Source organism: Leishmania mexicana, chromosome 23 (assembly GCF_000234665.1).
Source record: "Leishmania mexicana MHOM/GT/2001/U1103 complete genome, chromosome 23".
NCBI classification, from domain to species: domain Eukaryota; phylum Euglenozoa; class Kinetoplastea; order Trypanosomatida; family Trypanosomatidae; genus Leishmania; species Leishmania mexicana.
This window is the reverse complement of record NC_018327.1, coordinates 285486-339009: the sequence shown is the minus strand read 5'-3', so window position 1 is coordinate 339009 and position 53524 is coordinate 285486. Positions and strand designations below refer to the sequence as shown.

Sequence of the window (53524 nt, the reverse complement as noted above, 5' to 3'; positions counted from 1 at the left end):
GTCGTACTTCTTGGTCGCTTCTGCTACGTTTTTTTTTTGGACTATTTCTTTCCTCCCTGTTTGTGCGTCTCCCTCTGTATTCTCCTTTCCGCTATCTCTAACGCCTTCGTTGTGTGCGTACTTTTTATTTATTTTTTTCAACTTCCTCGTGTGTGTGTGTGTGTGCGCTGTGCGTGCGAGCGTGTGCGTGCCGTCAACGTTGTCCTCCCCTCTCTCTTGCTCTTGGTCTTGACGTATCTTTCTACACACACGCACGCGCCCACGCCTCTTTCTCTATCTGTCTGGTACCGACCCCTTCCTTTCCTACCCCCTTTCTCCTTCCGCTCTTCTCCAGACGATAAGCACCATCATCACACGCCCCCGACCCCTTTCCCTGGCTGAGCGTCTCTCTATTCCTCACTGTCTTCGTTTTGTTGATTATCTCTTTCTCCCCAGTCGATTTTTTTTTTGTCCTTCCATTGGCGGATTTCTCCCTTCCACATCCCCCCCCTCCACATCCCCCATCCCTTCCTTCATCGGTGCTACTCCCTCCTCTCTTCTGTTCCCTTGTGCCGCCGCATTTCTTTTCTTTTTTTTTGTTCTGCGTGCGTGCGCGTGCGTGGGTGTATTCGCATTCTTTTGGTTTATATTTTTGGCTGTCTCTCTTCTCGACTACACGTCTCTTGCCCTTCCTCCTCCTCCTCGCTTTCCCTTTCTCTGTCTTCTTCCTTGAATCTGTCGCGCGCGCTCTCTGCCTGCCTGCGTGCCTGCCTGCCTGCGTGCCTGCGTGCCTGCCTGAGTCTGCAGGTCTCTAGCTCTCCTCCGCTTTGGCGGCTCTCTTGTTCTTTTTTATTTTATTTTTTTCCTCCTTGTCTTCTTTCTGTCGTCCCCGTCCTCGCCGCTTTCTGTGCCGGTCTCTGCCTACCCTGTCCCTCACACACTCCCCCCTCCCTCCCCCTCCCCTCCCCTTCAAGCACTGTCCTCCCCTCCTGACTTGTGTCCTTTGTCGGGGGCCGCCCTCCCACTTTTTTTCCCCCTTTCTTTGTGTGTGTGTGTGTGCTTGTTCTTATCGTTGGACGTGCTTGTGGCTGGAGGTGTGTGCGCACGTGTGGGCATATGTTTTAGCGTCCCTCATTCTCTGTGAGCTCAAGCGCATTTTCGGTTTGTATTTTCGCCCCCGCCCCCACCACCCCCCACTATTACTACTACTCCCTTCACGTGCTTGTTGTACTCTTCTGCGGTTGCCCTGCTCCATTCCATTCGACCTCCGACTTTTCTTTTTTTCCTTTTTTGGATCTCTTCGCCTGCCGATCCTCCGGCCTCCTCTCTCTTGCCCCCATCGTTTGCTCGATTCCGGTCATCCCCGCCTCGCTCTCTCGCGCTTGTCCCTGTCGCCTTGCCTTGCCTCATCCACCTCTATTGCCAGTCTTATCCTGGACTGCGACCCCTCTCCCCCCTCCAGACAGGCCCCTCCACCTCTTCCTCAGCTCTCCTCCTCAGTCCAGAATGACAGACAGCTCTAGCGATGGTGCGACCTCGCCAAGCTGGCCGCTGTACACGATGATGGCCGGTCAAGCCGCTGGCGCGGATTCCTTCTGCAAATGGCACAGCGGAGGCACGGTGTCATCCGCTGTGGCCCCGCCTGCTGGCGCTGCGGGAGCGGCAGGCAGCATGAGCACCTCCCTGAACGGCGCCCCTGGTCAGCCGGCGAGCGTTATGCCCCTCGGCGGCGCCGGCTCCTTCTATTTCTCGTTCTGCGGCACGGACGGGCTCATGATTGGCGACACAGCTGACGCGAACCTGAGCACCACCTACGCCAACACCGTCGCGACCCCAACCTTCAGCGCAATCAACGCCAGCGCCAATAGTCGACCCGCAAGCTTCACCACCCCTGGTACCACTGTGGCGAGCGCAATGCAGCTGGCGGCGGGGAATCTCGAGCACTTCTACGGCATTCCCACCCCGAGCGCGCCGAATCGCGCCGACTACGCGGCCTCCAGCGCCGCGAGCAACTGCAGCAGCACCAGTGATCACCACGGGGGCGAACGAGGCACAGCGCCGCCGCCGCCGATGAGCACTGGCTCGCAACAGCTCACGAACAACGCGCTGCCGCAGGGCGGGGTCCAGAAGGATGTGCTGGCGCTCATGGCCGCCGAGCAGCAGCAGCAGAAGTTTGTGCTGCAGCAGCGCAACGTCTATATGTCTGGATTGCCGGTCAACTTCCGCCCCTCTGCCTTCCGCGCGATGTGCGGGGTCTTTGGCCGCATCGAGTCCTCGAAGCTCTGCATGGAGGCGGATGACTCCAGCCGGTGTCGCGGATTCGGTTTCGTGCTCTTCTACGACGTGGAAAGCGCGAACTCGTGCATCTCATCGCTGAACGGAAAGGTGATGCAGGGCCGCACGCTGCAGGTGCGCCGTGCCGACCTCTCCGCCGCACCGCAGCCGCTGCACCCGGTGACGCAGCGCAACCGCACTGGCTCTGGTCTGGTGACTCCGCCGATACTGGGGCAGCAGACGGCACCGACCGAGATGCCGCCCGCACCAGCGACGGCCGCCTTCCCTCTCTACAGCCCGCACCCGCCTACTGTTGGCCAGTCAAGCGTGGAACCGGTCGTCATGTCGGCGGTACCCTTCACCTTCGCGACTCCCACTGGCGTCGCACCACCGCCCGGATCGCTCATTCATAAGTCGACGTCGACCACTGCCTCTTTCCCTCTTGGCACCAACGCATCGGCTTCCAGTTCGCTTGGCGCCACCTCGACGCCGACAGTGGTTTACGCCTCAAACAGCACGATGCTCTCCACTATGCGAGGGGGTGTACCTGTGATGCAACTCTTCACGGCGGTCCCACCGAGTGGCGCGCCCGCGATGGGCCCGCAGCCGCCCTCGGTGATGTCGCACACGTCACTCAGCAGCCGCGATGGCGCTACCCCGCACACCGAAACTCCCTCGAGTGTGGCAAGTTCCAGTGCACCGATCGGCTTCTCCGCCTCTCAGCACCTCATCCAGCTCCAGGCGCCGACTGCGCAACAGCAGCAACAGCAGAATCTCCCGCAGCACTCCATCCAGTTAAAGCCACAGCCCCCGATGCACCCACCCGCGCAGCCACAGCGACCGATGAGCGTCTGCGCGAACGTGGCAATTTACCGCCCACTCGAAACGGCCTCGAGCGCCGGCAACCTTAACCTCAACCCAAGCGCTGGTTGCAGCGCGATGGCGAGCGCGTACAGCGCCAACGGCAACGTTCTGCAAGACTACCTTATGGGAGTGGACCCGAACACGTCCTCCTCCAATATCTTCTACTTTATCTCCCCGCCGTAGTCCGTGCGAAACGAACAACAACAACACGCACGCACGCGCGCAGACACACACACACACGCACAAACGCGGCGAGCGAGAAGGCGAGAATGACGGAGAGACGTCGAACAGTACGACAATAACGAAAAAAAAAACGGGTAAAAAAAGAAGAGGCGCGCCCCAACAAACAAACAAACGGCGCCGGCGAGAGGACGAACACGCCGAAAAAAAAACAAAAAAGGAAAGACCGTATCGGCGGCCATGCAAGGGAGAGAGGGAGGGAGAGGAGACGAGTATGTCTGATCCACGCGCCGCCTCTTCCGTGCAGGTTTCTTTTTCTTGCGTTCTGGTAGGCGTGCACCTTTGCCCTACTCAGATGACGGGGGGACACCTCAGCGCGTGGTATCGCTGGCTTCAGTGCACCCCTACTGTGTGTGTGTGAGGAAGCCATGCAGGCCCCCCCCCCCCCCCGCTATCCCCTGCCGATGCCGAGCCACCTCCTGGTGATGCCAGGACTCAGCGCCTACGACGTAGGGAAGTCAGAGAGATGTAGCGCTGATGATGTCGGCGGTTGTGTTGTGGATGGCGCTGCGTCGGCGCGACCTGCAACAGCGCACACGTCTGCGCCATCCATATAATGGGGCAGCGTGTCCGCGTGACTCGAACGTATTCCACTCCCGGCCCTCTCGCTGCCTGCCGGTGTGGGGAGCCTGCCTGCCCCTCCCTCTCCCAGGGAGGTGGGTGGGGGCACCAGGTTGGGGTTCGGCGCCATGGGAGCTGCTGTGAGGCGACCTGCGGGGCGGCGGGTGGGTGGGTAGCGTTTGGGGCAGAGACCGTGCTCAGATAGCTGAGGCGGGATTGCTGTAGCGCGCGTGTCTACGACTGCATTGCACGACGCGGATGGGGAGGGGTCTGTGACAGGCCGGTGTGTGTGTGGGGGGGGGCACTCGAGCGTGGAGTTGGCCCAGTGCTCTGTGGAAGACGGGTGAACACGTTGAAGCCGGAAAGGACGGGCTACGTGCATTTCAGTCGAGGCTGAGCTTTCTTTGCAGTACAACAGATGATCGTACTTGGGTTTCGAATGCTGTGTGTTGTTGGCACCTTTCTCATCGTCTCTCTTCCAGGTTCATGTGTTGCCCTGTATGTGTGTGCGTGTGTGTCTCGGTGCCTGCTGCTGTTCTTCTTTGTGTTGGTTTTCTTTGCTGTTTCTCCTCGATGGAGATGGCGTCTGCTTCCCCCCCCTCGCTTCCCCCCGACACTTCCTCTTAGCGTGTGCCCTGCTCCCGTTTTCTCTTCCCCCCCATCATCATGGGCCCTTGTCTACTTTCTTCCTTTGACGAAGTACTTCCCACTTGTCCTCACTGCCGCGTTGCCATTGGGGGGGGTCGTCGTGGCTTCTCCTTTCTCCTTGATTCAGCTTGCTGACGGTACAGGCGCCTCTGCGTAGATGCGCTGCAGCCGTCTTTGACGCAGCTGGATGCGGAGAGAGAGAGATAGGGGAAGGGCTTCATGATTGCTCCTCTCGTCGTCTTTCACGCCTACTTCACACGCAGAAAATGTACGCGCATAATACATCCTGTCGTGCTTCAAGTTCATTGTAGTGTAAACCTTTTATTTATTTTTTTTTTTTTCGTTTTGGTTGTCGTGATAACGCGTGTCTTTACTGGCGCGTTTTTATTTTTATTATCATGTTTCTTCTTGAGGTCTTTCTGCTGTGGTCGGCCTCCTTCTCGTTCCCCCCTCCCCACCACCATGGCCATTGCGCGCAACACAAATCCGTGTTACTGCTTCGCTTGTTGCTTTTTTTTTTCGTTGTCCCAGCTGGATACATGTGCAGGTGCTCTTACTTCTTTTACTGTTCGCCTTTTCAGTATTTCACCGCGTACTGCACCCGCTCCCTCCCGCTGTTTGTCGTGTTTTTACATTTGGTTGTGGATGTGCCCACACTCCCCCTCCCTCTCTCTTTCCCCCCTCTGCGTGTGCGCGCGTGCGTGCGTGTGCGTGTGCTTAACATGTTCTGTGGCTGCTGTGCTTTGGTCGTGTGTGCCTTTATAGTTCTATCGTCGATTCACTGGTTTACTGATGTCGTTGTGGACGACTTTATTCCACATTTTTTTTTCTTTCACGTTCTTGGCAGGCGTAGGTCCTCGTATATATATATATATATATATCTGCTTGCGCGCACACCCTTACCCCCCTCCCCCCGGTGTTTCCCGGCCCTCTTCCTTGAGTGTGTGTATCTCCATATATAGATATCAAATCCATGTATATATCTGTATCTCTATATCTAGATATGTCTATCTATCTATATCTACACGTATGTGTGTGTGTGTGTCTGTCTCTTGCTTCCTTCTTATTTGTGCCAGCCACGCACCGCATCTCCTGCCTGTCTGCCTGCCTGCCTGCCTGTCTCATATATATGTATTTATATTTATATTTATTTATTATCTGCATCTTTTTCCGCTTCATTTTTGTGTTTCCTTGTCTCCGTTAGCCGTCGTGCAACCAGGGTTAGGGGAGCTGTCGTTGTATGCGTATGTCTGTTGACCTGTGTGTGCGTGTGTGTTTGTGGGTGTGTTTTTTTTTTTTTTTTTCAATTCAAAAAATTTGTTTTTCGGTCTTCCCTCTGGGAGGAGGACACATCCCTAATAACAACAACCTTCCCCTCCCCTCCCCCACAAAAAAAACAACAACGGCGAAGTACACGGCACTGCGCTCATCTCTTCATTGTGACTGTGTTGTTGTTTGTGTTTGGTCTCTCTGCGGATCGTCGCTCTCTCCCTCTCTCGATGCCCAGGCACCTGTGTGGAGTTTCGCGTTCCGTTCATGTCCTTTTTTGTTTCGTGTTTCGGTCTGGCAAAGAAACAGAAGAAAAGATACTTAACCGCGGAGGTGAATGAGTGATCGGATATGGCGTTGACGGCCTTAGCGCGCCGGACAACACACGCACACGCACGCCCACACCCACACCCACGCACAGAATTCCTTCTTCCTCTCTCAGAACAACAACAACACAAGAATCGCTCAATCATGCTAAAGATGGGCTTTTTCTCTCACTGCAGGTGCGTGTACGGGCCCACGCTGTGTACGTCTTTGTGTATCCTTGTCTTTTTCCTCTTGGTCCTTGGGCGATTAATCCCAAACTCATCATGGTGTGCGTGTGTGTGTGCATCGTCTTGTGCTGCGTGCGTGCGTGTGTGTCAGCGCATTCGAAACCAAAAAAAAGAAAGCCAGTCATTTCTTGTTTGTGACTACGCCTCATCCCCACCCTCCCTCCCGTGCCGACTGTGGAGCGGTGCCAGTTCTCGCCTGCACACACGTTCGCATTTTTTTATGTGTCGTGCCCAAACAGTACGGACAGAACGCGCAGGTAAAATGCACCTTTAAGACGTGGTGACACTCCTCACTGGCCCTTCTCTCATCTCTCCCCCACGCCTCCTCCCTTCCCTTCCCCTCCCTCCCCCACAACCCTGCGAGGGGGTGGGGGTGGTGGTGGTGGGGGGATCTGATCAGGAGAGGCGACCGCAGCCGGTATGGCAAACACAAACGGCAGCAGTATAAAACGCACCCACTCAGTAAGAGTAGGCATTTTATTTTATTTTCGAAAAATTTTTTCAATTTTTTTTTTAGCGGTTCAGCTGGTGTTCTTGACGCTGCTGCTTCTTGCACTGTTCTTTCTATTCTTTTGGATTCTCGTGTCCGTAGGTTTCTCCTCTCTCTTCCCATTTTTTTCTGTACTCTCCTCCCCTTCTGTGAAGGCTCTTCTCCCAAACGAATACGTTATCCAATTCACGAAAGCCAAGCACACGGGATCGCGCGAGCGACAGATAGAGAAAACATACGCGTGTGTGCGTGCGGAAACAAACAGAAAAAAGAGGAGGCCTTTGCAGAGCACAAGTGGTGGGGAGATGAAAGCGAGGCCAACACAAACGAACGTGGAGGAAGGAGAGAACGGGGAGGAAAACCGAACAAGTGACACGATAAAGCAGGTGGACAGAGGCCGTTTATATAGGTTGTACTGTGCTGTGTTGTGTTGTGTGTCTGCTCGTTTTATGTTCGACCCCTTTTTTATATTTTCCTTCGCTTTTTTTTTGACTGGTGTCTTCCTTTTTTTTCAAGACACGCCTCCATCCTTCACGGAGGTTCATCATGTTCACGCGCACCACACGAAAAGATGGCATACGAACAACCTGTTCACCTCCGTGCTGTTCTGATGTGCCGGCAAACACCGAACAAGAAGCCAAGAAAACAGAAAAGAGAACATCATGCAAAGGAAGGCAATCATAATAATGGGGAAACAACAACAACAACAACAAAATAGAACACAGGAAACATCCACGCGCGCGCGCACACACACACACAGCAGTATCGGTATTTCTTCTCTTTCTTATTCTTTCCCCCCTATCTATTAGCGTAGTACGGCCAGCCACAGCGAAGAACGAACATTTCTTCAATCCGCTTCACGTAGACCGCTTGCCTCTTCCCTCTCCGCCCACCACCCTTCCTCCTCCCCACGCATCCATACTAGAGCAAACGAAAAGAAAAGAGATGGAACGATGCGGCAAGAACGAGCACATCTGAGCAACACCCTTTTCCCCTGACCCTTACCCCTCCCGCCCGTTTCTATCGCGTGTATGCGTGTGTATGTATATATATATATACATATGTATATGTATGCATATGTATGTGTGTGTATCCCACCGTTATTCGTTTTTTTTTTTGGGGTTTGTTTTTAATTTGTCGTTGCTTGTTCGAGCCTACGCGTCGACTCGTCCCACCACTTCATGCCTCAGCGCCTTGTGTCGAAAAGCAACAGCAACAGCAAGCAGCAGCAACATCAGCGACAGGTAAAGAAAGAATATTGCGTCTCAACACACATCCCCCACTCTTCTCCTCTCGTTCTCTCTCTCCCTCCCTCCTTGTTCTCTCTTGGACTTACCCCACGTATCCGCGAGGGCATCCACATGTGACGACATGCGCGAGTGTGTGCCACTGTGCCCCTTTTTTGCCCTCTTCTGTTTCCTCTCCTTTTATTGTTTTTCTTTTTTTACTTGAATGTTGGAGGTGAAGGCGATAGTGGATGGGAAGTGGGGAGGAGGGACCTGGGCAGCGCCCAGGTCAGTGACACGTGCTCCAAGCTCCCAACCCCTCCCGCATCTTGATCTCCCCTCTTTAAGCTACCACCGTCTGCACATTTCCTTTCTTGCTGACATGCTGTATGGGTGTTGTGCCTCTGCCGTGCTGCGTGTGTATGTGTGTTTCCCCTGACACTCCCTGTTCTCATTTTCTTTTTTTTTTTACGCTGTTACTCTACTTCGGTTGCTTCCCTTTTTTTTGTTCCCCCCCTCCTCGTCCTCTGTACGCTTGATTTCTCTTGTGCCTGTTCTCTCTCTTTTTTTTCTGTTGTACTGTTGTTCACCGCGACTCTCTCTTTCTCGTGTCTCTCCCCTCTTCCGCTTTTTTTTCGTGTTTTCTGTTGTTGTACGTCTTTACACTTTCTTCTCGTCCTGTTCATGGTCTCTTTTCTACATGTCTTTCTTCTTGTTTCCCTTTCTTTTATTATTATTATTAGGTTGTCTTGGGTTGTTCTCGCGTATATGTGCGCGCGTGTCGCTCCTCCTCCTCCTTTTCCCCCTTTTATTTGCACTCTTGTCTCTCCTCTTTTCGCCTTTTCTGTTCCGCATCGGCCAGTTTTGGCTCTCGCTTCTCGTATTCACCACTTTACTGTTGTTGTTGTTATTCTTCTTCTGTCTGTGTGTGTGTGTGTGTGTGTGTGTGTGTGCTGTTGTTGCTATTGCTGCTGCTAGCAACTGCCCCTCCCCCTCCCCCTCCCTCTCTCTTGCGCTGTTTTTTTTTTCGCTGTTTCGCTTTTTTTTTGTCGTCGCTGGATTTCTCTTTCGTTTGCGGCTTTACGGATTCCATCTCTCCTTTCGCTTTCCTGTCATCTGGTGCTTCTTATTAGTGTTGTTGAAGCGCTTATCCAAAGTAACACGTAACATGGCCCTCGGCCTCACCCTTCTCTCTCTCTCTATTCCCCTCCCTCCCCCCTCTCACTTCATGTGCGTGTGCGTGTGCGTGTCTCCCCGTCTTGTTGTTCTTGTTGCTAAGGCAAACAAAAAGAAAGAAACATAGAGTTTTTTTTTTCTACTTTTGCGTGTTTACATTTATTGGTTGCCTGTCTCGTGTGTGCCTCGTGTGCGTGTGTGTGGAGGTCTCTTTACCCGCCCTCCCCCTCCCCCCTTTACCTCACCCTCACCCTCACCCCCATCCTCTCCCTTCTTCAGCTCCTTTTTTCCGCACTCCCCCTCCCCCTCCCCCTCCCCCGCTAACGACACAGAAATCACACACACACACACACACACCCACACACGAGACACACACACGAGGACGGAGAAGTCGTACGTTCCTTCCCCTTTCTTCGTTGGTGTGTCTCTTCTCGCTCTCTCTTGTGTGTCCTCTGACTTTGCCGCCTCTTGGACTACTTCCTCCTCTTCTTCCCCTCACTTTTTGGTTTTCGTTTTTTTTTCGTTTTACGTTCTCGCTTCTTTGGGTGCAAGGCTTGCCTGTCTCTGTGTGTGTGTGTGTGTGTGTGTGTGTGACTGTGCGTAGGGGTCGGGCTGACCTGTTTTTTTTTCGTTTTTTTTTCTGGAACAAAGCCCAAAAAACAAGCACAAAAAACCCAAGAGAGTTGTGCGCCAACTCGATGTGCGCACACCTACCCCCCCTCCTCCTCCGTTTCGCTGGTCTTCCGCGCAGCCATGTCTGTCTGTCTGCCTCTTTTTTTTCGTCTTGTCTCGGCTTCTCCGCTCCTTTCCTTTTCCAGTCTTTATCCCTTTCCCCTCTGCCAAGCGCCGCACCCCCCCCCTCCTCACCACCACCCCAACACCCTCCAGCCCGCACATCCCCACCTCTCTTCTATCCCTTTGCACTCCTCCACTGAGGGCATTATGGCTGCGCATCACGCTGTCGGTACGCCGAACAGATTCATGAAGAGGCAAGCACGCGGACACGATCCGAAAGAGGCGTGCGACTGCGATGACGCTCGGTCATGGCTCGCCCGTTCTCTCTTTTTTCCTTTCCCTAATTCCTTCTTCGGTGTTGTGTTCCTGTGCTATGTTGTACGGCTGTGTGTCTTACCACGCTTTCATAGGCTTCCGAAGGGCGAGTTGGACCCTGTACCTCCCTCTTCCTTTTGCTCTTGGCATCGTCTGCACTGCTCTCCACACCCAGATGACAGGGGGACACCTCAGCGCGTGGTATCGCTGGCTTCAGTGCACCCCTACTGTGTGTGTGTGAGGAAGCCATGCAGGCCCCCCCCCCCGCTATCCCCTGCCGATGCCGAGCCACCTCCTGGTGATGCCAGGACTCAGCGCCTACGACGTAGGGAAGTCAGAGAGATGTAGCGCTGATGATGTCGGCGGTTGTGTTGTGGATGGCGCTGCGTCGGCGCGACCTGCAACAGCGCACACGTCTGCGCCATCCATATAATGGGGCAGCGTGTCCGCGTGACTCGAACGTATTCCACTCCCGGCCCTCTCGCTGCCTGCCGGTGTGGGGAGCCTGCCTGCCCCTCCCTCTCCCAGGGAGGTGGGTGGGGGGACCAGGTTGGGGTCCGGCGCCATGGGAGCTGCTGTGAGGCGACCTGCGGGGCGGCGGGTGGGTGGGTAGCGTTTGGGGCAGAGACCGTGCTCAGATAGCTGAGGCGGGATTGCTGTAGCGCGCGTGTCTACGACTGCATTGCACGACGCGGATGGGGAGGGGTCTGTGACAGGCCGGTGTGTGTGTGTGTGGGGGGGGGCACTCGAGCGTGGAGTTGGCCCAGTGCTCTGTGGAAGACGGGTGAACACGTTGACAAAAGGTTTTCTCGCGTTCTCCGTGTATTGCACTCTCTATGTGTGCGTGTGTGTGCGTGTCTGTCTCGACGCACTTTCCATCGCCGTCACCGAGATATCTCCTCTCCTTCCCTTGGTGCACCTGTCTCTCTCTGAGGTTGGCCTCCCTTTCGTACGCAGCGTCCATGCTTTGCGAAACTCTCGTTGCCATATGCACCTCCACTCACTCACGCCTGCCCGCCTTCTTTCCTTCTGTTTGCCGATACGTTTTTCTGCACCAGTCGCACCTCCCCCCACCCCCTACACGCACGCACGCACGCACGCACGCACACGCGCACACACCCCCTTTCTCTCCCTCCCTCCCTCCCCCTCTCTCTTACACACAAGTACGAAGGAAAAAAAAAGGAGAAGCAGAGAGGTGCCTCTTCTCGTGGCTCTTCCGTGCCTTTATCCGTTGCTCTCGTGGTCCCACTCCCCCCCTCTCTCTCCCCCTCTGTCCGCATCCCGATAGTGGCTGAAGCGATACTCGTTTTCTTGTGTGTGTCTCGGTGTCTTCTTATTTTTTTTTTTTTCCAGCTGTTCCTTTTTCCGAGCTTTCGTCTGAGCCTACGAGTGCAGGTTTGCCGACGTCGTCCTCACCACATATATATATATATATACAAAGACGCAGAGACAGCTTTGCTCTCTTTCCCTTGCTCGCCTGCCTCGTTGTCTTTCCTGTCGCTTCTTTCGTTTCTCGTCCGTGTTCCCCCCTTCGCGCTCGCGCTCGCGCAGACACTCCCTTGCGTTGGCGCTCTTCTTCGGTGTTTTCGATACATCGTCATACCTGTACATCTACATACACGCGCACACACATACACAGACAGACAGACAGCCGCACAACGAAAAGAACGCACTCTTCGACAAGATGAGCAGCAACGTCGTCTCCAGTCCGGTGACTCTGAACAGTCCGCTGTCAGTTTCCCAGCATGTATGCGACTTCAAGAGTGTGTTGGACTCGAACATTGTGGAGCCGACGGAGGCGAACAGGAAGAAGTCGCGCATCGGTCCCCACCTCGGCTCTCGCATGCACATCTACGAGTACTCCATTCAGCACAATGACGCCTTCTGGGCCGAAATTGCGCGGCGCGACTTCTACTGGAAGACGACCTGGGCGGATGACCAGCGCGTCAAGTCGTACAACTTCGACAAGTCCAAGGGCCCCATCTTCGTGAAGTGGTTCGAGGGCGCCGTGACGAACGTCTGCTACAACGCGTTGGACCGCCACCTGCCGGCGCACAAGGATCGCGTGTGCTTTTACTTTGAAGGCAACGACCCGAGTGTAGCGGAAACAGTCACGTACGGCAGCATGTACACGAGGGTGGTGGAGCTGGCGAACGTGCTGAAGCACCAGTACGGTATTACAAAGGGCGACCGTGTTGCCCTGTACCTACCTATGATCCCGTTCGCTGCGGTGGCCATGCTCGCCTGTGCCCGCATCGGTGCTATCATCACCGTGATCTTCGGCGGCTTCTCTGCTCAGGCGATTGTGACTCGTGTAACGGACTGCAGCCCGAAGCTTGTCATCACTGCGGACGCGTCCTCTCGCGGTGATAAGCCGATTCTGCTGAAGACAATCGTGGACCAGGCGCTGGATGACTGCAGCGTCCTGGGGTGCAACGTACCGTGTCTCGTATTCGAAAACACAAACCGTCAATCCTGCAAGATGAAGGAGGGCCGCGATACCTGGTACGGCGATGCCTTGGCGCGGCTGACGCCGGAGCAGCATGAGGAGTGCCCGGTGGAGTGGATGGAGGCGGAGGATGTGCTCTTCCTGCTCTACACCTCCGGCAGCACCGGGAAACCCAAGGCCATTGTGCACACAACCGCGGGTTACATGGTGTACGCCTCCACCACCTTCATGTACACCTTTGACTACCACACGGACGACGTGTACTTCTGCACGGCTGATATTGGCTGGATCACAGGTCACAGCTACGTCGTGTATGGTCCGATGATCCACTGCGCCACGTCGGTGCTGTTCGAGGGTGTGCCGAACTACCCCGACTTCTCGCGTTGGTGGCAGCTCGTCGAGAAGTACAAGGTGTCCATCCTCTACACCGCGCCCACCGCGATCCGCTCCCTCATGCAGGCCGGTGACGACTACGTCAAGGTGGGCAACCGCAGCACCCTGCGTGTGCTGGGCTCCGTCGGCGAGCCGATCAACGTGGAGGCGTGGAAGTGGCTGCGCGATGTCGGCGGCGAGGGCCACTGCGATGTGTCGGACACGTGGTGGCAGACCGAAACGGGCGGCCACATGATTACACCGATGCCGGGCTGCACCCCCATGAAGCCCGGTAGTGCAACGCTGCCGTTCTTCGGTGTCCAGCCGGTTATTCTTGACCCCATGAAGCTGAATGAGAAGCAGGGCCCAGCAGAGGGCCTGCTCGCCATTCGTGCGCCGTGGCCTGGTATGGTCCGCACCATCTACGGTGACCACGCACGCTTTGAGAAAACCTACTTTAACGTGGACGGATACTACATGACAGGCGACGGTGCTCGCCGCGACTCGGACGGCTATTACTGGATCACGGGCCGCGTCGATGATGTGCTGAACGTGAGCGGGCACCGCATCGGCACCAGCGAGATCGAGGACGCCGTCAACACCCACCCGGCCGTGGTGGAGAGCGCCGTGGTCGGCTTCCCTCACAACATCAAGGGTGAGGGTATCTACGTCTTCCTTACGTTCCGCCAGGGGACGGAGGTGACGCCCGAGCTGCTGACAGCGGTGAAGGCGACCGTGCGCAAGGTAATTGGTCCGCTGGCCACGCCGGACGTGCTTCACCCCACGCAGGAAGGTCTGCCCAAGACGCGCTCCGGCAAGATTGTGCGCCGCATCCTGCGCAAGATCGCCACGCACAACGACGACGACCTGGGCGACACCTCGACCCTGGCAGACCCCACCGTCGTGGAGACGCTGAAGCGCTCGCGTGCGAAGTGGGTGGATAAAAAGTAGGCGCGAAGACAGGGTTGATGATTGACGTCAAGCAGTATGTAGAATCAAACAGAGGCGGGGGAGACGCGCGTGTGCGTGTATATATATATATGTAGGGAGACACTGCGATGTTGCACACGTACTCTGGCACGCGCGTGCACGACACCCCCAAAAAAGAGAGAACGAGGGAGGGACTACCAAGAGGCTAGAGGTGAACCAGGGCCCCAAAGCACGCAAAGGGAAAAAAAATAATTTGCCTAGCTCACTCTAAACCATGATTTGGAGTCGCAGAGGAGAAGGAGCAGTGGGGTATCCGGGAGGGGGGAGGGGACTGCTAGCCATACGGCAGCACGGTGGTGGCGGACACATGTCTGCGCGTATGCGTGTGCTCGTTTGTGCTTGTATGTCGGCGCGTGTGTGTGCACATGCGCATCGCGACGTTGGTACATTGGCTAGCAAGTCGTCGAGGAGGCCAAGGAATGTGAACAAAAAAAAACAGCCACTTGGGAGGGCAAACCTAACCGAAGAAGACCGTGGACTGTGCGGCGTAATGGGCGGAGAAGGCGCTAAAATGGCGGTACGAGGGGTGCCACCAGTGGCGGCAGTGCCAGTCTCGTTGTAAAAGTAAAGTGCATCGCAAGATGCAGAGGGGATACCACAGTTTTATAGTAAGGGCAGCGTCGCTGCTTTTTTTTTTGGCCATTTCTTCTCTCTGGGCGTAACCTGATGACAAGCGGCCACCTCTTCGTGCGCAACATCAGGGTATAGCATCAACTCTGTGGAAAAGTCAAAACCCTACAGCATGTTCTTGCGTGCGGCTGTGGACTCGTGGTGATGGCGGGCGGGCCTGGGCTAGCGCAAGTGCTGAAGAGGCTTGCGTTCATGATGATGTTTGTGCCAGCTTACTACGGATTGCGTCGGTAATTCAACAAGTATACACTTCCACGTTCTATTCTTTTTTTCTCTGTCTTTGCTGCGTTGCGGTGATGTCGAGCGTGACCTTGGACTAAGTCAGCACTGTATGCCGTGGGCGGAGCGGCTCCCGACGGTGTTGGCTGGCCCGGCACCCTTGACATAGCCGTCATGCAGCAAAGGTAGGTGAGCTGAGGTTGTACGCGTATACGTTAATGGCTTGCTCGTGGCAGAAGGGACACATGGAAGCGTAAAAAAAAACAAGGTAGACGTACATTACCTTGCTCAAACACGCCGACTTTTTTTTGTGAACAATTGCGCGAGAAAGTGAAGGGAATGTAAAGTCCTTCACTAGAAAGGCGCAGCAGAGCAGCCTACAGGCATGACACAACGAGTAAAAAGGCAGAACATCGTCAAGAGCAGAAAGGTACCAGCGGGAAACGTTGGCACGCGTGTGGGCAATATGCAGCTCTCACTCGTCGTAGTGGGGTCGATGATGAATGAGGGCAACCGAAGCACATGAAGCGCAGGATCGAGAACGCAGAATCTCTGTTCTAGCTGTTGCCCCACCGCTTCGGATGGAATACTTCCCTGTCACCGTCGCTCTCTCCTTTATTGATTTTATTTTTGTTTTCCGTATCGCTGCGTTGTTTGTCTCCATGTTTTTTTTTTGTTCTCTTCGCCTAGATGCACCCTTGTATGTTGCTCGCGTTCCTGTCTGCCTGTTGCTGCTTCTGCTTCCCTGTGCGTTGGTTTCTTCTCACTCTCCCCTCCCATTGCTTTCCCACCCCTTCCCTCCCTACTTTCCCCTCCCCTCCCCACACATGCATACTTTCCTTCCGGTATCTGTTTTCTTCTTTTGCTTCATTGCCGGATCTTGCTGAGCTCTCTGTGTGTATGTATGGGTATATGTATACGTGTAGGTATCGATACACATAACGACACACATTTGTGTACTTCCCCGACCTCTTTCTCTCACTCACTCTCCGTTCCTTCTCGTTTGATGAGCACGTCTGTTTTCACTCTGAACAATGAACACACCGCCACACACACGCCTTCTCTCTCTCCTTTTTTTGTTTTCGTTCTTTCTTACTCTCTCATTCACTTTCCCCCTTCTCCCCTCTCCTCCAACCCCTCCTCACACTCGCTGTCTTCCCTTTACTGTTCCCTATGTATTTTCCCCCTTTTTTACATCTCTCTCTCTGTGTGTCGTTGAGGATGTGCGCTGTAGGCGCGCCTGCTCTTGCTTGTTGTAGCGGGGGTGGTGACGGATGTTGTTCGTCGACGAGTGTTGACGTCTCTCTCTCTCTCGCAACCTCGCTATTACGTGTATATGTTTGTGTAGGAGTCTCTCTTTTCCTTTTATTTTTTTGACTTTATATATATATATATATTTACATTTATTTCCCCTTTTATGTTATTTGCGTGCTTTTTTTTGTTGTTTTTCATTGCCATCTCCATCTCCGCCGTGCCCTCCCTTCCCTTCCCTTCTCCTTCCATCGCTCTCCACCACCACCACCACCACCACCACCCCGTCACTCACGCAGTCGTACACACAGGCGTGTCGGCTATACCTTCCGCCCAAATTTGATGCGTTGCCATTCCTGTCACGCGGATTTACCGTGCCATCCCCATTTTCATCCCGCGCGTCTTTGATAAGCACGTCGCTTACAAGACACCAGCCTCACTATATTTACCATCTTTTCATTCTTCCTGCTGTGACGTTGTGGAAGGCGAACAAGCCCACAACAACAAACAACAAAAAACGGGAAGACTTCTGTATTTTCATATATATATGTGTGTGTATGCATATGTATGTGTGTGCGTGTGACGAGGTAGGCGTTGCACCTAGGTAGGTGGTGGTATTGCATTTTTTGGCGGCATTCCTCCCACGAGGACGGCATGCTCGTCTTCGTACCTCTTTTGCGTTTCTGTGTATTCATTCCCCCGTTTCGGTTCGCTTCTCTTTCGTTGTGCGTGAGCACGCGAGCCGATGACGGACTGAAATCCATTTCCCTTTCCCTCATTCTCCAGCGCTGCAACTAACGAGAAGAGGCATGGTGACAGCAGCAGCAGAAAAAAAAAATAGAGGTATCTGTGCTGAGTACGAGCTCGCTAGTGGAGCGGTTTTGGTACGATGGGAGATGCAGAAGTTTGGATAGTTCCGCCTCCCTGAGGTCAAGCCCTTCTTAAGGGTCGTTCGGCGTGCTAGAACCGCACCGTTGTGCAGCGAGTTTTGTGCGGTCTTGCATTCACCGTCTCACCTCCAGCTCACCTGGGGGTGGCACCACTGCATACACGGTGCAGGCTCGCTGATGGCCACAAAGAAATGACGGCGAAACCTGCGAGAGAGAGGTGGGGAAAGAATTGCTCGAGTCTCTCAGCATCGTCACCGCGCCACGTGTACGTGTACGCCTGCGTTTTTCCTGGCGGTGCCCCTCGCCCCATTTCACCAGACTCCTATTTCTTCATGCTGTTTACGTGCACTTGACTCCCTCTCCGACGTTGCTCTCGCGAAGGGGGAACATCCGCCGCCCTTCATCACAGCGCACCAGCTCACTCGCACGCTGGCGCGCGCTCCTTTCTATAGGATAACGGATTACGAAAACACCTCGAGCAGTGGCCAATCATCCGCTGTTGTACAAGTAGCTCCGTAGCAGTAGAGTTAGCAACAAAGAACTAGGGAAAAGGTGACCGAGGCACGCCAGCCGTCACCTCTTTGTCTTTTTTTAGATTGTATTCCCTGCAGGACCGATCCTCGATCGCCACCACGGGACACCAGTGACGCCACTCACACGTAGCGGAATCCCGTTGTATCGTCGTAGCCCTTTCCCAACGAGCGACTTGCTTCTCCCCCCCCCCACCCAGCAACCATGGGCCTCGATACGTGGAAGACATTTCCAAAGATCCTGTCGGAGTACCCCAAGCACGGGGTGCCGCTGCCGTGCTCTGATCAGCATCCGCGCCTGCCGTGCCCCGAGACGCGCTGGGCCCGTGATTTCTGCCTTGCACAGGGCGGCAGCTGCGAGTATAAGATTGAAGCCCACTTCGACTGCCTTGAGCAGCACTACCCGAAGGAGAAGGTCGATGAGCTGCGCAAGAACTTCAAGCCCAGCACCCTAGACTACCCCACCTCCGACACCTACATCCGCTACCGCCACTACTACATTGGCGCGCCGTGGATGGCCAAGAACAACTGGGAGGGAACGCGCTAGACGGAACCCCCGCATACGCACTTACACATGCGAGAGGGACCGACCACACAGCACCGAGGTCCGCGTCCGTCAGCGTCTCCTCCCCTCATCCTCTCTGGCCGTCCTCTCCGCTCTCTTTCTCTCTGCAGAGGATATTCCCCTCCCCCCGCTCTCCCCTCTCAGACGCCATTCAGTGTCAGGGAAGGTGGCTGAGGCGAACGAGCGCGGGTAACTTGACCGCTACGTTTCCCTCCGCTTCGTGCTGTTCTCTCTCTCCCTCTCTCTGTAGTGATCCGCTGTGGGACGTGTAGGCGTGCCGCTGTTCTTGTGAGTTTCTCTTGCTTTTCCTTTGCGTCGAGCAGTATGACGGAGCGTGTCCTCTCGCAGACGCCAACCGCCGATGCGTCAAACAAAGATGGAATTCGAGAGACCGCTTTCGAGAACTTTCCACACCACCCTGTCGGCTAGTCTGCGCCCCCCTCCTCTCCACGGTCTGATTCGGAGCACGCTTCGAGACTGCCCTGCTCCTTTCGTCTTTTGCTGCACTTCGTCGAGGAGGCCTCTTGGCTTCTCGTTCTCCAGCCTGCGGTGCAGGCGCGACGGTAGGAAGGGGGCGGTAGTGACAAACGACGGAGAACGTTGGCGGGTGGATTTTAGTGGACTGGTGTGATGCGCGGCATGCGGAGTACATGCCACTTTGCATACTTCTTCTTTGGTATTCTGAGGGTGGTCGTGATGGTGGGACCGTTGTTGCCTTTATCGTACGTTGAAAAACGGCGTCGCTGAATGCCCTAGCAGACGGTGCCGCATGAGGCGAGTGTACTCGCATGCAGATGCGCAGACACCCACACTGCACTTTCTTCCGAGACACAAATCTCCCCCCTCTCCCTTCTCTCGAACCTCTCCGCTCTCTCCACAATATCGTACGCGTATTGCCTCATCGATTCGCGCGCGGGCGTGACGATCGAACACCCACACGCGGATTGCATCGCCCTCATAACCCGTCTTCGAATCCTGCGCACATGTTTTTTTTCCTTCCCCATGTGTTGCTGGAAGTTGTTGCCTATCCGTGCCATCGTTAGCCCTCCCCCTCCCCCTCCCTCTCCCCTCCCTGTGCGATCCACACATTTCTTTTTGTTTATCTTTCCCGCACACACGCACACACACACACACAAGAGCAGCAACGCCTACAGACAACCACACAACGACGCATCAATAGGGAGAGGCAATATGTTTCGCTCGAGCATGACGCACCTGCAGGCGACGTCCCGCGTGTTCATCGTGGGCGGCCACATCACCCCGTTCGTGGGCAAGGGCAGCAAGCTCTTTGTTGACAAGAAGCATCCAGACTTTGGCAAGAAGCAAAACATGACACTCGAGGAGATTCTCGCCACGACGGTGCAGCATACGATAGAGAACGTTAGCCTCAAGGGCAAGGAGGACATTGTAGACCAAGTGGTTGTCGGCAACTTCCTCGGCGAGCTCTTCTCGAGCCAGGGTCACCTCGGCCCGGCGGCGATCGGCAGCCTCACTTACGGTCAAGCCGGTGCGAAGAACCCGCTAATCTACAAGCCTGCCATGCGTGTCGAGGGCGCGTGCGCGTCTGGTGGTCTTGCCGTCATATCGGCGACGAACGCCCTCAAGGCCGGCTCGGCTGACATCGTCCTTGCCGTTGGTGTCGAAGTGCAAACGACGGCCACCGCGCGCGTTGGTGGCGACTACCTCGCCCGTGCCGCGGACTATCAGCGGCAGCGCAAGCTGGACGACTTCACATTTCCGTGCCTGTTCGCCAAGCGCATGAAGTACATTGCCGAACACAACCATTTCACTATGGAGGATACGGCGCGCGTGGCGGCCAAGGCGTACGCCAACGGCAACAAGAACCCGCTCGCCCACATGCACACCCGCAAGCTATCGTTCGAGCAGTGCAACGGCGAGGACCCGAGCAACGTGAAGTTCCTCGGCAACGAGACCTACAAAGAGTACCTCCGCATGACGGACTGCTCGCAGGTGAGCGACGGCGGTGCCGGCGCCGTGTTGGCCAACGAGGAGGGCCTTAAGAAGATGGGCCTCAGCCCGAACGACAGCCGCCTCGTCGAGATCAAATCGATCGCTTGCGCCGTGAGCAACCTTTACGAGGACCCCGATGATGCGTGCTGCATGTTCACCTCCCGCCAGGCGGCGCAAAAGGCGCTGTCGATGGCAAACGTAAAGCCGTCGGACCTCAACGTCGCGGAGGTGCACGACTGCTTCACGATTGCCGAGATGCTCATGTACGAGGCGCTCGGGATTGCCGACTACGGTCACGCGAAGGACCTCATCCGCAACGGTGAAACAACGCTCGAGGGCCGCATCCCTGTCAATACTGGCGGCGGTCTCCTCTCCTTTGGCCACCCGGTCGGCGCCACCGGCATCAAGCAAGTCATGGAGGTCTACCGGCAGATGAAGGGGCAGTGTGGGGCGTACCAGATGAAGAAGATCCCGGCCCTCGGCGCGACGCTGAACATGGGCGGTGATGACAAGACCGCTGTGTCGGCGGTGCTGCAGAACATCTGAGGTGGCTCACCCCCCTCCCCCACGCCCCGAAAAAGAAAAGTGACCCCGCCGAACGCAAACCACGAAAGTGCCCAAGACGTACCCGCACAGGCGAGGTAGGCGACGTGTCATGCGGATCTCTCCTCCTCATCGTCACTGGCGGCATCTGTCGCTCTCTCGCCCGCACTCCTCCTTATCCATTGCCTTTGTGAGCAATGAACGGAAAAGAGAATGCCACGTATGCTAGCACATGTGCGTGGGCGAGAGAAGCGCCGCCAGTGGGACACCGTCAGCGAGGGAGAGAGAGGAATCGGCTTAATACGATCATGGGGGCGCAGACAACACGTGTGCTTGCGCTCTTTCTGTGTCACCCGCTGGCTTGTACGTGAATCTCGCGTGCATGTGTCTGTTCGGTTTGTTTCCGCTGGTGTGTTCTACACGTGTGCTGGCATGGGAGGGTCTTGGTGCCACCGAATGGATGCAGCAGGTGCAGGACGATTGGGGAGAGGAAAGCGGGTGGGTGGGCGGTTCAGAGCCGTACTGCTCTGCCCTCATTGTCCCGCTCGCCGCAGCGCTCATTCGGGAAAACAACAAAAAGGCCGACGTGTGCCTCCCCAGTACGCCGTCCCCCCTCCTTCTCCACCTCATCCCCATCTCGCAACATTTATGGTTGTACTTGCCACGGAAGCCCTCTCGTCTTTCTCGCCGATACAACTATATATATATATACCTGCTTGTATGTGAGGGTGTCTGTGCTTACCGTCTCCTCCGACCACCACCACCCCCCGTACCCTCGGCGACATGACGGACGCATGCACGCACTCACGGAGGCACCAACGTGGGAAGAGCTCGAAAAAGACAGGATCCACGAGTGCAACAAGCCTTGCACGCCACCTGGAAGGACGGTGAGTGGGCGAGTACGACCGCCAAGCGAAGTGTCCAAAGGATGCGGTGCCAGCATTGGGAGGTGGACGAGCGAGGGTGTGTGTGGGGGGCGGGGCGGAAGGGAGGAGAGGAGAGAGATGTAAACGAGCAGAGAGCGCGCCAGCACTCCAAGAGTCTCTCGCATTGCGTTTTTTCTTTCTTCCTTTTCATTTTTATTTATTTTACCATTCAGGGCTTTGGTGCTTCGCACAGTTCTCCGAGGGAACCGGTCCATTTTTTTTTCCATTCATGCAGCATCGGGTGGCTGGCGGTGACAAGACGGCGTGCAAGATAGTGTGTTGCCTGCTGTTCCGCTAGCACTGTGGTACCTCTCCCTTCGCCAGAGCCTCTGTCCCCACCTGTGCTTGCTGTGAGAGCATCCGACCCCGCATTGTGCCCGGTGTGCCACGCGAGATTCGTCGAATTGCTCGACGCTCAAAGCACAGGCCGCTTCACGCTATGGTCTTGCACGCAGTGACCTGGTTACGCACATCTCACGCGTGCTGCACGGGATTCCCCTATCTGGTGTGTACGGCTTCCCCGCTGTGCCGCTCTGCAAAACAGTCAGTCGTGAGGTCTTTGTGCGCAGGCGCATGTGTGTCCACGTCCGCCTTCCGCGTGACACGCCCGCTCCCATCAGAGGCGTGCGGGAGCAGAAGACGGGATGCCCCACCCCGCCACGGGCTCATGGCAGCGTCCCACCTGTCGCGGCACATGCGGGCACGCCATCCATGCACCCCCCTCGTGGCATGGACGGAGGTGGAAGATGAAGATGGCCGGCCCTCCAGCTCACAACGCCGTCCTGAAATAGGTCCTATGGCCCGAGAATGCGGGCACTGCGCGCAGGCGCTGCCATGCACAGCTGTCGCGGTGTACTGCGTCGAGGCAATGTGCCGAGAGGTGAGGGGGGCAAGAGTGGCCGACGAGCGAGGCGCGAGGGAGACCCGTACCAATCAGCCCCCCCCCCCCCCAGTGCGTGTGTGCGAGGTATGCAGCATCTCCTGCGTCCGACCGTGTGGGCTGATGAGGCGCCGGTGCCGGGCGCATGGCGAGAACACGCCGAAGCACAGCATCGGGCCCCCCAGGCTCCAACGCAAAGAGCGTCCACGCCATCTTGTGGAATGCCGCGGCTTGAGGCTATTCAGAGGGAGCCGCACGGCACACAGGCAGAGCGCAGGGTCTCCGCGACCCCTGGCCTGAGGCTGGCCGACTTCCTCCTTGGGCTGGTCCGGCATGCACCCGGACCAGCCTCTGTTACCCGCCCGACAGACGCCGCCGGCCGCGCCCCTGGAGCCGGGCTCTGAGCGCGGCCCGCGTGGATGGCGGCGTGCCGTGCACCCGGAAGTCTCCGTTCTGGGCCGATGGCGCAGCACGTGTGCGACGAAGGGGTGCGGAAGGCGAGGGCGAGCCCGTTAGGCGCATGGTGCGATCTAGGGGGAGGGGGAGGCGGACGGCTCGTCGTAGGCGACGCGGATGTATCTGTGGCCCCACAGTGTTGGGGTGAACTGCGGTTGTATACGTGTATTCGTTGACTTGTTTCTGGTCGCATGGACACGTGGAAAAAAGTGTATCGTCGGCTCTTCGCCTTACTTGCTCTCTCCAGCGGGCATGTGTTTGTAGCATGGCAGCACGGAAAATCTCTCGATGAAGTGCCACCCAGTGAAAGGGAAGGTAGAGGCGCCAAGGAAGCAACCGCACGCATCTACGGGAGATGCGAGGTCTCTTCTGGCAGTAGAGCACACGGGCACAGACGTACTCACACGAGCGAGTGGCTGTGCGCCGTGAGGATTGCAGGCGCACGGTGACCTGACGTTGGGAGAAGGAAAAGGGAGGCGGCGGCCCTCTAACCCTTTCCCAGGGAAGAGTGGTGTTTAACGTTGCCTGTGCACTTCACCTGTGCGCACGTGTATGGTGACCAGAGCTGCTGTGCTCATCGTTTGCGTGCGCCATGGTTGGGAGAGGTCCTCCGCGGCATGGTTGCCTCATCAACCTTCGCGAACTGCCGTGTACCTCCCTCCGTGCGTCCTGGCAGCGAGATGGACACCCGATCTGCCTTTTATGCTTCGCGACTCTCCTTCACGTTCCCCCTGCCTCGGTTGCTCTCTTCGCCTCCCTATTTCTCCTACACAGCAACAGACCCACTCATCGCTTTTCCTTGGTTATTATTATCTCGTCACGGGATTGTGCTGCAGCGAAGCCCCGATTCGACGCGAGAGCTGAGGGATTCTTTACATTGGCGTGAGCGCGCGGGAGTCTTCGAGTGCTTGGACGAACATAAAAGCAACGCCGGCAACACCCGTGAAAGAGGTTTGCGTTTTGCACCCGTTGGTATTTGACCTCCCTACACCGCCAAACGGCACGTGTTCAACTCAAAGTGCACGTTGGCATCTCATCGTATACCGTGCGGTGTGCTTGCTGGCGCCTTACCGCTCCCCCTGTCTCTCCGCTTGCTTGCATCAGGTGCGCACCGGTCGGCATGGCAAGAAGCCCTTTCAAAAGAGGGCAGAACACGTGAGAGGCGGCACGGCGGCGATAACAGCATCAGTCACAGGCAAGAAACAGTTTGGCAGACTCGCTCGACAAGCGGCCAAGCCAAGGCTGCACACTCCTCCACATAGACACACCCCCTCCCATACACACGTGCAGACCAAACATCCATACAAGCATCTACCCACCACGTGCGCGCGCCGTCGTTCTCTTGTGTCTGCGGTTTCACCTCCCTTTCTCTCTTCGCAACACCCGTGCTGAAGACAGGAAGGCGTGTGTCTGGCGCAGAACGCAGCACGCTGAGGGCCGACCCCATCACCGAAACCGTACGCACAGCGCCATAGAAGAAAAGGAAAAACAACAACAGCAGACGGTAGCAATGCAGCGTCTTACGTCCGCCCGCCTCTTCAAGGGTGCATTCAACGTGGGCCAGAAGCGAACCACGAATGCTCCCGCAGGTGCGGCCGCGGTCACCTCGCGTCCCCAAGCACCGCCTCAGCCTCACCAAGCTTCTACGATGACGCCGCCGGCGGCTACGGCAGCCGTCGCGGCGCCACAGGCTTCCTTGGCCCGCCCTGCATCTCTCGTCGTACCTCCATCGACGTCGGCTCCGCCATCGGGTGCGGCGCCGCCAATGCGCAAGAAGAAAATCATCCGCCGCATCATAAAGCGCAAGAAGGCGAGCGCCGGACCCGCCACCGGCGAGGCTGTGCATCACACAGCAGCTGAAGCAGTCTCTCAGACGGCCGCACCGGCAGCGCCGAGAGAGCCCACTTTTGCAGCTGCCCCGGGTGCCCAGCCGCTGCGTCGTGGCTTGGCGATGCTGAACGAAATTCGAAAGTATCCGGAAGGTTCCATCGAGGAGAAGCCGCATGTCGTCACGGAGCAACACAGCGAAGAGACGGCCACTGTCCAGGAGCAGTACCACGAGTACACGCAGGACCACCACGCTGAGAGTCAGGAGACTGAGGAGGCTCATCAGCACCACTACCATCACGATGCGGCGAGTGAGAAGGTCGCCGGCAGCAGGTACAAGGACTCATCAGCGGAGGCAGAGACTGACGCCGCCGCGAGGAGCGACGACATGTATGACGCCATCTACAACAACGGTTCGTCGTCCTCGCGAAAGACGGCGATGGTGAAGGGCTATCGCATTGATGAGGTCAGCGCGCTCTGCAGCTCGTCGGATGCCATGTTTGCCCGACGTCTCCCGTCCGGCGGGTGCCAGTTCTTCGCGTGGCCGGGTACGCCGCTCTCCGTGGCAAGCTCGGCGATTGTGTCGATGCCGGACACAATCCGTACTGTGCATGCCGTCTTTGGCCGCGCCGGAACGCCGATTGACATTGTGATGGATATCGACGCTCAGGTGCCGCAGGAGTACTGGACAATGTCGAAGATTCGCATCTATCAGCGCAAGGTGCTAGATGACGTGCTGGCTCCGCTGAAGGAGGAGATTGAGAAGATTGGCGAGACGATCGAGACACAGGTTGTGCTGCAGTCGCCGAACCTGAAGAAGGCGTCCTTTCACGTCCACACGCGGCTGAAGGATGCGGCCTTCGCAGACTTCTACTCCCTCTACGGATTTCTCTTCCGCTTCCAGCATCGACTCCCGAATGTCGACCTGCAGATTTATCGGCCGAACGGCATGCTACGCATGTTCAGCTGCATGAAGGAGAACCGCACGAGCGCCATCATCGTCTTCGACGATCCCAAGTGGAACATCGGCTTCCCGGGCGGGAAGGTGAGCGACGAGCAGGCGGCGCTACACTCCATCTGCGTGCGCGACCCGTCCACGTTCTCGCGCGTGCTTACCTTCGAGGCGCCGCGGCAGCACAACATGCCCGCGTACGGCGGCAGCGATAGAGCGTGCGGCGACGGCAACGAAGGTGCCCTCCTGCCGCCGCAGGTGCTGCTGCCACTGACGGAGAAGGAGGCAATCGAGAACGCGTCTCGATGGCTGCGGCAGGCGACGGAGGTAGAGGTGGGAGAGTGGCGCACGTGGATCGGCCTAGGGCTGTGCGCCTACCGTGTGGCCTACCAATTCCGCAACGCCAGGAATCTGCCTCGGCTGGCCATGGCCGAGATGCTCGACGCGTGGACGGAGGCAAGTCGCAAGTGCCCGCTCAAGTTCCACAGCGGCGAATGCGAGGCGCGCTGGGCCGCCTTCAACCCCGATAGGCTTGGCAACCAATCCGACTGGTGGTCGGCGTACAAGCGCCTCGGTCGCTTAGAGGTGCCGATGCGCGAAGCCATGGAGCGGGAGGCCGCGTCTGCTGCGCGGTCCGCCTCACGCTACCAGGCTGCTCCGGCAGCTGAAGTGTCCCCTGCGCCAGAGCCGCCGCAATCTGCCCCCGCCGCCACCGCCGGAAGTGTGACGTCGGCGTCGCGCAAGATGAAGCAGCAGAAGAAGGCGTTCCGTCGGGCGTAGGAGGGTGCGCTCACGCACGTGGTGGCTGGATGTCGGCATCCTCCTCGCCACCCACGCGTATTTTCCTAAAATTCCTTGATGCTCATGGTGTAGCGATGATATTTCTGTTTTTTTTTATGCTGCGTCTGCGAAGCCTCGTTGAGGGGGCCCGTCGTGGTTGTCGACTCCCAGTGCCCCGCCCCGCCTCCCTCCGTTGTCATTATTTTCTCTCCCTACCGTTTCCTATAAAAGCTGCTCCGCGGACACCCCTCCACCCTATTTCTTTCGTGGAGCGGGACAGGCTTGACATGCGGGGTGCGGTGGCGTTGTGTATGTGTGCGTCGTCATCGTTGTGCGTGTGGGTGCGTTGTTGCCGTTGTGGGATGGCGCGCACGGTCATCTGTTTCTTGTTGTTGTTGTGAGGTGTTGGCCCGCTAGAGATGGGCCGTCTTCATTCTTCCTGTTCGTGCGACGCCTTTTTCAAGTTTCAAAGGCGCACTCAGATTCATAGAAGGCCACTTTCTGCTTCCCTGGCCCCCCCGCGGCACTCCTTCACGCTCCCCCACGCTTCTCTGTCGCCGCTGTCCCCCCCCCCTCCCCCTCCACCCGACTCCTCCGCGTCTTCCCTGACGTGCACACACTGGCGGAGAGAGCCACGTGTGGATGAGAGGTGAAGCCGTTTTGTGGGAGAGAGAAGACGACGACAGCGCCGGAGCAGCGCACGAAGCGTAAAGGAGTTGAGCCGAGAGAGGAGGCCCATGGGCAGTATCGAGGGCAGTGGAGGGGGGGGACATCGGGTGGACGATGACGCACGTATGTGCGTGCGTGTGTGTGCTGTTTAGAGGGTTTTTATACGGGAGGTTTGTGCTTCGAGTTGTCGTTGCTCTTCGAGTCTGGTGGCTCGTGGCGGCCTCTTTGACGCCGATGGAAGCAGAATAGAGAGGGAGGAGGGGTTGGGGTTGGGGTGGGGGGCGACATGCGTGGCCAAAAAAAAGGCTCGTGAGGGACTCGATGCTGCTGCGTCGCGGTGGTGGTGGCGTTGCGCCACACGTAGACTTATGAGCGTTTCCTCTCGTTGCCGTGCTTTTCCTTGCCCGCGCTCTTCCCTTCCCCCTTCCACCACCACCTCGGATCGACTGAGCCGCTTGTACTCTCTCCTCTTGCCTTTTTTAATTGTCTTCCCTTCGTCGCGGTTGGGAGGGTGGGCAGAGGCGTCCTTCTCGGCGAAAGGAGTGCTTCGCGGTCGCCCTTGTGTAGGGCGGGTGCATAGAGGTGTGCGCCTTCTTTGCGTGTACGCCTGCACGCCTCTCCCCGTGGTGCTCTGCAATGGCGGCAGCGTCCGTCCGTGTTTCAGCATCGAATTTCGTTAAAGAGCAGCACAGACGCCTCCCTCTCCTTGGTCGGAAGCGGTGACGGCGACAGCTCACCACCGCGGTGATCACCCTCTGGGCGTACGCCTCTGTGGGTATGTGGTGGGTCCTTCCGGCGTATTCACGTGCGTTCGTGTGCGGAGAACACTGAAGGTTAAGGTGAGGGTGGGGTGGGGTGGGGAGGAGGAGGAATGGGATAGTCATCTGCAGCCGCCTCCTCAACATACATCCCAATTACCGTTGCCGCCGCATTGGTGCGCACGTGCAGCATCTTTCTCTCTCTGTTTGTGTGTGAGAGAGTACGAGGGAGTCCACGTGCACACTGTGTGTGAGCACGCGTTAAAGGCCGACGCGTACATTACACTCGCAGCGGTGAAGGTGAGGAGGCGAATCGCAGAGAGCGAGGTTACGGTGAGGGTCGCCGGTGTCTTTCACAGCTTTCACCCGACGCTTGTCGTGTCGCCTCGCCTCTTACACTCCTCTCTGCGTCTAGGGTCATTATTATGACTTGTGCACGTGTGTGTGTGCCCTACTTCCTTGTGGGGTGTGGACACGAGCACAGAACACCCGTGTACGCGTGCAAGACTATGTGGCGCACATCCGATACCCCTCTCTACTCCTTCTCCCATGCGACGCACGCGACGCGGACATGCGCAGCTCATCCTCGAAGCGCACCAACAACAACGCCTTCTCTCTTCCCCTCCACTCTCTCCCCTCAAAAAAAAAGCCGAGAACACATCACCACCACCACTACAAGGGAGATACACACCACGGCGTATCTCAGTGCCTGCTTGGACAGGCAGGAGAGGCCAGTGTACACGCGCCAACCTATCCACATACATGAATACGCAAGCTTGGTCACAGATCCGAGCGCACATTCACGGGGCAACATGAGTGCATCAGCTCCTCGTGTAGGCATTCTCGGGGCGGCTAATATTGCCTGGCGCGCCTGGGCCGGTGTTCACGCGAACGGCATGTCTGTCACTTGCGTCGGGTGCCGCGATGTCGATAGAGGGCATAGCTTTGTGAAGCGAGTGTGCGATGCGCTCAAGGTCGATGAGGCGGCCGTGCCGGCGGTTTGCAGCTACGAGGAGCTTGTGTCTGCTGCGGACGTGGATGTCGTTTACATTGCCATTCCCGTGAACGCCCGTAACCACTGGGTGAGGGAGTGTATTAAGCACAAGAAGCACGTGGTTGGTGAGAAGCCGCCAGCCACCGATGCTGAGATGCTGCGCTCATGGATCGAGGCGCTGGACCAGCAGAATCTGCTTTACATGGATGGCACAATGCTCTCGCACGGCAAGCGGGTGAAGGAGGTGTGCGCGACAGTGAAGCAGATGGGCGGGCCGGTGAAGCACATCTTCGCGAACTTCACACTGAGTGGTGACGAGGCCTTCCTGGCGAACGATATTCGTACTAATCCAGAGCTGGAGCCTCACGGCGCCCTCGGTGATCTTGGTTGGTACTGCATCCGCTACGCGCTGCACATCATGGACTTCCAGATGCCGACAGAGGTGACGGGCCGCATTCTCAAGCAGAACGACAAGGGGACCATCATCTCCTTCATTGGTGACATGATATTCGAGGTGGGGGGCGAGGTGGCACTCGCGTCTTTCTTCGTTTCCTTCGAAGCGGCCTTTGAGCAGACTCTGCACATCACCACGACAGAGGGAACGCTGCAGCTGGACGACATGTGTCTGCCCATGACAAACCGCCCCGAAACGGAGTACTACGAGGTGCACAACAGTAGCCACGACAACGTGTGCGAGTTGCACAACCTTCACACCGAGGTGAAGCACACGGTAAAGGGCGACACACCCAATTCGCAGTGCACGGAGCTGTGGGGTGACGTAGCAAGGATCCTCTACGCAGACGGCGAGGGCGACGCGCGGCGGTTCAAGGCGGAGGAGGAGAGTTCGCGTTACTGGGCGACGGTGTCGTGGAAGACGCAGGCCGTGATGGACAAGATGCTTGAGTCTGCCCTTATCGGTCGCAACGATGGATCTACTGCGTAAAGAGAGAGACAGGGGGTAATCTCTGCGCAGTGGTGCCGACGTGCACCTGCATGGATACGCGTGGCGCACATGGTGAGCAGCCCATGAGTGTGCACATGACAGGACGAAGCGTGTCTTTCAGCAGCGATGGCCGCATCAGAGACTGTTTGAGATTTTCGCCACCCCCCTCCTCCGGCGTGCCGTTTCCTTCTCTCTACCTCTGCTCTCCCCTCGCCGGCCGGGCACTCGAAGGGGGGGGGGACGTTTTCGTGGGTGCCATTTCGAGCTCTCGCTTCCGCCCCGCGTTTTCTTCTTTCTGCTGTCATGGGCGATACGGTCCTCTCTGCGTTGAGCCTCCTCCCTTGTTCTCTATGCCGCATGCCTGGCGCGGTGTTCCTTCCCCCTTTCCCCTTCCTCCCACCCCCCGCCCCGCCCTGGACGTTCTTCACGAGCGGGAATGTGCCGAGGTTCGCTCCCTTGCCTGCTTTTTTTTGTGGCTGTTCGTGTCTATTATCCACTGGCCCATCCTTCCCCTCCCCAGTGCCGACTACACACCCGTCCACAACTCATCGACTGCCTCCTCACCCACCCTCTTTCCCTCTCCTTCCCTGAGTCGACGATCGCGCCCCATGTTGGGGAGAGAGGGAGGGGGACGGCACAAGCGTACGCTCCGCTTGTTTTTCATCGACATGTACACACACGCACTGTCACCTGCGCACCTCTACATCGAAGCCGCATGCACAAACGGAGAAGGGCCCCTTCTTCCCACCCAAAGCGACGGAGGAAGGCACATACGAACAACCAGCTGCATCACCATAATACAACAACGAAGGGTGAAGAGGGCACAATGTGGAGGTGAAGGCGTGCGAGTGCCCATGGTGTGCTTGTGCGCGACTCGCATGTCCAGCGTCATCGGGTCGGGCGGATTAGGCCGCACACCAGCACTTGCGCCTGTGCGTGTGTGCTCAGCAATCATTGCAAGGGCAGCGCTTCGTCGCCGCGTCACATGGCGTCTCCGGATGACTTTGGAGAAGAAAACGTGAGCAAGCGTGTCCATCCGCGTGGCTCCTCCTTTTTCGCACCCTCTGCAGACGCTGGCGGGTGCCTCGCACTTTCTCTTCTCTCGCACATTACGGTTGCACTGGGCGTCTCGCTCCCCCTGGGTCCAATGCCCAACCGCTATTCACCCTCTCCGTCTCGACAACCTGCTCTTCACCTCTCCTCGCTTGGCCTCGACAGTGGATCGTACTGCATGACAGCTCCCAAGCTGACTTGCGTATCTGCCACGGCGTTGCACACGCCTGGGCGCATCCATTTTTTTTTCCGACCTTGAACCTGTCAGCGGGACTTTTAGGCAGTGCGGCGCGGCGGTGCATCGCTCCCGCTTCTTCGTTCGTTCCTCCCCCCTGCTGTGCTCTGCACACTGGGACGCGCGCCTGCACACGCCCACACCCTAAAGTACGTACATAGGGTCTCCTACGCAGACTCGAAGATTTGCGCGCTCGGAAGCGCAGCGACTCATTTTCGCTTTGCCGCTGCGGGCATTGGCCTTTTCTAGGAAGAATACAGAAAGCAATACCGCAGCATCGAAGCGGCGGCGGCCGCCTCCGCAGCCCGGTGCCGCTACGGTGCTCGTCAGCCGTGCTGCATTTTTCATAGATTTGGTCACCCACACCTCCACACATAGAGCCGCACCTGCTGATACTCTCGGTAGCCCGGGCCTCTTCCCTTCACATTCTCACTCATGAACTGGGCGGGCTTTAGCGCCGGCGGCCTGGGGAGTGGTGGGCGTGGCGCCTCGACGGGGGTTTCCTACCGGGGCAGTGACACAGGGCGTGTCACTAGCCAATTTTCGGCTGGGTATGCACATAGCGGAGGTGGTCTCACTGGCTACGGTGGCTACGGAGGTGGCAGCGGCTTCGGCAGACCTGGAATTGGTGGCGGCGGGCTGCTGCATCAGGTGGGCAGCGGCGTTGACGGAGGCTCTGAAACACCCCGTGTTGCCATCATCGGCACAGGACCAACCGTATTTCAGCAGTGGTGGGCCATTCACGCCGGCGGCCTCCGCGTCAGCGTTGTCGTCGGCACCGACGACGCCAAGGTAACCCACAGCCACAACGTCTTTAAAGGCAGCGCCGTCACGGCAGCCGCTAGCAACGCGGAGAGGAAGGCATCGGCAGAGAGGGCCTGTGCAGTTGCGTTGCGATGTGTGCAGTTTTACCGCCTTCCTCGAGCCAATAAAAGCGCTGTGGCTGGGGCAGACAAACCCTTGGTCGACGTGCGGGTGTGTGCTCCTGGTAGCGTGGCAGACCCGGTGGCCAACGGCGGTGCCAGGGATGAATCGAAGAAGACCAGCGCGACAAGCGCCGTCGTCACCTCGTCCATCCTGACAGGCGCTCGTGCCGCCTCGGCCTCCGCTGAAGCAAAGAAGGACTGCGTCATGGCGACGTCGTGGAACTGGTTTTTCACGCTGCTGCTGGGCGAACAGAGCTGTGAAACGGACAAGAACGGCGGCGTCGGCATCAGAGGATCTTTTTCTTCCTCACCAGCAGTGACCGGCGCCGGCTCTTGGTCTGCGCGTTCGGGTGCGACGTCCCTCAGTTCTACCCCTGCGGCCGCTGGCAGCTCCGCGGACTCTCTGGTGGATGATGTGGAGGTCATCTATCTAGTCGACTACAGCGCGGACTGTGACGAGGCTGGTGTTCGGGCGGCGCTGCTCTGGCTGCTTGAGCGCGATAAGCAGATTGTCGTGGAGTGCGCCCTTTCGGCGGAGACGCTGGCAGCCTGTGCAGCCGCTGCAGCGACTGTGACGCGCGGCAAGCCGGAAATGAAACGACTTTTTCTCTACCGCGGCGGCGGGTGCCGTCGCGGTTGGTCTGACGCGTCTGTGACACAACTGCGTAAGTCACTCGGCGTGCGGCGTGCCACGGGCAAGACGGGCTGCAAGGCGTCGGCGGCCTCGAGTCCCGCGAAGACCGCGTTGGGTGGTAGTAGCGCCTTCACAACGGTTTCAACCAAAACGGCAGCGCCGGCAGTCGATCGCTATGGCGGCTTCTCGGTATTCGACTTCATGGACACCAACCTTGGAGGCGCGCTCAAGGATGCGGAGGGGCCAAGAGGCGGCGGCATGGAGAAGGAGAGGCTATGCGCCACTGAGAAGAGCTCCGTTACCGTGACACCGACCGGTACCGCAACGGCCACGTTGAAGCCGCCAGAGGCAACGGCAAAGGTGGAGACGACGCACAAGCCTTCGGCGCCTGCCCCAACTTCCATCGCTGTGGATGCGGCAGCGAGCGTTGTCGGCGCGATGCGTCATATCTGTATGGTAGTGATTGACCACGGAAGTCCTCCTTCGACCGACTCGGCGGCGGCCGTATCGCTAGGCATCATGGATAGTCTTGGCTGGGATGCCGTGGCGGTTGTGCTGCACCTGCTCGACTGGACGTGCCCTGATATGGTAGTTGGTCGTGTGCTCCGCCGTTCTCCCGACACCCTTCAGCCCCTCTGCGTACAGGCGGAGATGTACTATGGCATTGAAGAGACTGCCAAGGAAGGTGGCGAGGGAAAAGGGCGTGTAGCGGGCAGGGCCGCATCAGCGCGTCCATCCTACCTCTGCGTCTCTCTCCATATCGCCACCTGCGGGAACGGCATTCTTCACCCAACCGACGAGGACAGAGGTGATGAGGGTGTCTTTCAGCAGTCACTGCGCATCGTCGGCACCAAGGCCGCTCTCACCGTAGACAACCCCCTTCTTCCGGCTGCCTCCCCTTTCAACACGGCGCCTACACCGTCCGCCGCGATGACGACAGCAGCGGATACCGCTGCCGACAGCTCTTCTCTGCTCACCGGCGCCGCGACTTCAGGAGCATCACCCTCTGACGTCTCCTCAACCGCTACCGCTGTGGTGACGTCGGGCAATGCCGCGATGCTGACGGCTCCGAAGGTATCACACAGCTACCGACTGGCCACTCAAGACGTGTCCGCCGCGTCAGGGCAGCGTGAGCGCCGAGAAGAAGAGGTGACCGTCGGCAGCGCTGAGCCATGCGCCGAGTTCCGCACCTGGCAGCATGTTCGCTCGCAGCTGAACGTGACAGCCACATCTACGTCGCCGAGGAGCGGGGCCGGGCTGGGCACCTATCAACTATACAACTCCCGCTACGCAAATCGTGGTGTTGGCGTAGGGCTCGGTGCCAGAAGCGGGTACTACGACCGAGGCCGAGGCATGCGCGGGCGCCGCACTGACTTTGGCGATGGCCTCGGTGCCGACCGTGCCGCGGCATCGGGGCCGTCAGTCAGAGCCGAAATCCTGGATGCTGAGTCGGCTGCGTTGGACATGCAGCATGCGTGGCTCGTGCAGGTCGTCGTGGAAAGCATTTTAGCCTCCGCAGCGAAGCCGTCCGTGTAAAGGTGCTGTACGGCAGAGGCAAAGGAAAGCAACGAAGAGCGAGGGACCGACCAGACCCCTCACACGCGAAGGGGTCCGCGGCTCCTGAGGCTCCGGTTCTAGAAGACGTTGATCACACAGAGAGCGTGCGATGCCTTTCCTGCACGAGCGTGAAGGACTGCAGACCAATTATGCGATACATCCGAGGGAGACACTCAGTCAGTGCTGTGCCGCTACGCCCACCCGGCTTTTCCACAGCCCATCGTACGCGGCAACACTGCGCACGAGCAACGCACTGGGGACTCCATAGATGTCCCTGAATGCTTACTTTGCCCGGTGTGTCGACGACCATACGCGCTGAGGTGGATGGCGTGGCAAATTCGGACGGCTCATCCCACTCACGCATACGTGCAACAACCTAGGGGCTGTGATGCACAGCCGTCATGACAGCCACACCCGGAACGGGGAAACCCTCAGCTGCAGGCAGTGTCGGCATCCAGACGGCGCGCATACGGCCTGCAGTGGCACATTCCAGATGCGAAACATGGAGATAGAACTCACGCCTTTCCCCACCAGACGCAGCGCAGCAGTTTCTATGCGCCAACTGCCCGAAACAATGCTTTTCCCCAAACCGGATGAGGCCAACGCGTACAGCGACGCCATCTGCATGACGCGCTGGGATGAGGTGAAGCTTGACGGAACGCACGGCTTTATTTTGACTGCGCCAAGCGCCACGAATGCCCCACCTGCCGTGCATCGCTCACCGACGAGGGATTGATTTATGGGCACGACGTCTAAATCTACCCTGGCTTTTCCCTTCCGCAGGTCCTTCCGGGCAATACCGAATCTTCGTACTCCGAGACAACGGAGTATCGCCTCATCTGCCCGGGCACCTGCGAATTACGATAGGGTGCATCATGTCCACGCTGTGAAGCGGCGTGACAGCATCGGGTGCCAAGGTTGTGTTTCATGGCTCCGTGGCGTGTTTGGTCTGATCGCTGGGGCGGCGAGACGTGTCCCTCGAGATGCGAGAGAGATGTCCCCCTTCTGCGACGGGGTACAAAGCCGGGAAGCTCGGGTGTTGTGTTCTTTGTCCTCCTCACAATTCATTCAGTAGATTCGATGTAGCTGTCTTGTGTCTGTTTTGTACTCTGTCACATCCCCGCTCTATTCCGTCCTGATATATTGGCCGACGGCCTGTCATTGTGCTTTCGAGCGTCCTCACCTCCCCCCTCCTGAGCCTTCGGTGAACTATGGAACTGGCCCTCGTAGATACCTGGAAGAGGAAGCGCGGGGGGGGGGGAGAGGGAGGGAGGGAGGGCCTCAGCTCTCTGTCTTCGAGCAGGCGATAACGCAACATCATTGCCGAAAATCAGCTCTCCACTAGTTTTCGCCAGCGCAGCTCGCTTCTTCGTAGGGCACCCACTCGGCACGAGAAGAAAAAAAACGAAACGACATGAACAGCGCCGCGCTGTGCTGTTCCTCACACGTGCTCACTGTGCGGCAAGTGCTCGTGGATGGTGACGCCTATCGCTGCTTTCTCTCTCTTTTAGTGGCTGCCTCTCTCATGATGCACACATGCGTGCAAAACGCCTGTTTTGCTGACGCTTGTGCTCGTGTCGGCGCCGCACGCGGGAATCATGCGGCAAGTTCAAAGGAGAGGATGAACCGACTCGCCCACACGCCGCTGCTTGTTCGGTGGACCTGCATCGACATCACACTTTTTTTCCGTGTTTTCCTCATCCCTTCGCCTTTTCCTCACTGGTATGCGGCGTTGAAGTGACGAAACCCGCCATCGCACTCACATTGCTCTTCTCCACGTGACTACTGCTTCCACATGCCTGCGCCCTCGGTCTCGCATTGTTGCTCGCCATCGCCACATCTGTCGGTATTCGCTGAGCGTTTTCTTTCTTCCGCTTTCACTGCTGCCGCCTCTTGTTGGCAACGACCTCGAGCGTCGCATGAACGGAGCTGAGGGAGAGGTATCTGCCCCACTATCCCTGAGCAGTGCTGTGCGAAGAAAGTGCTCGTCCTCGTGGTTGCGCAGCGCATCCTCAGACTTTGTGAAGAATGACTAATATCGTCACCCTGCAGAGTGCATGGGACGTTGACCGGCACATTGTGCTGGACTCCGCAGACAAGCTGGTATTGATCCGATTTAGCAGCTACACTTCCGCCGCAGCGGAAGCGGAGGAGTACAGTCGACAGGCGAAACGTGGCACCGCAACTTCGACCTCCGCAGCAGTCGAAGGGTCATTGACTTCGTCCTCGTCGGCGCTATCTACCCGCAAGCGTAGACACGACGATGTGGACGGAACTGGCGCGTGTGCGGTGGCGTCGGCGACGACAGCCGCCCTCTTGTCAGCTAATGTTGATGAACACTACCTGCGCACGCGTCAGATGGACGCCTTGCTCAGCGAACTCGCGCCCAAGGTGCGCAAGTACTGCACCATGTACTTTGTGGACACCCGTGAGGTGACGGCCTTCAACGACCTCTACGAGCTGGGCCACGATCGTGACCCGTTCGCTGTCATGTTCTTCTACCGAAATCGCCACATCCGAGTCGACGTCGGGACAGGCAACAACAACAAGATCAACTTCTTTGCCTTTGAGGACTTGTACGACTTTCTGCCCATCGTGGATGCCGCCTACAAGGCGGGTCGGCAGGGCCGGAGCATCACCAGCTGTGATCGCAAGTTCTCTACGGTGGCGCTGCGCCGCTAAAGCCGTGCAAGGGACAGAAGGAAACATGTTGCCCAACATCCGTTATGCATGGAGCCACACAATGCATCGAAGTGTGTGCTGCTGCGTGGTCTGATTACCAGTGATGGTGTAGGCTCAGTCCGGCATTTGAACGCGCATTGGCAGGCACGGAAAGGTCTGCAGTACATAAAAAAGCAAAAGACGGAGGACCAGTTGAAGCCTGCCGGCGATGAGTCCGTCAACTCAAATGCGGCGATCACAGGGACCACTGTACTACATCCTCCCCTATACATGTCCGTTGCTGTTTTGCCTTTGTATTTCTCCCGCCCTTTCTTGCCCCCTCCCCCTGCTCCCCTCCACCCCCAGGCGGCAGCGGGACGCATGGCGCGATGGCCAATACATGCACTTGACTCGACTTCTTCTCGTCCTCTCCCTTTTTCTTCTGTGTTTGCACATCCAAACATGCATGATGGTCCCACGACCGCCATCTGCGTATGTGTGATGGCTGGATCCGATGGCCGTGGTTTGGGTTCGTGGAACTTCCCCTCCCTCTCTCCCTCCCTCCCTCAACCACCCTCACACGAAACGACGACACCACTCGAAAATAATAATAAAACGCCTCCATCACATGCATGTGACACACGCCCACGCATACAATGCGAAAGATCCGCATCACGCCTGAAAAAAAAAACAACGACGCCAAACACCCACACACCCACCCCCACACAGACGTATATATATATATATATCTATATATACTTTCAGTACGCTGGAGTCCTTATAGTGGACGTCAAACACGGACGAAGATCTACGCCTTCTTTCTTTTTTTTTCGTTTTCCTGTAGTGTGCCTCTCTCCGTCGACTCTTCTACTCCTGCCCCCCACCCCCTGTCTTCCCTCTGTCCCCTCCCTTGTATCGCATTCTTTTTGGCCGCGCATCCCTCACCTACGGCACCGGCACCGCGCGTACCAAAGGTGTGCGAAACGGCAAGAAAACTTCAGTACTTTATTTTCATACGTTTTTCTTTTTTTTTCGTCAGCTCTTCCTTTGAGCGTGCGTGCTGCGCATTCTCCCCTGTGCCTCTCATTCTATTGCTCAGCGAACCGGACAGCGGAGGCGGTGTGCGTGTTCATCGTCACCAACGCAACTGGTGAGTCAACGTGTGCACTTGTTCGTGATTGCTGTCACTGACATTGACACCGTTGCACTGCAAACCTTCTCGATCATTTTTCCTGTTTTTTTGTGTTTGGTATTTCGACTCTCTCCTCCCATAGCGAAACACTCACCTGAACACGCACCAATAGACCTACGGACTGAGTCGTCACCACAAGCTCGAGCGGAAAGCACGTGTTGATCTCTCAGCACATACACACACACACACACACACACACATACATACACAGACACGCACGCACGCACACATCCTCCCTCCATTGATCCCTCCACTTGCTTCCCTGACCATTCCCTTAATAAAACGAACGACAGCAAGAAACGCCACGAAAGGCAAGAAAAAGCTGCCGCATTGGGAGTACAGAGAGGTATCCACCTTGGACGGACACGCACGCACAGTGTGAGAGACACCGCACAAACTGCGCCATGAAGCTCTTCCATGCCATTTCTCGCCGGCGCACACTGTTGTGCGTCGCGGTCGTGTTGCTGTTTTTGGCCGTCATGATGACCTTTGTGCGTGCCCACGAGGAGGTGGACGCTTCCATGGATGCTGCCGGCGAGCGTGTTGCACAGCATATTTCGGTGACGGAAAAAACTACCGAGGAGGCCCGAGCCGCCGCCGCTGCAGTGCAGACGGCTGAAGCTGAGGCTGATGTCGAGGAGAAAGAGGAACTGGCAGAGCGTCAGCGTCGCCAGGAGGAGTTGCTTCAGCGCCGGGAGCAACTGGCAGCGCTTCGCCGCCGCGAGGAGGAACAGGCAGCGCTCCACCATCGCCAGGAGGAGGAGCGTCAGCGCCAACTGGAGGAGCGTGAGCGTGAAGAGGAGGAGCGTCAGCGCGAAGAGGAGGAGCGTCAGCGCGAAGAGCAGGAGCGTCAGCGCCAACTGGAGGAGCGTGAGCGTGAAGAGGAGGAGCGTCAGCGCGAAGAGGAGGAGCGTCAGCGCGAAGAGCAGGAGCGTCGGCGCGAAGAGGAGGAGCGTCAGCGCCAAGAGGAGGAGCGTCGGCGCGAAGAGGAGGAGCGTCAGCGCCAACTGGAGGAGCGTCAGCGCGAAGAGCAGGAGCGTCAGCGCCAACTGGAGGAGCGTCGGCGCCAGGAAAAGGAACTGGCAGAGCGTCGGCTCCGGGAGGAGGAGGAGCTTGAGCGTCGCGAGGAAGAGGAGAGGGCGAAGCGGAGGATCGACTCTGTGGACATGATCCACTACTCTGCCGAGATGCTGCCGCAGGGTTGTGCGAAGGGCGTTGAGGAGTACCTCTTCCGTGTGCACGAGCACCGCCAGCATAAGGCGACTGCGGTTCGTGACGCCCGCTCGGCGCTGAATGAGGCCCGCGTGCACGCCCCGAACAAGGTCGCAGAGCTGGAGAAGTGGCTGGCTGCGAGGCAGGACGACCTGCTCGTCTACGACATCCAGACGCTGCGCATGTATGGCGGGAGCGTGCCCAAGACGTGCATTGAAGAGTCGCAGGCGTGGCTCGATAGCCAGCCGGACTTATCTTCAATGGGTGAATACAAGCAAAGAGCCTTTTACCTTCTTCGTCTCACCACCACGCATTGCAAGACTCTGTATCTGACCGCGAGTGGCTTTGCGCAGTACCTGATCCACTCCTACACCCCCGTTGTCGAGTCTTACACGAAGTCGGTGGAGTACTACTGTGACAAGGCGACTGCCATATATGCCGAGCTGCTGCCTGCGTCCGGCAAGCGGCCGGATATGCCGCTGATGGATCTGGCGAAAAAGGCCGCGGTCATGGTGGGCTACGCGGCTGTACCGATCGGCCTCGGCGTTGCGGCCGGCACTGTCGCTGTCACTGTGCTGCCCCCGGTGGTGGCGGCGTTGATCATCTACGATTATGTGTACAAGATCTGGGTGGAGCTCTTCATCGCGTATTACACCTACGGGGCTAAAATGCCGGACGGCGTTGTCACCGCTGTCAAGAGCACTGTGGCCGCGGCACGGGCAGGTGATTGGACTTCCATCGGCGACAGCATGCTAGACGCGTTAGTGGACCTTATTCCGGATGCGGAGGACAGCTTCTACAACGGCATCCTTGCCGTTTACCTGCTTAGCAGTGTCGCGGTGATTTGCGCGATGCTCATTTTCGTGTGGTGCTCTTGCTGCATCGGTGGCATGCGCGGCAAGAAGACCGCGAAGCCGTACGCAGCGGCTTCGCACAGTGCCAGCGGGAGCAGCAACGACAACAAGAAGGCCTCCGCCACAGGTGGTGCGGCAGCTGCGGCTGCCAAGAAGAAGAACTAATGCTGTATCGGCGTCCCTACATCATGAGCTGCTCCGCAAGCCTTCTGACTGCAAGGCAGACCAGACCTCAGGGGATGCGTTCGAAACGACAACGCACATGAGTGGTGGTGGTTGGCGTAGTCCCGGCGTTCCTCTCTTGTGTACGTGCGCTTACTTATGCGGAAGGTGTCAGAGAGAACTCTTCCCCTCACCTCGCTTCAACTCTCTCCTGTCTCTGCTGCTGCCTCTTTGCATGTCTGCGAGGCAACTGCTCATGGTACAGGCTTCGTGCTCATCCTTGCGTGGAGAGGAAACTTCGCTGCCGAAGGACCAGCCTCGCTCATCTCGTTGCCCTCCTCATTTTTCGTTTGTTCGTTTGTGTCTTCATCATCCTCTGACCCCCTTTTCCCCTCGTCCTACCGTGTTCCGGTGCACAGGCGCCATATAACCGCCCAAGCCAAAGTAGGCCTCTTCGCCCGCAGAGGTCATCATTGTCTTTGACGGTTTTATGGTGCGTGCGCGACGCATTCTTGTTGATGTGGCCACGTCACAGGTCCCCCCAAAAACAACGTCATGCGAAGGCAGCGACGGGGAGGGGAGAGAGGGGCTGGTCGGTGGGCCGGTGGGTGAGTGGCAGCAGTAAAGCGAGCAGAAGCTGAGAAAAGTAAAAAGTGAGTGGACTCTGCAGCAACGCCCGAGAAAAAGCAAAGAATGAAGAGAGGGCGACTGTCCCTCAGTTGTGGCTTCTCCTGCACCCCCCACCCCCAGAAGGAAACTTGTCGTCTTCAAGTGCCGTTGCTTGATGCTTTTTTTTTCTAGTTTATTATTATTATTAGAGGAGGAGGAGGGTTGGGAGGGGGAGGGGGACTGTGGCGGCGTGTGCGTTATCCCCTCGCAGTCCCCTCTGCGCCCGCTGTCTCGCATACCATCCCTCTTCATTGTCTCTCTCTCTCATTCCGAGCATCATCTTCATCAACCTCCTCCTCCCCGCGTCATTTTCCGACCACCTCTCTCATTTTTGTTCCCCATCCCCTGCCCCCTCTTCTGTTTCGCAGATCGGCTACTTGCTGCATGGGGCTTCTGATATCGTTTTTGGTGTTGTTGTTTGTGTGTGTGTGTGGTGGTGGGCAAGGGGGACATATCCGGAGCTCTTCACGCTTTTCTTGTCTGTTTTCTTTTTTTACTTGCTTCGATTTGCTTGCCGTTTGTGCTCTTCCACCTTTATAGTTACCGGGTTTTGTGCTTGTGCAGCCGCGCACGCACGCACGCACACACACACGCATGCCCACGAGCAGCACACCCACCGTTGCAACCCACATACCGGAGAGCGAAAGATGGACAGGCAAGCGCAGCGCAACGTGTGAGAGATGTTTCATGCTAACGTCACTCTGTGTCTCTCTGTATTGTGTGCATGGGTGGGGACCTCCCCGCTCGCCTAGAATGCCCAACGCCGAGTGCGCAGTGGTTTCTGCGTGCCTTCTTGTCTGTGCGCTTCTGGAAGGGAGCAACATGCGGTGCTTTGTGTGTCTCTCCCCTCGCGATGTGTGTGCGTTCGTGCGCTTTTGGCTCATCTGCCTCCATCCCCCCTCGTCTCTCCACACAATGTGCTTCATGCCTGGGTGATGGGCGTAAAGCCATGTGCGCATGACCTGTTTGTAGAGGTGCAGGGGGGAGGGAGGAGGGAGGAGGGAGGGTGCTACGCTGCCACTACCACTACTAGGACGGGAAAAGGCAAGAATAACAACAAAGCAACGAGCAAAGTGCCGTGCCCAACTCTTCGCTTATTTTTCTTGTCGAGCTACAATAATCGCCAAGTACACAGGCCAGGTCAGTGTCACTCGTCTCGCCTTGGCTGCCTATCTCTTGGCCTTGCTGGCTCTCCTCCCCACACACACGAGACGACACACTCCCCCCCCCCTGTTTCCTTCAACCCATGTGTGGGCTTGCACTCTGTGAAGCCGCGATCCGGCGAGTGGTACGAAGCATAATTCCGCGTCTTCAGCAATAATGCTGATGCATGTCGGGTTGTGTGTGGGGCGAGGGGGTGGTGTTGGCTGTGGTGTACGCAGGAATAGCCGAAGGAAGGAATGCGGCGTCTGATTATGCTGGCAAGTGTCTGTCTCCTCGCCGCGTGTGTGTGTGAGCGTGTTGGATGAATGCATGGTGGTCTAACAACAACAACAACGGAAGAAGCGAAAGAAAAGGATGCGCTATGCGAGCCGTGAGGCACGTACACCGATGAACAAGGAGACGGAGGTGCTCCCTTCGCGTCGAGAGTGTGGATCTCCTGCACGGCGAATTTGGTTGGAGGAGAAAGGGGGGGGGGAGGGGAGAAGAAGAGAGGAAGAGGGCGCCCGCTAGGGCGTGGAGGGGCTGAGAAGCTCGTTCTCTACTTCTGCAACCGTGCATGTGCGCATGCTTTGGTGAGCGGTAAACAGTCCCACTCACGCTCATGGTGAGGTGGGCCTTCTCGCTTTCCTACGTCCACGCTCATACACACGCGCGCACGCTTTTCCGCGGCCTCTCCTTCCGTCCCTCACCACCCCCGCCCCCCCTTCTCCTCCCCGTCACAAACGAGACACTGGCGCACGGCAGCGCACACCCGTGCCGGTGGCTCTGCGCCACGTGTGCTGCACTTCCCCCCCTGCCCCTCGTCTGCATTCCCATTGCCCAGTCCACGTCGGCGCGTCTTTCCTGTTCTTGATGTGATCACCGCACACACACACACACACACACACACACACACACACACACACACACACACACACACACCTCACGCGCACACGCGCAACATCCACCGCGTGTACGGCAACCCATCACAATGCAGTAGTCCCCCACCACGGGCACCGCCTGCATCCCGATCTTCTTTCACACACACGCAGACAGACAGATAGACCTGCTGCGCCTGATCAGTCTCCTCCTCCTCTGTGGGTGGCTGCGCTTCTCTTCACTGCTGTGTTTAACCTCGTCTCCCTTGTTTTATTTTTCGTTGTTGCACACCAAATACAGAGTCCAGGGCGGGACTCGCTGACCACCATGGATAGAGACGTCAATGAGCAGCCGCGGCGGCAGCGCCGTGTTCTTCGCACCGCTGCCGCCCGCCAGCAGCGGCAGGATGACAGCGGTCATAGGGAGGCTGAGGTGGCCGCTGCGTCCTTGGTACGGCTTGCTCCCTCCGTGACTGGTGCACAAGGGCCCGTGCCTGCCGCACGGGCACCAGAACAGCGGTCGGTGAGCCCGTCGCCAATGCCAGGAACTTCGCCATGCGCCGTTGGCACTGCTACTCCTAGAGAAAGTAGGTCAGACTTGCAGGCCTCTGCTGTGGCACCTCGTGGTGGTCCTAGGGGTGGCGCAGCAGCCTCCACGGCATGCAATAACAGCAGCAGTTCCGCTGCATCTGGGGCTGCCACCGCCGCTTCCTCACCGGGGCCAGCTCCAGCGCTGGTCAGTACGTCCTCAGCTGCGGAAGGGCCAATGGAGTCTGCCATGGCGGGTCGGCGAATGATGGTGGACCGTACCCTTTTCAGCACCATTGCCTTCTCCTCTCCGCTCTTCGTGAACAACATTTCTCAGCGGCTGTTATATCCAGTGCTGCAGAGGCACCGCGCCGAGCAAAAGCGTGTCCTCACCACTGCCGGGCCAGGCGGTAGGGATGGCAGCAGTGGCGGCGCTGGAGGGGCACGCGGTGGCGGTAGCGCAGTTGCTGGCACGCATGTGGACAGCGAGGCAGCCCAGCTGCTGGGCAGCGACGGCACACCTCTGTTCGGCAGCAGTCGAATTCCAAGGAGCATGCGAGCTCGAGCAGGGGCGGTTCTCGACAAAAGTGGCGGCATTGACGCCGACAGACGTCCCGCCGGCGGCGCAGCCAACCTGGACTTTGCCAGCCTTGCCGGCGAGCTCGCGTCCACGCTGGAGGAGGCGTCGGAGGAGGTGCGCCGCTTACTCGAAGAGGAGGAGGCGTTGCTGCACCGCGAGGAGGTGCGGTGCAAGCGAGTCGAGATCCAGGAAAAGCGGAGGCTGGCGACCGTTAGGCTCGGGCTCGAGGGCACCTCCGCGCGGCTTCAGCTGTACGAGAATCGCGTCAGCAATGCGCAGGCCGCAACGGCGGGTATTGAGCAGCATCTGGCCCACTCCAATGCACGCGTGCAGCGTGGCAAAGCGGTGTCGCAGCTGCTGCGCTACTTCAAAATGATGACGAGCATCTCAAGCAGCGAGCTGCGCGCGCTGCTGGAGTCCATCTCGGCCACCCGCAAAACCCAACGCGCAGCTGTGACGACGCGCTGGGCAGCCGGACGCGTGTCCGCCTTCCGCCCTCGCTTCTACACTACAGTAATCAGCACCGCCGCACCTGCCTCAGCAAAAAAGCTCTATGGGCTCGGCAGCACCGCCAGCTCCGTCACCACACGCGCTGCGTTGACTTCCTCGCGCTCGGCAGGGGCTGGCGCGGATTCGGAGGGGGATGACAACAGCAGCCTTGCGAAGCGGTCTGCCTCAGCGACTGCAGGGGCTCTAGACGCCGACGCTCAGCCGGCGCATGGCATGCGCCGGCCCCGCGTGTTTCGCAGCGGCGCGCGACGTCGCAGTCCAGCTGCAAGGAGAGACGCCTCCCCTCGTTCCCAGACGCGCTCGCTCTCACCACAGCAGTCACATCAGCGTTCTCCACGAGCCGCCACCGACAGGGACGTGGCAGGTGACGACGACGACGACAATGCAGTGCGTATGCAAGGTGGGGTGGGCGGTGAGGCGGTGGCTGAGCATGACGAGGACGATCAGGAAGAAGCCGGGAACGACGACGAGGCGGCGGCGGCCATGGAGGACGGCGGTGACGGCACGGCCGGGGACGCGATTGTGGACCTGACACAGGTGCGCATGCAGCGCGCCGAGGCCGCCGCCGTCGCGGCCGGACTTGATCGTCTCTTCGCCCTCCGCTTCTGCACCGAGGCGCAGGTCGAGTGGTGCCAGCGGCTCACGCTGCTGGCGAACGAACTCGGCGACTTGGCCGCCAACGCGAGGAACATTCGAATTTACGTGGACTGGTTGCGCAAGGAGCTCGTGTCCGACCTCTTCCACGTTGTGACGTGCTTCAACGACTTCTACAATGAGCATCCGCAGACGGCCGTGTATCAGGCGTACGGCCGGGCTCTGCTCAAGACTCTTGGCCGCATCTCGTCCTTGTACAACACGCTGACAGCGTCGAATGATGAACTACTTTCGCTGTTCTTTTCTCGCTCCATCAACGACTTGGGCGTGGTCTTGTTCAGCGAATGGAGCCCAAAGCCGTTACCGGGGCTGCCACCGCTGCCGCAGTCGTCGGAGGTGCGTGCGATGGACCACTACCGGCAGCACACCGACAAGGAGCTGCAGCGGACCTTCCGCTTCCTGCTCGACCGCATTCGCCGCAACGTCGTCGTCGTCGAGACGATCTTCGGTACCACCAACACGGCTCGCCAGCAGCTGCTGTCACGTGTCACGGACGGCGTGGTCAGGCCGTTCCTGAGCCAGCAGATCAAGCTGGCGGAGACCCAGGCGACGTCGATGATGCAGGCGGAGGGAAGCCTAACCCCACGCACAAAGCGGCGCTGCGGCGTTCGGGTGGCCGATATCATTGCCTACCACCACACGATGGAGACGCGCCTCTACTGCTTCTACCAGGAGTACATGAGGGAGCTCAAGAACATCTTCAGCGCCAACCAGGTCGAGTTCCTCGGCCGATTTGTAGGCGTCATCTTTGCGCGGCGAGCCACCTATAGCGCTGAGCGCACGGAGCTGGAGCTCCTGAACCGGTACTTTACACTTATCGAGGAAAAGTACACGCGCAGTCTGCACGCCATCCCGGACGAGTTCTTTGACCTACGCGAGGCGCACATGGCGAAGATGAAGGAGGTAATAACGTGTCTGACGGAGGTGGCTGGCCGCGTGAAGACGTACGCGCTTCCTAAGGAGGTGGGCTCGTACGTGTACGACCTCATCAAGGCCACACTCGTGTACGTCGGCAACTACCTCGATGCGGAGCTGCGCAAGGTTCTGGATTCGCTGCGCAACGATCGCGATAACTGGCGAGTCAAGCCCAAGTCAGAGGACGAGCTGTTGCAGCCACTAAAGATGGAGCCGCAGCAGTGTGCAATTCGAATGCTGCTCTTCGCCCAGTCCTCCCTTATGACTCTTAGTGACACAACAAATGCCATTTGTGTCCCGCTACTGCAACAGTACCCGCGGCTTATTCAGGACGTTGAGGAGGCTCGCAGCTCCGCTCTGGAGGCGGTAGATGAGCGCTCGGAGCGCGTACTGAACATGTGCGTGCAGGCAATTCTTCTTCGCTCCCTCTCGATTCTGCAGCACTATCAGCTGAAGAGCGACTACTTGCCCAAAGCGGACTCGAAGAACGACGACGCCGGCACGGTGGCACCGCCGTGCACGCGTGCCTGCACCTTGTTCTGCTACTACATCACACGCCAATTCGATATGGCTTCCGAGTTTATTCGATTGTCGAATGGACAGGTACACCAGGGGCAGATGTCGTCGCAGACGGCCGCCGGCGGGGCCCTCAGCGCAGCGGCGCAGCAGCATCAGGCCGCGCGGGCAGCGGTGACAGATGCGGTCAGCGGCACTGGCGGTACTACCTCCATGCTGGAGTCAATGATGCCGTCCTCCACGAAAGGGGCATTCACAGTCTCGTCTGCCTCGAGCGTCAGCGCCGTGCGGGCGCGCGCACGTACAATGAACCTTCAGCAGCTTTTATACGGCGATGGCGGGCCATCTTCCTTTGTGCGCACCTTGGGTGTGTGCCTGTACCGCGGGATTTCGGCTCACCTCAAGAGCTTCGTTGCCAACGACCGCGGCGCGCTTGTGTATAAGCAGGACGTGACTGCCTACAAGGAGGCGATGGCCCCGCTCACGAACACGCCAGGACTTGGTGGTGCCGTGGTCGAGGTGCTGTTTCAGATGCTGAAGGAAACGAGCAGTCTGCTCATCATGCCACTGGATCACATTCGCGAGGTGAAGGAATCAGGCTATCTGAAGCTCATGTCGACAGAGGAGAAGCTGCGCTATCTGCGCATCCGCCAAGACGTGCGTTCAGCCATGAAGATCATCTTCCAGTAGGAGCTCTGCGAGACGGGAAGACGGTTCGCAAGGATGACTGCACAGGTTTTGAAAAAAAGCCTGTCAAGGCGCGTAGGTTATTCTTTGAACATTGGGGCAGGAGCCACTCTGACTCGATTTTTTTTCTACAAATCGCCCGCTCTGCACGCGTGTGCGCGCTTCGTGCTACCCTCATGCTGTCGGGCAAGACGTGGGCCATGATATCTTCCCCCCCCTTGTTAAGGGAGCAACGCAGCGGGGTTCCTATCTGGCGCGTCTGCGCTCATCTCTTCTCGTGGACATCGCCCGGCCGAAGTGGTACACGCTAGCGTCACATCTGCTGCGTCAACACGGGCCGTAATGGATGGAGGCTCGCATTACCGGCTTTGAAGGGGTGCGGGAAGCGTGAAAGTGCCTGCAGTTTCTGTCTTATATGGTGTGGCGTTGCCTCGACTTCTTATCTTGTCGTTTTCGGATCAAGTGTCCGGTATATGAGCGAATCCCCTCCGCTACTCCTACGTAGAACGGCTGACGTCAGCGTTGCTCCACGGCGCCACCGCGCGGTCGAGTGGTGCTGGTCGGCAACTACTGGAAGGCCCCTGAGCAGCACCTTCACGCCAAAGCAGCCGCAGTCGTCGTGGGTGCCCCCAAATACCCAGACAACGGACACCCACTCGAAGAGCCCGAGCTCCTGCCCCCGACCCCACAGCGCTGTTGCGCCGCACCTGCCTGCGTGTCTCCGCGGCCACGCCAGGAGGCCACCTTGCGCACTTGGGGTGGGGATGGGTGCGCGCGCCGGATGGCTGTGTCGTCAGAACGCCTCTGCAGCTCTGACGCCGGTGCGCAGGCATGGGCACCCCTCGGAGCCCCGCACGTGCACACCTCCGTCATGCGCAGCGGTCGCGTGTGCGGCAGCGTATCATCATCTGCCGGGCTGCGGGCGCACCCTCCGGACGAGGAAGACGCTAGCGTCGTGCGCGCAGCGACTGTCCCGTGTTGCGGCGTCGCCTTACTCGCTGCGGGCAGATGGCCATCAAGTCAGGCGCAGCTGCGATGCGCTATCGTGATGGCGCACTCACCGGTGCACAGGCAGGGGGCTGCGGACCCCTTGCTTGCAGCTGCGGCGCGGAGTGTGGAGGCGGGGCCTGACCTGCGGCAAGGACTGCTGGGAAAACCACGGCACAGGAACGCAAGTGCGGCCGCTGCTGCTACGCGCTCGCTCTCCCTCCTCGTGGCGCTCTCACGGCGGCCCTGCACTTGTGAAGGGGACGTGCCGAGGCGGATCGGGGCACAAGCGCTGGCGCTGCCGGCCCGTCGCGTACGCCTCTCACTTCAGGGTGTCTGTGGCCACTGTGGATTGGAACACATGGACAAGATGGGCGAGCCTGCCACATCGGCAATACCGGACGCACCGGCACCAACTGTATAGATTACAGATTTGGTCGTACTGCTCTCCGACGCCGGGGAGGCATCCCCCTATTACCCCGCCCGACAGACGCCGCCGCCCGCGCCCCTGGAGCCGGGCTCTGAGCGCGGCCCGCGTGGATGGCGGCGTGCTGTGCACCCGGAAGTCTCCGTTCTGGGCCGATGGCGCAGCACGTGTGCGACGAAGGGGTGCGGAAGGCCAGGACGAGCCCGTTAGACACACGACCCGATACGACGGTCGGATGGTTCGTGCTAGCTGGCGAGGGGTTAGCCGCAGCGCGACAGCGGGAGGTGAAGTGTGGTGGTGTAGGCGTATGCTTTGGCTGGCTTGTCTGTGACAGGGATGGACACGTTGACGTACTTTGCCTACTGGATTTCTCTACCGCCTTGTTCAGCCGATCAGCAGAAGGCTGTTGCAGGTGCACGGCGGGTGTGGTGTTGCATGCGCGCAGGACCGCATGCGTGATATCGGCCCGGATATCAGCCTCCCTTATGTGTGTCTTTCTTTTTGGTTGTGTTGACTCTTCTCTCCCAACCCTCTTCGACGCTTCTCCCTCTCCTTACCGCATTTTCGTGGCACACATCCACGCTCACGCACGAGCGTGTGCGCCTCTATTTCGGCTGCACTGTCCATCCCCCAACCTCGTTGGTACAATGTTCCGATGTGCCGCATTTGCTGCGAGCGTGTGCCTGCTTCTCGTGGAATCCCACCTGTATCCTCTCTGTCTTTATCCGTCCTTAGCCAACCCCGAAACGTTCGTGAACATTCCTTCGCGACCTCCCGAGTCTTCCCACCGCCGCATCACCGGAAGGAGGCCACCCCGTCCAAAAGCGCAGAGGGTGCAATCCGCGAAACATTGGTGAGAGGCCTCCGTGCGGACGACAAGGAAGGCGATAGCAGAAATTAGTGCAGAACGCATAGGTCGATCCCGGGAGCAAGACCGAGGTAGCAAGACTGGTGTCTCAGCAACTGTTGCAGAGCGGAGAAGGACACATATAAAGTTACGGAGCACGCGTGTTGGAGGTTTGCAACGGGCGTGCGCATTCGTACATGCATCTCTTTGTCTCTGCCTGTGCACGTGTTACTGAGCAGCGCTGCCTGAGTCGGAGTGACAGAGCCCATCATAGGGACACCATCTTCCCCTTTTCCCTCCTCTCCGCATTCTCGTCGGGCGACACAACGATCACCGAGCCGGCCTACCCACCTACACATAGCTCACCAGACCCTTCGTCTCGACCGAAAGAAACGACAAGAGGCGCGGATCATCGCATCGTCATCGTTTGAATTTTTCTCTCTGTGTGTGTCCGTCGTGCCTTGGTTGGCTCTTGCGCGATTCTCCCTTTTTTGTTTCGCATTTTGTTGCCCCCCCCCCTGCCTTCCTTTGCAACTCTCTGCTTGGCAACAGCGGCTTCGCGACGTCGTTTGTTTTTCTCTTGCCGAGCTCACATTGCCAGCGCGCAGGCCTGAGGGACTGCGTAGGCTGAAGAAGGCACGGAAGCAGAGTCAGGCCCGAGGGTGTGCACAGGGCACCGGTGCGAGTTTGTGTTGCGCTACTTCGGGTGTGAACGGACGCTGCAACAGGGCAGGCGCCGTAGCACGTGACCCTCTCTCTGTCCTCACTGGCGCCTTTCCTTCGCCTCCCCCCTCCGCCACGCTACCTGTGCGCCCCAACGGGCACCCGCGCACGCACGGGCATCTCGCGCGCCCCTTTGAGCACCACCACACCAGCACCAAACAACGTTCATCTCTTTTTTCCCTTTCTGTCTTTGACTTGTTTCCTTCGTTTTTTTTGCTGTTTTGCTCTCTTCGGACTCACGGCGTGTGCGGATTGGCCGGAGCAGCGCAGCGAGGCATTGTCTCAACTCCGCTGCGCACGAGCCAACGCCCACCTCATGCTGATGCAGGCGAAGGAAGCGAAGAAAGAACATTCGAACGAAACCAAACGCCTCCGCTTCCCCCCTCCCTTCCCCCTGCTTTATTTCGATTTCGCTGGACTTTCTTTTGTGCGTGCTTGCCCGTGTGTTTTGTGTGCTTCTCCCCCCCCTCACCCCGGTGCATCCGTGCGAGAGGTGGGTAGGCGCTCAAGCAACGCCATTGGAAGAACTACGGTAGGGAGAGGCGGCAGGAGAGAAAAAAAAGACTGTACGACGGATCTAGTGTTCGTGAAAACTGCCTCGAATACAAAGCCCTCGTAAGTCGAGGGTGCGCCTCTGCGTGCTAGCAGTCGAGGGCCTTAGTTCCGTCTGTGTGTGTGTGCTTGTTGCGAAGCTTGCACCGGGGCTTGAGTCATCGAGCACACACGTATCACCCCTTTCCTGTCGTCATTTCTCAACGAAGAACAGAAGGCTCAAGAGGCCGTCGCTGCTCAAGGACTGCACGTTGGAGAGGAAGTGCGGCAAATCGTCTGCCCTGAGTGGGGAAGGTCCGTTGAAGTCGAGGGAAGGGAACGCAACACGTAGAGGAAGTGACAGAGTCAAGCGAACACACACACACACACACACACACACACACAAAAGGAACAAAAAAGCGGAAGCGGAAGTGCCACCGCGTTTTTTTTTTGTTCCGTCCTCGTTCCAGTGAGGGTGAGTGGGTGTCGTTGCTGTGTTGCACCACCACGCAAAGCTCCGCGCTCGTCAGCGACCACGAAATACCAGAACAAATCTTAAAAAAGCGAAGAAGCGTGTGCCCAACGTTGGGGAAAAAACCCGTACCCCCCCCCCCCCACACACAGAGAGAAACATACGGTCTCATACCAGCAGATACACATATATATATATTGATATCCGTATCCTGTGTCTGTTGTCTGTTTTTTTTTGGCCTTACCCCATCCAGTCCTCTTTCCCTAATATTTGGTCTTTGCCTTTGCGCCTCCGTGTTTGTAACCCTTGTTTCGTTTTCCTGTGAATCACTGGACTGTGGTTCCCTCGTCCTCTCTCTCGTGCGCGCGCGCGTGCCTGTGAGTAGGTGCGTCCCCTCTTCCTTGGGGTTCTCTCTCGCGGCTCGTCAGCCGGCATATCCCGTACCCCGGCCCCGCTTTGCTCCCGACCATCACCACCGCGTCACGCCTGTGCATCTCTTTTTTCTGTTTTATTTCGTTCACCTTATGTCCCTTTCTGGCATCCCTGGCTTGCCAGCGCTCGTGTGCCCTTTTGGCGTTGTTGTGCTTTCCTTCTCAGGGCTTTGTGGTGTCCTTTTCCGTTCTCTCGGTCTCTGTGACCCTTCTTGGTGATTTCATCGAGGCATTCGTCCTTTTTCTGAGACACACAGAGAGAGAGAGAGACTTCTCCCTCTCGCGGATTCCCCCTCCCCCTCCCCCTCCTACCCCCAATTCATCTTGTCACGCATCATCATCATATATATATATAGAGGGAGGAAGGGAGAAGCCTCAAAGGTAATCTCTGGAGCGGTGGTGGCTCTTTGCTCCCTTTGTCGCGCGCGTGTGTATGTTTTGTTTTGTTTTGCTTTCGTTCCGTTCGGTTTCACCGTTTTTTTTCTATATCCCGCTCTCCCTCCACTCATTTTCTCAGCACTTCGACTTTCCGCACGTACACAGAGCAGCAGCTTCTCTCTCTCTCAGACACACGGCCGGGGCGCCACATCTCTGTCTTTTCTTTGTATACACCATTGCACCATCTGCTCCTCCTTCCGTTTTTCACCCGCTTCTGTCTCTCTCTTTGTGTGTGTGTGTTTGTGTGTGTGTGTATGTGGAGCGCTCTGTGACGTGTCGTGCTCTTCTTTCAAACCTCCCCTCCCCCTCCCCTCGTATTCTCCTTTGCCGGCACCCTCTCTCCTACGTTGATTCTTGTGTGGTCTCTTTTCTTTCGCGTGTCTGCGGCGCGCTTGCCCGTGTGTGAGCCGCCCTGCTTATATATCTATATATATCTACATATATCTCTACATATATCTCTACATATATCTACATATATATCTACATATATACCTACATATATATCTACATATATCTACATATATCTACATATATATCTACATATATCTACATATATATCTACATATATCTACATATATCTACATATATATCTACATATATCTACATATATCTCTACATATATCTCTACATATATCTCTACATATATCTCTACATATATCTACATATATATCTACATATATCTACATATATCTACATATATATCTACATATATATCTACATATATATCTACATATATCTCTACATATATCTCTACATATATGTCTTCTTGTTTCCTGGGAAGTAAATCTCATCTTGAACGTGTCTTTTTTCCTGCTTGCGCGTGCTCCTTGCTTGACAACGTTACCCCTTCCTACCTCCCTCCCCACCCCACCCCACCCCACCCTGGGTCTGTCATTTCCTTGCGTCTTTGTGTTGTTTAGTATTGTTTTTTTTTTTCTGCTGCCTGTGGCGACTAACTGCAGCCTCACCGGCTTTGCCCGCTTCTCTTTTTTTTCTCGCCACGCCCCCATCGCCGCGGCTGCGGATTTCTTTCGCCTTTTCCCTTCTATGCATATATATATATATTCCATTCATGTGACTGCGCTTCAAAAGCGATATTCGCCGTGCCATCTGTTTTTGTGCTTGCTGTTGCCGCCTCACCAGGTCTCCCCTCCCTCCTCCCTCGAATCTCGGCCC

General features: G+C 57.6%; 10 protein-coding genes across 10 annotated transcripts; all 10 read left to right on the top strand.

The window, feature by feature from the left end:
* Nucleotides 1-1539: 1539 nt before the first annotated feature.
* Nucleotides 1540-3300, top strand: LMXM_23_0720 (hypothetical protein, unknown function; the record flags this gene model as incomplete). The annotated part of the gene is made up of 1 exon (XM_003875660.1): nt 1540-3300. One exon carries the CDS (start codon nt 1540-1542, stop codon nt 3298-3300), a length of 1761 nt encoding a protein of 586 aa, XP_003875709.1.
* An 8715-nt stretch (nt 3301-12015) lies between these two features.
* Nucleotides 12016-14103, top strand: LMXM_23_0710 (putative acetyl-CoA synthetase; the record flags this gene model as incomplete). The annotated part of the gene is made up of 1 exon (XM_003875659.1): nt 12016-14103. The coding sequence occupies one exon, from the start codon at nt 12016-12018 to the stop codon at nt 14101-14103; it is 2088 nt and encodes a 695-aa protein (XP_003875708.1).
* Nucleotides 14104-17867: 3764 nt separating this feature from the next.
* On the top strand, nt 17868-18209 carry LMXM_23_0700 (conserved hypothetical protein; the record flags this gene model as incomplete). The annotated part of the gene is made up of 1 exon (XM_003875658.1): nt 17868-18209. The coding sequence occupies one exon, from the start codon at nt 17868-17870 to the stop codon at nt 18207-18209; it is 342 nt and encodes a 113-aa protein (XP_003875707.1).
* A 1209-nt stretch (nt 18210-19418) lies between these two features.
* Nucleotides 19419-20744, top strand: LMXM_23_0690 (3-ketoacyl-CoA thiolase-like protein; the record flags this gene model as incomplete). Its single annotated transcript, XM_003875657.1, has 1 exon — nt 19419-20744. The coding sequence occupies one exon, from the start codon at nt 19419-19421 to the stop codon at nt 20742-20744; it is 1326 nt and encodes a 441-aa protein (XP_003875706.1).
* A 4210-nt stretch (nt 20745-24954) lies between these two features.
* Nucleotides 24955-26562, top strand: LMXM_23_0680 (conserved hypothetical protein; the record flags this gene model as incomplete). Its single annotated transcript, XM_003875656.1, has 1 exon — nt 24955-26562. The coding sequence occupies one exon, from the start codon at nt 24955-24957 to the stop codon at nt 26560-26562; it is 1608 nt and encodes a 535-aa protein (XP_003875705.1).
* A 2239-nt stretch (nt 26563-28801) lies between these two features.
* LMXM_23_0670 (oxidoreductase-like protein) lies at nt 28802-29926 on the top strand (the record flags this gene model as incomplete). Its single annotated transcript, XM_003875655.1, has 1 exon — nt 28802-29926. The coding sequence occupies one exon, from the start codon at nt 28802-28804 to the stop codon at nt 29924-29926; it is 1125 nt and encodes a 374-aa protein (XP_003875704.1).
* A 1723-nt stretch (nt 29927-31649) lies between these two features.
* Nucleotides 31650-34310, top strand: LMXM_23_0660 (hypothetical protein, unknown function; the record flags this gene model as incomplete). The annotated part of the gene is made up of 1 exon (XM_003875654.1): nt 31650-34310. One exon carries the CDS (start codon nt 31650-31652, stop codon nt 34308-34310), a length of 2661 nt encoding a protein of 886 aa, XP_003875703.1.
* Nucleotides 34311-36359: 2049 nt separating this feature from the next.
* Nucleotides 36360-37013, top strand: LMXM_23_0650 (putative DIM-like protein; the record flags this gene model as incomplete). Its single annotated transcript, XM_003875653.1, has 1 exon — nt 36360-37013. The coding sequence occupies one exon, from the start codon at nt 36360-36362 to the stop codon at nt 37011-37013; it is 654 nt and encodes a 217-aa protein (XP_003875702.1).
* A 1575-nt stretch (nt 37014-38588) lies between these two features.
* On the top strand, nt 38589-40415 carry LMXM_23_0640 (conserved hypothetical protein; the record flags this gene model as incomplete). The annotated part of the gene is made up of 1 exon (XM_003875652.1): nt 38589-40415. The coding sequence occupies one exon, from the start codon at nt 38589-38591 to the stop codon at nt 40413-40415; it is 1827 nt and encodes a 608-aa protein (XP_003875701.1).
* A 3480-nt stretch (nt 40416-43895) lies between these two features.
* On the top strand, nt 43896-47495 carry LMXM_23_0630 (conserved hypothetical protein; the record flags this gene model as incomplete). The annotated part of the gene is made up of 1 exon (XM_003875651.1): nt 43896-47495. The coding sequence occupies one exon, from the start codon at nt 43896-43898 to the stop codon at nt 47493-47495; it is 3600 nt and encodes a 1199-aa protein (XP_003875700.1).
* Between the last annotated feature and the right edge of the window lie 6029 nt (nt 47496-53524).